We start from the raw sequence: 71,689 nt of genomic DNA, 5'->3' as shown, positions 1-71,689 counted from the left end.
TGGCAACATAGAAGACAGACTAGTGCAAATAAACCATTCAGACATTTAAAAATAAAGAAAGAAACCAAGCCAAACATAGTTGAAGAGACATCTGGGACAGCATCAAGCATACAAGCATTCACAATATAGGGATCCCAGAAGGAGAAGAAAGAGAGGAAGGAATAGGAACTTTATTTGAAGAAATAATCTGGAAAAGGAAACAGACATACAGATCCAGGAAAAATAGAGAATTCCAAACAATATGAATCCAGACAAATCTATGCCAAGACACATTGCAATTAAAATGGCAAAAGTTAAAGAGAAAAATTTGAAGGAAGCAATAGTAAGACAACTAGTTAGTTACATACAAAGGAAACCCTATGATTTCTCAGCAGCAGCTTTATTGGCTATAAAGGAGTGGCAGGACATTCTTAAAGTAGAAACTGACAACCTAGAATAATTCCATCAGCAAAATAATTATTAAAAGTCAAAAGGGATATAAAGAGTTTCTCACAAAAGCAAAAAATATAAGAGTTCATTACCATTAAACCAGCTTTTAAAGAAATGTTGCAGGGTCTTCTTTAAGCAGAAAAATAATAGTCATAACTAGAAATAAGAAAATATGAGAAAAGAAATTGTCTTGACTGTATAGATTGCTTTGGGTAGTATGAACATTTAAGATGTTAATTCTTCCAATCCATTAACACAGTATATGCTTCCATTTATTTATATCTTCTTTAATTTCTTTCTTCAGTGTCCTGTAGTTTTCTGAGTACAGGCATTTTACCTTATTGGTTAGGTTTATTCCCAGGAAGTTTATTTTTCTTGTTGCTACAGCAAATGGAAATTTTTTTCTGATTTTTGTTTCTGATATTTTGTTGGTGGTGTACAAAATATTGATTTCTGAATATTGACTTTGCATCCCACTTCTTTGCCAAATTCATGTATTAGGTTCAGTAGTTTCTTTGGTGGAGTCTATAGGATTTTCTATATACACTCCCATGTCATCTGTAAACAATAAGTTTTACTTCCTCCTTTCCAATTTGGATACCTTGTATTTCTTCTTCTTGTCTGATGACTGTGGCTAGGACTTCTAATACTACTTACTTCCTCAAAAAATTAAAAATGGAATTGCCTTTTGATGCAACAATTCCACTGCTGGAATTATATTGTAAGAATCCTGAAACACCAATCCAAAAGAACCTATGCACCTCAATGTTCATAATAGCACAACTTACAATAGCCAAATGCTGAAAGCAACCTAAATGTCCATCAGTAAATGAGTGGATCAAAAAACCATGGTAAATTTACACAATAGAATACTATGCAGCAGAAAGAAAGAAGTTCCTACCTTTCATGACAGCATGGATGAAACTGGAGAGCATTATGGTAAGTGAAGTAAGCCAGGCAGTGAAAGAAAAATACCATATGATCTTACCTATTAGTGTAACCAAATCAACAAAACAAATAAGCAAACAAAATATAACCAGAGACATTGAAATAAAGCAGGCCAGGCTGGGCAGCATTCTTGGACCTGTAACACCTGGTTGGTGTGTGTGCTCATGGGGGTCTTGTCCAGGGCTTTCTGGCCCAAGGTCCTGGGCAGTGTTGACAGTGGGACCTGGGCTCAGCCCACATCATTCAGGGCTTTGGGGTCAAACTTAGGCAGGATGAAGACTACCAGGTACACATTACAGTTGTAGTATCTCAGCTGCATCTATTCAATTTGCTTCTGTGTCAGCTGTGGCACTGGATTCTGAAGTTGGTGCTTGGATTTTTGCTGCACAACATGAAGCTGATGTGGCTGCTGGGGTAGTTGGGGGTGGTGCAGTAGGCACAGACCAGCAGGAGGAACAGTGCCCCACAGAAGTGCTGTGTGTCCTTGTGAGGTCCAGGTGCAGCCACCATCACTCACCGTGGCAACAGAGGATCCCATCCTCCTTGAGGGCTGTCTTCATGAGCTGGTAACAGACTCCTTGAAGAGGATCTCAGCAGGGCTCAAGGGGTCTGAGGAATCAGGAATGATAACATGAAAGGTGTCCTGGTTCTGTTTCATAAACTCAAAACCATCACCCATGTAGAAGGTCAGCTTTGAGCTAGAGTAACCAGTACTATGCCCAATAGAGAATTCTTAAAGACTTGAACCACATCCTCACCAATCTCATACTGGATCACAGACTCCACAGAGGAATGCTTCACTATCTTCTGCAGGACACCCTCATATACACCCAATGATCAGCATGCTGTGTGTGTTGTGGTGGCTGCATAGCAGCAAGTTGGCTATCATTTCCTCATAGGAGAACTCATCCCTTTCTGTGCACTGGATGACACTGTCCAACACCAGCACATTGCTGTTGCCTTAGCTCTTACTGTGGAAAACTAGGATATCCTGATACCATGAATGTTGATAGTGTAGCAGCTGCTCCACCTGCAGGGCAGGGCCTGGCCTGGCCACTGGCTGCATGTCTTGTGAGACCAGCACTGGAAGATGGTAGAGGGCCTGAGGCAGTGGGTCTGTGGGGCCAGTCTTCATGGTAGGTGGTGCAGTGTGCAGACCTAGGTCTGCAGGCCTCACAGAGCATCAGCACAATGGGACAAGCTCCTGTATTTGTGTTCTTGACCTGCTATAAATGGTGCCAGAAATAGCAGGTTCCCAGGACAGATAGACCAGTGCCCATGGGAAGCAGTAGATGATTAACTGTGGATCCTGCCACAGTTTAGTTTGTGCTGTCTCACACATGAAGTTAAACTTGTCTATCAAGTCTTCTATATATATATATGCACAACAATCAAGATGTTTCACAAGAATCTTTAAGATTTTGATAATCCTTTCAACATCCTTGACTGTACTCTACCAAACTAACCTTAACAATGATTCTTTATGTCTTTACATGATGACAGTTGGAAAAGCTATTTTAACCATATATGACTGGGTCAAGGATTGTTCAAACCTGTCCTAGGTAGCCACTAATAAAAGTTAAATATTTGCAGTGTGTCTGGCTTGGCTGCTCTTTGGGAAACTGATGCCAGCAACTACCCAAGGTCATAGTTTACTCTGTGACATATAGATATATAAATTTTAATTTGTTTTGTCACATAGATATTAATATTTAATATTAACCTGGCATTTTAATGAGATAGGCATAATAGATATGCTTGACTTAAAGAACTAAGAGCACAGAAGAGAGTTTGAATGAGTTGTGCAGATTATCCAGTGAGCTTCAAAACAGAGCTGAGACTAAGATTCCAGCCACTTTGACCTCTGAATCAGAGAACTTGCCACTAATCAGCATGACTCCAACACGGATGGTATAACTAAGTTCAGGTATATCCTATGGTTCATATATTTATTGTCCATTATGCTTAAAATCAAAAGCTCTGAAACTTGGTAGGAATGAGATATATGGCCCCCCTTAGTGTGCTCTCTTTGCAGCTAGTGTGAGGTTTCATCAGCATCTTTGATTGGGTAGTTTCCTTTCCCTTGCATTTATGGACCAAAATGAAAGATCTAAACATGAGAGCTCAGTCAGCTAGAAATATGGAGCCATGATTTTACATATGAAAACATGATTTCATATGATATTATTTACATATGATCACATGATTTTACATATGATGATCTCCTGGGTTACATAGAACTCAGGAGATCATCAGTCTTTGGGGTAAGGGCAGTGCTAACCAGGATCTAAAAGAGTCCAAGCAACATGGGAACACCATTAACATAAAGCAAAGCAAAGGGCGGACGTCCAGAGAACACTCAGTGGGGACTGAGTTAGGAAATGGCTTTTGTGGCCTCAGGAATCAAACAGAATGTGCCCCATTGCCAAGGAGCTTGCACTGAATAATAGGAAGTCTCATGTCCATGGGATCTGAGTATAAGGGGAGGGTCCTTACCCCTGGAAAAATGAGAAAAGATGCAACAGCCCAAAAGATTATAGATTCCAGCAGTGAAAATATGGTTTATGTCACTAAGTAATAATGCAGGGTACTTGTTGTTGTAGCTAACCATATTATTGGAGGAGAGAAGCCAATGATGTGGCACATACCTGTGGTCCCAGATTCACTAGTAACAGAGGGTCATGGACTTGGTGCCATTTTTAGGTATACTATGGGAAAATATATGAAGTTCAGATGACTGCTATGCCCAAAATCCTCTTTGAAAAAGGTGGTTGTAAATCAAGCCCTTCCAGTTAGTTCCTCAGCAACACTTATAATCTCTGTGAGGCATTGGAGCATATTGGGGGGATGGGAGGAAGAATGTTTGTTCACCTTCCAAATTCTCAGACAAGATTCTAAAATGTGAGAAGCTGTCATGAAATCAGTGACATGTGTTACAAACACAAGTTATATTTTTATTCACTGATAGCATGAAACAACATGTTTCCCATGAAGATGAGAACAAAACAGAGGAAAATCATGAGCATCTTGTCAAATGCACCTGACTTTGACACTTCAGTGATATTAAGAGTACATGTCTAGAGATTCTTGATTAGGTAAATGAACATGTTTGTTCAGATAGTGGTGTGATTGTACTCCTGAACAACCTAATGGATTTGTACAAACTGAACAGGAAAATATGGACATGTGGTCATCTAGTCAGTTTTTGACCAAACTCTGAGTAACAAGTTAAGCTGGCTGAGACTTACTCCAAGACAGAATGAGGAAGAACTTTAAAATTTTGTAAGCAGCCTTGCACTTGGCTACAGGGTGCAGCCAAGGGGGGGCAAAAAAGATTTGGAATGGTGTCCAGAATTCAAAGTGTATAGGAATATTGGAGAGACATGTAAGATGTCCTCACCCCCCACCCCCAGGGGGAAGAGATCAATAGAGCAGGGCCATTGAGAGCTGTTTTGCATAGCAACAGTTTTGCAGCTAACCTCTGGAATGGTCATTTAACATATCTATAACGTTTAACTGGTTTCATAGATATGTTAAATAGCTGTGGCCAAGTTTTGAGCCAGGAAGAAGGGAGGGGCTTCCACCCAAGATGTAACTAGGGGCTGTGCCCCTGAGTGGGCATGCCTGTGTGAGAGTTTGAAAAGACTGGCTCCAGGACATGAGGGGATAACTGCCCAGGCGAAAGAGAAAACCACACAGCTTTGCCAGAATGGAGATCCCTACAGCCAGGTGAAGAAGAAAGCCACATGCTTTTGGTGGAGTGTGAACCCCTGCAGCTTTGGTAGAAGAGGCCCACGTGGCTTTGGGATGCCCCCTTTGGCCAAGTGGCCTGGAAAGCAGGAGAGACTTTGACTGGAACTGGGTACAAAGAACTCTTGCCAGTGGACCATGAGAGGGTACCACAGTACTTTGGATTAACTCGAGATCCTGCCTGACACAGGTGACGATTCCAGCAGCCTGAAAAACAGATGTGTGCTCTTTTCCTGATTTACGGTACCCAGAGTTGGGACAGTGGGAGAAGGGAGTGCTGTGTGGGTGTAGGTGTATACCCTAAAGGACTTTGATATTTTAGTGGAGGCGTTAGGCCTGAATAGCATTAAATAACCATTTTGTTTCCTTTTCACAAATCTCTGGCATTGAGAGATGTCTTTCCAATTGGCAGAGGACAGAAGAGCCCAGTAGATTTTAGTATTATGTCCTTGGGAGGGGCCCCTGTTCTCTGGCAGTTTTTGGCATCCCCAGGTGGGCCAAATATTGCCCCCCTCCCTTGGACCTCTTGTTCTGTAACACTTTAGCATGACTAAAACTCCTTTCTACCCAGATGCTTTTAGTTAAATGATTGTGAAATGAGTGTATGCCCCCTTTTTTTGCCTGTGGAAAATGTAAATAAAATGGAGCAACTTAAATATAACATTTCAGAATATTCTTTTTCATGATATAAATAGATACATTGTTAAAGTGCATAATTTCTCTGCATTAGGACACTTCAGTCAGTGATAGTTTCTGTAGGCAAAGTCTGCTGATGAATCCTAAAACTAGGGGGTGAAAATTTGAAGGAAAAAAAGAATATCTTTTCATCAGTACATTCATTAATTAAAAACTGAAAAATACTAGCTTTACAGTGGAGAAAATCTACAGACACCAGTATACCCAAGTGATCAAGGTTAATATTACCAGTAATAAGACATACCTTTTTTCATGAATATTGTATTGAAAAGAGCATACCACATCAATGGTATTCTTCACAAAAATGCCTGCCCTCAGTCTAATTATCAGAAAACTTTAGATAGAACAAAATTGAAGCACATTCTACAAAATAACTGACTAATAATCTTCAAAACTGCCATGATCATGAAAAACAGTGCATCACTAAGCAATTATAGTGATCAGAAGAAATAAGGAGATATGATGGGTTGGGTTCTGAAACAAAAAAAAAGGGCATTGGTGAAAAAAACTGGTGAAATTCAAATGAAGTCTGTAGTTTAGTTTAATTACCAAGGTTAATTTGTTGGTTCTGAACATTGCACAATGGTTATACAAAATGTTGTCATTAAATGAAGCTGGCCAAGGGATATATGAGAACTCTATTTTTGAAACATTTCTGTAATTATAAAATTATTTCAAAATGAATGTTTAAAAACATTCTCAAATGGAGAAAATAACTTATTTCTTCATGAAATGATTAATTTTCTACCATATCATCTACCAAATAGTTAACTAGGAGAAGTGTAGCAGCATGTGGTATCACTAGAAAACCCTGAGGGTAAAGAGGAGAAGCTCACATTTACAAATGAATGAGCTTGTCCTAAACGGTATATCCTCCCCCATGGCTACCTATAGGGGCACTAGTGTCATTTTGTTTGGGACAGTACTTCATTGTGTGGGGGTTTTCCATACACTATAGTATGTTTAGTATCCTCAGCCCCTTGCCCAAAATGAGTGTAGTAAACCAGCATCTTTATAGCAACCTCCAAATTTCCCTCACACATTTTTAAATACCACCTTTGGTTGAGAACCTCTAGTTTAGATGATTACTGTATTTTTGGATCATAAGACGCACCCAGGTTTTAGAGGAAGAAAATAGGAAAAAAATTTTGAAGCAAAAAAATGTGGTAAAATATTTAATAACATAAATAACATAATATTTCACCAATGTAAATGTAAACGGAACTGAACAGCAGCATAACAACCATTATTCCTCTCAAATTTGGGGTGGGGGGTGCTTCTTATAGTCCAAAATATATGATAGATCCCAAGAGGACTGTAGCTCTTGAGAAAAGGTGTGCTAGAATGGAGGTACAGAAAAGTCACTTGAGGTCAGTGTCACATTTTGTGTGTGAGGGAAAGAGTGGGAAATTGCTGAGGATAGATCAAAACTGGGTCTTAGCACTGAAGAACTCATCTAAGAATCTCTCTTAACTCAGTACCAAGGGCATACTTTAAGGCTTTGTCGTTAGCTTATTCTCCTAGGGAGACATTACTGTTGATAATAACAGATAATTGCAGAGAAATGTGACCTCACAGGGAAAAAATAATGAGACATCTGAAGAGCACAACTGTTATATAAGAAATCAAAAACGAATAGACTACATAGAACAAGAATTAGAATTAAGCATAATAAATATCATCAGAGAGAGAAAGAGATAAAGTATTGAGACACTGTCTAATTGTGAAGGAGAAACAAGCAGTCATAAAGAAGTAGTTAAAGATTCTTTGTGTGTGTGTGTGTGTGTGTATGTGTGTGTGTGTGTTTTCCCTTTGGCAGTATGCATATACCAATCAGTTCATCATAATAATATCTTGAAGATCATTGATCTCAAATACTTAAGAACTGAAATAAATAATAGTCTGGTGCAAGAGTAAAATGTATACAATGTCAAGTTAGTGAGCTGGGAAATTAGGATGAGGAACTCTCTTTGAAATCATCAAGGAGTATGGAGTTGAAAGAATATGAAAAACAAGTTAAAAGATATGAAGCAAATAAATAAAAATGTCAATATCCATATGTAATAAGAATACTAGAAAAGTAAGGTAAAAACCAAGGAAGTAAATGGGGAAACTATACTACTTTTGAGGACTATACACGTGAAAATAAACACTAGACCACATATGGGGTCACTATGGAAATCTCAGTAATTTTTAAATTCATAATTTAAATGTAAATCATAATGAAATTGTAATATATTTAACAGTAAATAACAATAAAAGTACAAAACCAGAATTACCACAGAACAACAATTGTGGAATGCCACCAAATTATACTGGGAGGGAGATATATTACTGTAAATGCAGCTACCAAAATAGCAATGAGACTTACGGTCAGACAATGAGCTAGATGATCAAGTCCAGAATAGAAAAAGAATAGCCTGGTAAACCTGAAGAAAGTAAAAGTAAGGAAATAATAAACACAGGAAGAGATCCTAATAGAAGACAAAACAAAGAAACAATAGAAATAATCAACAGAATAAAAAGCTAATTCTTGCAACAAAACTAAAAACTGAGCAACTTTTTTTGTAAATATAATGAGAAAAATATACAAATAATTAAATTTGGGGATATAAAAAGGTATACCACAGCTGATACTAGGAAGATTTTTAAATCATTTGAGAATAATAGAATGACTTTATGTCGATACATTTGCAAAGTCTGACAAAGAACACATTTTCAACACATGTAACACCATAAAATTGATAGAAGAAGAAATAAAGGAAATAGAGAAGATGGTGGTGGAGTAGGTGGAAGCTACACTCCTCTCCTCCCAAGACAAAACCAGAATTACCACTAAATTATAGAACAATCAACCCAAACAACCAACTGAAGACTAGCTGAACAGAAGTTTTATAACCAAGGACTTATAGAAGCAGCCACATTGAAATTTTTAGGAAGGGCAGAGATGCAAATAGAGCTGGTCTCATATGCATGTGTGGCACTTGAGAATCCAGAGGGATATCTCAGCTGCAAAGGTTCCCCCAAGGAACGTGGGGTCTCAGCCCCATTCTGGCCTCCTCAGACTGAAGCATCAGGGCCCAGAAGAACTCACATAACATCCTGCTGTGAAAAATCAGCAGGAATTCTGTCCTCCAAGGAGAGACAGGAGTCTGCTAGAAACTCAGGAACCCTCTTAAAGGGCCAGCACATAAAATCTTGTGTGTGGCCTCTCACTCTGGGCTTCAGGAGAGGGAAGACAGCTTAGAGAGTTGTGTGGTTTTGGAGAGAAGGTGAAAAAGATAGCTGCCAGAGACCCTTGCTGAGTCTTTCATTCACATCACCCACAGACATCAACATTCCTGGGCACTCCCATCTATATAGCATCAGCCTAAGGGAATGCACTATACCCATCCTCCCCACTGCCTGTGGCCCAGACCTGCTAACTTGTGCCACGTGGAGGAGTCTGATGGCTGTTGCCAGACTGGACCCATGGTGCAGACTTTCTTGGAGTGCTCTTAAGAAGGTTTGAGCAGACTTGGGGTATTGGAGATGCATAGGGAAACACTTGAGTTGTGTGGTTCTAGGGTGACTGGCTCCAGCCCCCTCAAGAGATCCACTAGCCCCATCTTCTTGACTCCCTGTGGCCCTGCCCTGCCAAACTCTAGCCCTGAGGATAATTCAGCTGGATGATGACAGCCTGGGCCCATGGTGAAGACTTTCTAGGAAGGTGCTCAAGAAGTCCAGGCAGACTCAGGGGTGGCAGAGACTGAGTTGTATGGTTTTAAAGCCAGGGCCATTTTTCCCTTGCACACTGGTACCATAGTTCCTGTGAGGATCCTTCCAACCATACTGCCAAATATTGGTCTATTTTAGCCTGTTGAACTTTGCTGACCTCAAGATGACAACTTCCTGAGACCTAGCTTTATTGCAAAGGATTGCAAGCCCCTGGCAAGTGGCAGATGGCCACTGCATATCCTGATACCAAGCACTAGCACTGAATTTGAATCTGTATCAACCTAATGAACACCCTTCACCCCTATCTGGTGACTCACTGAGAAACTACCTCATGCAACTCAAATACTGCCTGATGCTCTTTCAGTGATTGAGCCTAACAGGCAGCCAGAAGGTGAAGGAAAATCTTTAGGTGATTTGTGCCTCTTCCTGACTTGCCCCAGGGCTTGGTGCTAGGGAGAGCTGACCTTGGTATGCAATGAGGCCTTTTCGACATGCACCCAGGCCCAGCATAAACAGCCAAAACCTGTGGATCACTTTGTAGCTTCAAACAAGCAGTCCAGGGCCAGTCACAGAAAAAGACACAGACATTGACCTCCACTGGAATCCCCAACAAGAGGCCCCAAAACCAACACACCCAATGGTGTGCTTCAGACTACATCAGAGCACAACTCAATTAGTTCCACAAGTGGCACACCCAAAGGGAGATCTCAGCAGGCACAAGACCCTGATGGAACAAAGTCTACTACATGTGACCCACCCCCACACAGCTGCTTGTACACTGTGGTCAGGATCAATCCTTATAGTCAGCCAGCCTGGGGATCAATTCCACTCATAGAAGGGCAAACAGCAATGAAGGCTCAACTATAACAAGAGGATATACACAGTCCACATGGAGGGCACACCTGGAAGCTGAACTTGGGGGACCAGAAGGGCTGTGCCACTGGGCTGTACAGGCTACCTACTACATTAGGCCACTCTACCATGACTAAGAGATGTAGCAGCTCCACCTAATTCATAGAAACAAACACAGAGAGGCAGCCAAAATGAGGAGGCAAAGAAACATGTCCCAGTGAAAGAACAGAACAGAACTCCAGAAAAAGAACTAAACAAAATGGAGAGAAGAAATCTACCAGAATCAGAGTTCAAAACACTGATTATATTATACTCGGTGAACTTAATGAGAACCTCCACTGCATAAAAAAGGACCAGCCATAAATGAAGGTATAGTAACTGGAATGAAGAACATATTACAGGGACACAATAACAGAGTAGATGAAGTGCAGGATCAAATCAACAATTGGGAAGATAAGGAAGCAGAATATGAACAGCAAACAAACAAATAAAATAATTCAAAAACTAAGGGTAGTTTAAGGAGCCTCTGAGAAAACTTCAAGTGTACCAATATTCATATCATGGGGATGCTGGAAGGAGAAGAGAGAGAGCAAATAATTAAAAACATACTTGAAAAAAATAGTAAAGGAAAACTTCCTTAACCTGGTGAAGAAAATCAACATAGAAAAGTCCAGGAAGCAAAGAGAGTCCTAAACAAAATGAATCCAATGAGGTCCACACTAAGACACAACATAATTAAAATGCGAAAGGTTAAAGATGAAGGAAGAATCTTAACAGCAGCAAGAGAAAAGCAGTTAACTATAAGAGAGCTCCCATGAGACTGTCAGCTGATTTATCAAAAGAAAATTGGCAGACCAGAAGAGATTGGCATGAAATATTTAAAGTGATAAAAAACAAGGACCTTCAACCAAGATTACATGCTCAGCAAAACTATGATGATTTAGAATGAAAGGATAAAGAGCTTCCCATACCAAAAAAAAAAAAGCTAAAGGAGTTCATCATCATCAAGCCAGTATTACAAGAAAGGTTAAAAGGCTGTCCTTAAGAAAAAGAAGAAAAACTGGGATGGGAGATATAGACAAAAAAACTGTACTTGAAAAATAAATAAATAAAATTTAAAAAAAAGAAAAAGAAGAAAAGAAATGTAAAATATCAATAATAAAATGATAATAAATACACATCTATTAACAATTACTTTAAATAAAAGTAGATTAAATGTTCCAATCAAAAGACATACAGTGACTGAATGGATAGCAAAACAAGACACATATGCTGTCTAGAAAATACTCACTTCAGAGTGAAAGACACAAATAGGCTGAAAGTAAAGGGATAAAAAAATAAATTTAATGGAAATGGAAACAAAAAAACACTGGGATAGCAATATTCATATCAGACAAAACAAAGCCTATAAAAACACACAGACTTCCAAACAAAAGCTATAACAAGAGGCAAAAAAGGACCCAGCAGAAAGAACTTAACAATTCCACTTCTGGGTATTTATCTGAAGAAACCCAAAACACTAAATTTAAAAGGCATATGCATTCATATGTTCATTGTAGTATTATTTACAATAGCCAAAGTATTGAAGCAATTTAAGTGTCCACCAATTGAAGAATGCATACATGAGAAGTGGTAGGTATATGCAATGGTATTTGACGCAGCCATAATAAAGAATGAAATATGTACTTGAACAACAATTAAAATTTTAAAAAATGAAATCTTGCCATCTGCAATAACATGGATTGATCTAAAAAGTATTGTGCTGAGTAAAATAAGTCAGGAAGGGAAAGACAAATACCATATGATTTCATTTATATGTGGAATCTAAAAAACAAAATAGGGTGCATATGTCAAAGGTCACAGAGCACTCACAATGGAGCTGTAGGAGTATGTGCAGAAAGGCTTCCAGATGCTGGCCGATACCGGCTCTTTTGACTCCAACGCCTTCTCCTCCTGGGTTTTTCCAGAGCCTGCTGGACGCCCTGATGGATGAGACAGTATTAGTTCACCCAGACTTGAAACATATTGACCCAGTGGTTTTAAAACATTGTCATGCAGCAATTGCGACTTACATACTGGAAGCAGGAAAGTAAAGAGCTGACATATTGACTCTAAGCACTTATCTGGAAGACAGTAAATTTGATAGAGAGCGAACAGAACTGTTTTGCTAGGAATATCAGAATAATAAGGATTCTCTAGAAATACTAGTGGGAAGTATAGGCAGATCTCTCCCTCATATAACTGATGATTCTTGGCATTTGGAATATCAGATAAAGACCAATCAACTTCATAAGATACACAGACCTGCATATTCGGTGACCTTAAATGTAGAGAACACTGATTCCCGACCCCACCCAGAAATTAGTTTTAGTTGTAACATGGAACAATTACAGGACTTAGTGGGGAAACTTCAAGATCCTTCGAAAAGCCTGGGAAGAGCAACTCAATTGTAACTTGGGGAAGTTAGCAATCCGCCTGGAGTCTAGAAGACCAGGAATTCCGTGCTGTTGGCAGAACCATTGGAACCATCATTTGTGTGAACTCCTTTTGGATATACTCCTTTTTAAAAGAAAGAAAATTCTTTTTGGATTTATGCTGTTCATGAACTTTGACCCTTTTTTACACTTGTAAAAGAATTAAGAAGGAAATTCTGCCTAAGTATTTGAATCTTTGTTAATTGTACATTGATCAATTTTGATCATTTTTCAAGTCTTACAAAGGAAGTAGTATTTACATTCTGAATAAATAAGCTCCCACCAAAAAAATAAAATAAAATAAACAAGCAGAACAGAAACAGACTCATAGATGCATAGAACATTTTGACAGTTGCCAGATGTCAGGGAGTTGGGAGAATGGGTGAAAAAGGTGAAGGGATTAAGAAGTACAAATTGGCCCTGGCTGGTGTAGCTCAGTGGGTTGAGCACGGGCCTGCAAACCAAACAATTGTGGTTCGATTCCCAGTCAGGGCACATGCCTGGGTTGCAGACCAATTCCTTGCAGACCAATTCCCAGCAGGGGACGCATGAAAGGCAACCATACATTGATGTTTCTCTCCCTCTCTCCTTCCCTTCCCCTCTAAAGGTAAATAAATAAAATCTTTAAAAAAAAAAAGAAGTACAAATTGTCAGTACAGAATAGTCATGGGGATGTAAAGTACAGCATAGGGAATATAGTCAATAATATTCTAATAACTGTTATGGTGACAGATGGGTACTATATCTATCTGGGTGATCTCTTTGTAAGTTATATAAATGTCTAATAACTGAATTGTTAGTAGACACCTAAATTAGTACAATATTATATGTATACTTTCATTGGAAACAAAAAATAATTAAAAAAATAATACCTACCCTAAGTACCAAGTAACTCCAGAGATATGGTGAACTTTAGGTTCACCATAAAAAGAACAAAACAAAACAAAACAAAAACCCAAACCCAGCTCAACTCCTGATTAGGTTAAGTGAACCTCTCCTACTGGTGGCCTGGGAGAAGAAATGCACCATTTTAATGCATAATACAATTTATTTTCATTTACACTGCTTTAAAATGTATTTATGATAATAAATAAAAATGGTTAGACACTAAAAATCAAGAAAAAATAATCCTCGGTAAAGGACGCAGGCAATCAATAGAATCAGAGATAATCCAGATGTTGGGATTATCAGACAGAGAGTTACAGAGATGAATTAGGAATTTGATGGCTTTGATGGTTAATTTTATGTGTCAACTTGACTGAGTTAAAGGATGCCCAAATAGCTGGTAAAACGTTACTTCTGGGTGCATCTGTGATGGTGTTTTTAAAATAAATTACTTATCTAGGTTAACTGATTAAAAAAGATTGTCTTCAATCCTCACCCATGTGGGTGGGCATCACCCAAGCCACTGAGGGCTGGGAGAGGATAAAAGTTGGAAGGGGTTAGAATTTGGTTTCTCTGTGTGAGCCAGTACACCTATCTTTTCCTACTCCCAGACTTCTGTGCTTCTGGTTCTCAGGCCTTTGGATTTGGATGATATATATATTCCCCCAAAACTCACAATTCAATTAAAAATGGTTAAAAGTTTAAACATTTTACCAAAGAAGATATACTATAGAAAATAAATATATAAAAAGCTGCTCAACATGATTATATTAGGTAAATAAAAAGATGAAATACTACCATTGGCAACAACATGTATTGACCTTGAGAATATTATGTTAATTAAAATAAGTCAGTCAGAAAAGCTAAGAGCCATATGATTTCACTCATAAGTGGGATATAAAACTGAAACTCAGAGACACAGACAACAGAATGGAAGGGGGTGAGGAAGTGGTGGTAGAGGGAAGACGATTTGCCTATGGATGGTGGGCACACAATGCAATATATGAATTATGTTATCATATCATAGTAGTGTACACCTGTATGACCCTATGAACCAATGTCACCCCAATAAATTTAATACAAAACTAAACAAGCACCATCTTTGTTGCTTTTAGAGAAAGATAAAAGATACTCCGGAGTGACATTTTAAAAAATGTATTTCAAAGGACATGTATTCCTTGCTAGATTGTATGCTCAGTTAAGAGAAAGACTATGTCTATCTTGTTCACCACCATTTGTCTAGATTCTTGCATAGTGGCACATTGTGGGTGCTAAATAAAGGCATGTTGAATCAATAAATATATGGAAGGAAAATAAAAAAAGTATAAAGAGATAGTACTACACATCTATTAGAATGTTTTTTAAAAAGCTGATAGTACCAAGTGCTGACAAGAATGTGGACCAACTGAAACTCTCGTACATTGCTGGTGGAGTATGCAAAAATGGTGCAGGCATTGTGGAAAACAGTATGACAGCTTCTTATAATGTTAAAATAGACATTCCATGTTACCCAGCATGACCACCACCCAAGAAACATGAAAACTGTTCACACAAAAACCTGTACATGAAGGTTTATAGAGGTTTTATCACAGTTGCCCAAAACTGGAACTATCCCAAATGTCTTTTAACTGGGTAAGGAAAGTAGGATACATCCATACACATTCTACTCATCAGTAAAAAGAAACTACTGATAGACACATAACATGTGTAACTCTCTAATGCATTATGCTAAAAGAAAGAACCATGCCTAAAATAGCTTACATGACATTCTGGAAAAGGCAAAACCATGGGGACAGAAAATAGATAAAGCAGTTACCAGAACTTGAGGGAAGAAACAAGGATTGACCACAAAGAGACATGAGATAATATTTTGGGTAATGGGACTGTTCTACATCTTGATTGTGGTAATAGTCACATTACTGTCAAAACTTCATAGAACAGTATACTAAAAATGGTGAATTTTGCTGCATGTAGATTATATCACAATATTGACTTTATAAAAACCTAGACAAATTGTCATTTTCCATATTTGTTACTGTTATAACTGTTCTGCATTCCATATACACAAAAGAGCTCCTTGAAGGTATAGCTTCCTTATAGGGACAAACATAACCTTGTACACACTTAAATATGTGGTGCCATATATTATCTTATATTCCCATTTTTAATATAAATTAGAGTTTTATTATAGTTATATAAAATATATTTGCCATACCTTTTCCACTTTTTTATTAAAGTGATATTACTCTGGCAAAATACAGAACATAATATCTACTTATATGATAATTTTAAAATGTTTGCTATTTTCTAATATTCTTTTAACTGGTTATATGGTGAATAGTTGAAATGCTGATTTTTCTCTCCCAATAATCTCTCCACTTAGAATGTCGCAGTAATAGTCCTGGCTGGTGTGGCTCAGTGGGCTCATGCCTGAGTTGCAGGCCAGGTCCCCAGTTGGGGGTGGGTGAAAGGCAACCGCACATTGATGTTTCTCTCTCTTTCTCCCTCATTTCCCTTCTCTCTAAAAAAAATAAATTTAAAAAATCTATAAAAATGAATCTTGCATAACATCTTGATGCTCTGTTAACAAAAATGTATGTCCAGAACTTGTTTAAAGTTTAAAAAATTATGAACATAGTACATGTTTTGTTTTTTATCCCATTGAAGGTCATACTTTACTGAGGGTTATATTGGTACTCAATATATCAGTTCTAAAAATGAAGAATTTAAAAAGTCTGAAGGAAGGTCCCAAACTATTCAAAGAGACATGTGATATTACCTTTTAAAATATCACAACTTTTCTGAAGCCCACATAGTTAGCACTGAGTGTTGTTTAGTAGGACATGGAGAGCCAGAACTGATTGCTAGGAGTCAGTGTAGGTAGGAGATAGTTTGGAGAAAATTCATAATCTACAGTCAGAAAGGCAGGAAAAAAAGGTGGCAAATGTCAAGTACAGTCAAGGTCAGAATCCAGGACTCAGAGGAGGGTTAAGACTATCAAAGTTAGAAGCTCCTCCTTGGAATTGTCTCCTCCTACATCATATCACTCTATCTAAAGGTATTATTTATTGAACACTGACAATGCACTAAGACCTTTACTTGCCCTAAACCATTTATCTTCATGGCAAACCTGTGTGTTATTATTATTCTCATTTTACAGGAGAAGAGGTTAGCTAGTGGCAGAGTCAGGAATTGAACACACCATTCTGATTCCAGTGTCCTTACTTGTTTCACAAATCCTGCATCTTATAAGAACTGCTCAGCATTCAGGCTTATTTGGCACCACGGCACTTTCCCCAGATTTCTGAAGACTCCCACATCTTTGGACAAACGTGCCACTCATTCCACTGGCCCTGTCCCCTTTCTTTATGACTTATAGCACATTCTAGACCTCAGAAAGGAGTGGCCCTGTCTCTCCAAGCCCCTTAGAGTTTCCACCTTTTCTCCCCTAAAGCAGGTTTACTTGTATTTATAAGATCATCTTCTTGATACACAGCAGTATTTTCAGTTTTACAGCATTTCTTGCTTGTCTGGAGATATTGTCAGTCTTTTTTTTTCATTGTCATAGTCTTTACTGTGAAAATTCCACAGCTTGATGATTACCCTGAACTTGGAAGCAGGGAAAAAATATTTCCCCTAAAAATAATTTCATTGTGTTATTATTTAAAGATTTCAAATGTGTATTCTCAGATCAGTTCTGATTTGTTTTTATCTATTGACTTTCAAACCAAAGGTATTTGTATTTTTTTCCAGAAATCTTAACATAGTATAACTGAAGTTGACCAGACTGGTAATTAAGAGACCTGTTTTATCCTAAATTCATTGCTCAAAAAACTATTTAGTCTTCAGTAAATCATACAAGGTCTGTCCAGAAGGTATCTAGCCATGTAATATGAAAAACTGAAACATTTATCAAAGAAGATATAAGATACAAGAAACATTGTACAAAGGACAACGATGCTTTAGTCCTCTTCAAAGTAGGCACCTTGGACCTCACGCAGGTCTCTTTAATTGCTATCAGCTGCCTTGTTGTATTTTCCTGAATCTCATCAATGGTCTGAATCTTCCCTTTCGAAGGTTATTTTAGTTTTGGAAAAGGCCAGAAATTTCAGGGTGCCAAATCTAGGCTGTAGAAAGTCTGAGTCACCTGGGTGATTTGATATTTTCCAAAAAAAAAAATCTCTGCATGAGACATGATGCATGAGTAGGCATGTTCCTGTGATAAAGCTGCCAGTCACCCAGTTGCCCATAGCTGTGTCCTTCTGAATCATCTGAACAGTTTCTGTAGAGGAATATTCAAGCTTAACGCAATATGTGATGCAGATTCATTACTCTACTCAGTCAGTCATTTTGAATGTAATGGCCACACAGTACACACACTCACCCAGTGGCATCTGCCACCCCCACTGACCAGTACAGTAAAGTCGTCACTGTTCACACGTGCCCATTCCAGTCCACTTTCCTTGGCTGTAAGTTTACATCAATGTCATGCAATCTATTCTGGTTACATTAACAATGGTTGGACATTTCCTGGACGGACCTTGTACAACCACTTGGAACTTTGGTTTCTTGATCTGAAAAATGAAGAACAGTTTCACTAAATAATTTCTAAAGGGGTCTTAAAGACCCAAATCTCATTCTAGATTGCTAGTTTATGCATGCGACAAACTTACATTAACTAGAATATCAACTCATCTTGGAATGTTTTCTTAGTATACTTATGTTTTCCTTGTATTTACAGTCTCTATTTGAACTGAATTCTTGTTCAGTCATGATGGATATAATTATCAAAGGAAAAACAAACACCAGCCCTTATTCACAATATGTATATACCTCTATGTAAAACATACATGGAACACACCCCTGCACATACCCACACACATGTCACATACATATATCTCGTAGTGTAAACCTGACAGATTTCTTTCTTATTTTTCATGCAAGTGCCAGACATAAGCTTTGATTGCCATTTACTTCAAAAATACAATCTTGAAGAACCACATCGCCAGCCATGCAACTATATAAAGAACAAGTCCACTTTGTTTTACTGAGGCTCCTTTGTTTAAAGATTTTTGGTCAATTTAAGCCCTGGCTGGTGTAGCTCAGTGGATTAAGCACGAGCCTCTGAAGCAAAGGATCGCAGTTCGATTCCCACTCAGGGCACATGCCTGGGTCGCAGGTCAGTTCCCAGTGGGGGACACATGAGAGGCAACCACACATTGATATTTATCTCCCTCTCTCCTTCCCTTCCCCTCTCTCTTAAAATAAATAAATAAAAATATTTTAAAAATTTTTTGGTCAATTTTGATAATTGACCCTTTTGATCACCTGTTTTTTCTTTTCCCACTGCTTTAAATTCCCACTCTTATGGTTTTTTTTTTCCTGAGAAAAAATATCTCTAATGTTATTGAATCTTTCCCCCCCCATTTAAAAAATTCTATTGTTGTTCAAGTATAGTTGTCTGCCTTTTCCCCCAACTTTCCCCCACATCCCCAGCCATCCCCACCTCCCTCCCCTGATTCCACCCCTCTTTAGTTTTGTCCATGTGTTCTTTATAGTTGTTCCTGAAAACTCTTCACTTCCCCCTACCCCATTATCCCTTCCCATCTCCCCTCTGGTTACTGTTCATTTGTTTCTGGTTATATTTTGCTTGCTTATTTGTTTTATTGATGAGGTTCCACTTACAGGTGAGATTATACTGTATTTGTCTTTTACCACCTGGCTTATTTCATTTAGCATAATGCTCTTCAGTTCCATCTATACTATCATGAAAGGTAGGAGCTCCTTCTTTCTTTCCTCTGTGTAGTATTCCATTTATGATGTACCATAGTTTTTGGATCCATTCATTTACTGGTGGGCACTTGGGTTGCTTCCAGCACTTGGCTATTGTAAATTGTGCTGCTATGAACATTGGGGTGCATAGGTTCTTTTGGATTGGTGTTTCAGGGTTCTTAGGACATAATCCTACCAGTGGAATTTCCGGGTCAAAGGACAGTTCCATTTTGTTTTCTGAGGAAATGCCATACTGTTTTCCACAGTGGCTACACCAGTCTGCCTTCCCACCAACAGTGCACTAAGGTTCCCTTTTCTTCACAACCTCTCCAACACTTGTTTGTTGCTTTGTTTATGATGGTCATTCTGACTGGTGGGAAGTGGTATGTCATTATGATTTTAATTTGCATCTTTCTGATGGCTAGTGATGCTGAGCAATTTTTCATATGTCTCTGGATCCTTTGTATGTCCTCCTTGGAGAAGTGTTTGTTTAAAGTCTCTCAGGAGAATATAGGTGGGAAAGTCTCAGATATTCCACGTAGCAATATTTTCACTGATATGTCCCCTAGAGCAAAGGACATAAAGGAAAAATAAACAAATGGGATCTCATCAAAATAAAAGACTTCTGCATGGCTAAAGAAAACAGCATTAAAATGAAAAGAGAACCCACCATATGGGAAAACATATTTGCCAATGATACCTCAGACAAGGATTGATCTCCAAAATATATAAAGAACTCACATGACTCCATTCTAGGAAGACCAACAACCCAATTAAAAAGTGGGCAAAGGACTTGAACAACCACTCTTATGTTTTAAATTCACCAATACACAGTGAGCACAACACTGTAGTTCCCCACCTCAATCCCAATAAAAGCAGAAGTTGAGGCCCATTCCCTCTTTGTACCTGTGACCTTGCTGTGTGGCCCCATGTGGGCTGTGTGATTTCCAGGTCCTGCAGTAATAAACATTTATTTTTTAAGTTTCCTGATGGCCTGATGGTCATTGCAGAGGAGTGTCTTGTCATCATAATAAGAACCACAAGAGCTGGTCCAACTACAACACTAGTTACTAATAGGCTAAGACCATCACAAAACATACCCATGCATACATATATCAAAAATGCAACCATAGGTTGGACATTGTAAGAGCATCTAAGCTCATCACTTCTAAAGTATGTACCCATTTGCCTTAATCTGTTTGAGCTATTATAACAAATTACCATAGATTGGGTAACTTATAAACAACATAAATTTGCTTCTCACAGTTTTGGAGGCTGGAAGTTAAATATGAGGGTGCTGGCAGGGTTGGATTCTGGTGAGTGCCTTCTTCTGGGTGGCAGATTGATGACCTTTTCCTGTTTCCTCACATGCAGAAAGAGAGCAAGAGAACTCTCTGAGTTTTTTTTTATAGGGGCATTAATCTCATTCATAAGGGCTCTACATTCATCACCTAATCACCTCCCAAAGGTCCCACCTCCTAATACCATCACATTGAGGGTTAAAATTTCAACACATAAATTTTGGGAGATATACACATTCAGTACAAAACATTATTAATTCTTTCATTCATTGAACACATTTTATTGACTGTTTACTATATGCTAAGTGTTATTCTACTTGTGCTATAATAACCACATGGTCCAGTGAGTTATTTAAGTATCCAGTTATTTTTATGAAGATCCAGATACTGATGGACAGTAATGGAACTAGTTTTACTCTTCTAAAACTTAAGGAATCTTTCTTACTTTTGTAATTAATTCTTTTCATTTCACAAGTCAAGAAACTGAGAAACAGAGTGACAAAATAAGTATTTAAAAAGTGTATTTCTTATAAACCTAATTATGATTAACAACTAGACAATTTTTTTCTAAAACATTAGTTTAAAGCATAACTGTGAAGTATCAATAATAAACTTCTAAGTGTTCATTCAGTTGGAGATCATTCATTCATTAAATAAAACATGCTACATGTCAGTCACTTTGCAAGACAGAAGGTGCATTTAAACTAAGTCCATACATTTTATGATACTTCTCTAGAGTGTGACTGGAGTTGACTTGTGTGTCAAAAATATAATTTGGTGGGAGCGTGTGTGATCAGGTCATAAAAAACATTGTGGTTTCCCGTTTTTGGTAATTTCTTTTTCTCTTGGATGTCATGTCATGAGAACACTTAAACAGTTCATGGAGAACCCCATATGGTGAGGAACTGAGGCCCCCTGACAATAGCCATATGAGTAATTCATCTCAGAAATGGATCTTCTGGCCCCAGACAAGCTTTCAGATGACAATTGCATATTTGACAGCAACTTCAGGAGAGACTGTAAACCAGAATCACTCTGTAAGCTAGTCCTGAATTCCTGACCACATAAACTGAAATAGTAAATTTTATTGTAAAGCACTAACTTACACAGCAGTAAATAACTAGTACACAGATGACACAGGAATGTAAGATAATAGTTCTTGACTTTGGGTCTTATACAAAAGAGACCAACACAAACATTATGATAAGTACTGTGATAAAAATGAGGCTGGTGTTCTGTGGGTACACAAATAAGGGGCTCCAACCCTGACCTTGACTAGGAATATGGGTGTCCAGAAAGTGTTGTTAGAAATGACATTTGAGGTGTATCTGAGCAGATGTGTAGTGTGCCTATTGTTAAGCTATTGCCCCTCTAGTCCAAACTACCTTTCTATACTCAGCTTTGTGATGCTGGGACTGGGACTTTGCAAATGTCAGCTGAGTCCTTGGTGGGGTATGCCACTAAAGGGCACTAAAAACAGATTTCAGGGTTGAAAGAAGACTAGGGACTGTTCCTTTTTCTCTAATTCCTGTCCAGCTAGTAAAGACAAGTCAATAGCCTTTCATCCTGGCAGTGGCATCTAGTATCTTTTGACATTGCAAGAACCATTTTCATCCACCTCTCTTTTGATTTTAAGCATCCACGGAGCAATGCCCCTTTTAAGTTTCCTGAGCCCTACGTCACTGGGGCCCTCTTTGAAGCCTAGGGGTTTTGATAGCCCCTACCTATGCTTCCCCATGCTCTCCCAGCTCTGGGGTGCTGGCTTCTTCCCAATTAGTCTCAGATATATCACTGTTTTTCCCCTCTGGATTTTTAAATCCTGCATTATTTGTTTAACCTGTACTCCAGTTTAACTTCTCTCTGTTGGAATATCTAGAGTATGCTTTCTGTTTTTTGAATGGGCTATGATTGCTATAGGTAGAAATTAACCAGGTGAAAGAGGGTGAAGGTGCTCCAGAGAGAAGAAAGAGGAAGATTGAATCCAGGAAGGCACAAGTGAGAGTGCAAGGTATTTTTAGAACCTGGTCTGACAGAGAGGGCAAGTGGGAAAAGGAAGAAGCTAGAAAGATAAACAGGAGTGGGTAGGGATTATGACTTTCCTTTATAGTTTTTTCCACAACATATCAATAAGTAGTTAGTTCATCTTCTAATGAATATTGTAAGTATAAAACCAGACTACTGGGGTGTGACTTAGGGAGCAGTAGCATTAAAACCTTGGAAAATGCCCACCCCTATCAACAGGACAAAATTATCAAAAACAACCATTTCAGAACTCTGGAAATTAACCAAATGTGTACAACAAATATAACAGTGTTTATTTGAGATAAGCTACTGAATCTAGATAAAGAGTTGAATCTCTGACATTTTAACTCAGGGTTGCTCCCATCCCATGCCCTACTCCAGAGCAGTATCCATGACGAATGGCAGCTGGAGGGTGTGACCTGATTCAGAGCTTCATGGGAAAGCCCTGTGCTCAGGGTTGATTTCAAAAATAGTAACAGTCTAGAGACAACTCTCAGAATAGTGGTGTGAGGAGCAATGTGGACCCTCTTCCTGGTGAAACAGCTATAACTGTTAAAGAGTATAAAACAAAAAAAAATGATGATTCATAGTTTCTGGAAATTATTGTAAGGACATACAGCAAATAAATAAACATGTTTTCAAAAATCTAAGTCTTGGTAAAAACAGCAAGAATCTATGGCATTTGAGCCAAAAATAAATAATGCTTCCTTTCCTCATCCCCAGCCCCCATCAGAACAACAGAAATTATTCTTGTGAGCACAACCAGGAACACAAGGATTCCTTTTCCCCCCAGCTTCCAGTAGAACGTATCTCCCCAGCAGGGTTAAGCCAAAGCATTTTATCTGTTCGAGCTCCATGTTGCAGAAGCTCTAATCCAGGCAAGAGTGACTGAGAAGTCTGGGGCTCTCTTTCTCCATTCCTCCCTACTTGTAGGACAGAAATTCTTCCAAGTGTGGCAGACTAATAATCACCCCCAATCCAACTTATTTGCTGGGAGGAGATGAATTGACATCTGTGTGAAAAGCTAGGGTGTCACTTTGAAAATAATTGGCCACTACCCTCGTCCTCAGTTCTGGAGCAATACCAGATATTTGGGAAAGGCAAACCATGTAATAGAATACTCCAAAGATTTCCCAAAGGCAGGAGACAACTGTATTGAACAACAATTTAAAAAAAAAAAGATTTCCCAAAGGGGACTAACTTTATTTGGGAGGTTCAAGCCTAAGGACACTCTAAAATCAGTGGAAATATTGGTGGTAGGTAACTAAGAGCAGGGTGGTCATTCCTTGAGAGCAACAAGTCTAGACTGACTAGTTCAGAAGAGAGAACCACAGAAAGAGGCAGCTAACAAGAACTCATTGGAGACAAACCTCAAAAACAAGTCTAAAAGGTTGCCCCTAAAAAGGGGCCCACATTTAATTGGATCAGCCAAAAATAATAGAGCAATCAGTCAGCAATTACTGAAGTCTAACAAGCGGATGTTAAATTAACAAATACAGCCAGCTTGATGGAAAGATCATTATAAGAGGTAATCAAAGAGGGCTTTAATAAAACCACAGTCATCTCAGGGTGATTGTATACACATCCATGGTTATGTCATCTGAGGAGCAACATTTGAGGCTGCATAATCTAGGAGAAATAGATTTTACTAAAAAGGTCTAGCCAAGTCACTAAACAAATAAAAGGCAAACAACATCAAGTTCCGTAGGGGCAGCTTAATGTATAGAGTTACTATAGTATATTATTTGAGACATACAAAGAAATAAGATATGAACTCTTTAGACAAGAAAATAACAGGCAACAGAAACTGCCTCAGAGAGAACCAACATATCAGCTCTAGTGAACAACCATTATTAATATGTTCAAAGAATTAAAAGAAACACTGCTTAAAAACATAAAAGCATTCCAACAATATCTCATCAAAGAGAGATTATCAATAAAAGGAAATTATAAAAAATTAAGAAACAACCAAATGAAAATTCTAAAGGTAGAAGTACAATAATTAATAAGAAAAGAAAATCTACTCAGTCCATGCTGAGGACCAAAAGGTCACAGGTTCACTTTCCACTCAGGGCACATGCCTGGGCTGCCAGCCAGGTCCCCTGCTGGGAGCATGTGAAAGGCAACCAATTGATGTATCTCTCACTCATTGATGTTTATCTCTGTCTCCCTTGCCCTCTCTTTCCTTCCTCTCCCCTCTCTCTAAAAGTAAATAAATAAAATCTTTAAAAGAAAATCTTCTCAATAGTAGATTTGAATGGACAAATAAGTATATTTAAAGACAAATTGATAGAGATTATACATTCCGAAGAGTAGAAAATACTGAGAAAAAGAAATACATACACAGAGATATGTGTTATAATTTTAAGCACACTAACAAACACATAATGGGAGAACCACAGGAGAGGAGAGGAAAATATGAGTGGAAAAATATTTGAAGAAGCAATGGTTGAAAAGTTCTCAAAACTGATTTCAAAAATACTGTTATCTACACATGCAAGAAGTTCAACCAACTCCAACTAGGATAGTATAAAGAGATCTTCATCCAGACACAACATGGTGAAAATGTTGAAATGCCAAAGTCAAAGTGAAAATCTGAAAATCTGAAATATAAAAATGACTAGTTATACAGAAGATAACCACACTAAGATTAACAGGTGACTGCTCCTCAGAAACAATGGAGCAAGAGGCAGTAGGATGACATTCAAAGTGTTGAGAGGAAAAAAACCCGAAACAACAAAACTCATCAATGAGAATCTTTAATCCAGCAAAAAGACATTCCCAGGTAAATGAAAACAAATAGAACATATTGCTGACAAACCCACTTCACAAAAAATAGTAAGAAATTTTTTGCTGATAATAAGTGGCCCAGAGAGTAATTTGAAGCACACACACATAGCTACCACGAATAATAAGATTCTACTGTTTATGTTAACTACTTAAACACCCCTTAGATATTAAAACATACTGAAATTATCATTAAAGAAATTGAGTTACACCAGGAAATATTCAATTAATGCAAAAGAACACAGTAAAGAAGTGAGGAACAAAAGGACATGGAAAATATTGAAACAAAAATATAAAGCAACTATCTTAATAATAATATTCAATGTGAATGGATTAATCAATCGAATCAAAGAGGCAAAGTTTGCCAGATTGGTTAATAAGACAAGATCCAATGATATACTGTCAATAAGGAGGTATACTATATTTAATGATGCAAATAGATTAAAAGTAAAATGATGGCAAAAAACAGGTCATTCATTCAACAGTCATAAGAAAGCAATAAGGAGTTGCTATACTTATATTAAACAAAATAGACTTTAAAACAAATAATGTTACCAGAGATCAGAAAAATATTTTCTAGTGATGAAATTGTCAATGCATCAGAAATATATAATAATTAGAAAAATATATGCATATAAAAATAGAGCTCATTCTATGAAGCCTGTGTTACTCTGATAACAAAACAAGACAGAGACACTATAATAAAATTATAGACACATGTCTAATAAATATGGACACAAAAATGCTTGATAAAATATTAGCATACCAAATCCATTAATTTATAAAAAGGAGTACACACTATGACCAAGTTGGATTTTTCCCTGTAATGCAAGGTGAGTTTAATGTGTGAAAGTGAATGTACTACAACTTATCAACAGAATAAAGGACAAAAGTCACATGGACATATCAATAGACACCAAAGGAAAGAAAAGAATTTGACAAAATTTAAGACCCACATGACTGAAACACTAAACATAATAGTAATAGAAGGGAATTTTCTCAGTCTGATAAAGGGCATCTGTGAAAACTCACAACTACTAATAGGTAGTGGGAAAAAACTGAAAGCTTTTCTTAAAATCAGAAAAAAGCAAAGATAGCCACAGGCCTGGACACCCGGGAGTCAGCTACGGGAGCCAGGACACTCACCAGTGGTAGGCGACCAGCACAGGGACCAGCATGAGGACCAGCGCGGGAGTAGGTGGAGACGGAGAACATCAAGATACCTGAAGGAGTCTGCACCACTGAAAATCACAGGTATTATACCACAGAAGTTCACAACATAAACCCAGGGAGTCAGAACAGATCAATTTTGGAAGCTGAGACTAACAAGAAGAGTCTCAAACAATGGAAAGACAAAGAAACAATCCCCAAATGAAAGAAAAAGCAGAGGCTTCAGAAAGAATGTTAGATGAAATAGAGGCTAATCAACTATCAGATAGTGAATTCAAAGCACTGGTTATCACAAAGTTCAAACAGCTCACAGTGAGCTACCAGAAACTACAGGGGAGCTATAATGATCTCACTGCAAACTACATCAACATGAAAAAGGAAATAGAAACTATCAGCAAGGGACAAGAGGAAATGAAGAATACAATTTCCGAATTGAAGAACACAGCAGAAAGTTTCAAAAGTAGAATAAATGAGGTGGTGGGTCGGATTAGCGAGTTGGAGAACAAAGTAGAAAGCATCTCACAGAAAGAGCACGAAAATGCAAAGAGACTCAGAAAGAATTAAGAGGGATTAAGAGAAATGCAAGACAATATGAAACGTAATAATATCCAAATAATAGAAATACCAGAAGGAGAAGAAGAAGAACAAGGGATAGAAAACGTTTTTGAAAGATTAATGAGAGAAAATTTCCCTAATTTCATGAGAGAAAAAGTCACACAAATCCAGGAATCACAGAGAGTCCCAATCAAGAGGAACCCACAGAGGCCCACTTCAAGATACATCATCATTAAGATGGCAAAATTCCAAGACAAAGAGAGAATCTTAAAGGCAGCAAGAGAGAAAAAAGAAGTAACATACAAGGGAGCCCCAGTAAGGTTAGCTACTGACTTCTCAATGGAAACACTCCAAGCAAGAAGAGAAGGGCAAGAAATATTCCAAGTAATGAGAACCAGAGGCCTACAACCAAGGCTACTTTACCCATCAAGGCTCTCCATCAAGATAGAAGGCCAAATAAAGAGCTTCCAAGACAAAAGGAGTCTAAAAGAATATGCCTCCACCAAACCAGCTCTACAAGAAATACTAAAAGGACTGCTTTAAGGAAAGAAAGGAAAAGAGGGAGACAGAGAGGAACACAGGTACAAAAATGGCAATGAATAAGTACCTATCAGTAATAACCTTAAATGTAAATGGGTTAATGCTCCAATCAAAAGACACAGAATAGCTGCATGGATAAGAAAGCATGACCCTGACATATGCTGCCTACAAGACACTCACCTCAGGACAAAAGACCATCACATACTAAAAGTGAAAGGCTGGAAACAAATTTTCCAAGCAAACAGACAAGAAAAAAAAAGCTGGGGTAGCAATTCTCATATCAGACAAAGTAGACTTCAAAAAAGGGCCATAAAGAGAGACCCAGAAGGTCACTTCATAATACTCAAGGGAAGAATCCACCAAGAAGACATTAACCTAGTAAATATATATACACCAAACATAGGGGCACCCAAATATATCAAGAAAATCTTAGAGGACTTCAAGAAAGATATTGACAGCAAGACAATTATAGTAGGGGATTTTAACACCCCACTGTCAAAAATGGATAGATTTTCCAAACAAAATATCAACAAAGATATTGCGGCATTAAACAACACCCTAGATGAAATGGACTTAACTGACATATATAGAGCCCTTCATCCCAAAGAAGCTAAATACACATTCTTTTCAAATGCACATGGAACATTTTCAAAAATATACCACATGTTAGGACATAAAACAAGCCTCAACAAATTCAAGAAAATTGAAATCATACCAAGCATTTTCTCTGACCACAAGGGACTGAAATTGGAAACCAACCCCAGAGGAAAAAACTCAAAGCACCCCAAATCATGGGGACTTAATGGTATGCTATTAAACAATGAATGGGTCAAGAATGAAATTAGGGAAGAAATCAAACGTTTCTGGAAACAAATGAAAACGAACTCACAACAACCCCAAAATTATGGGAACACAGTGAAGGCAGTCCTGAGAGAGAAGTTTATAGCAATACAGGCCTACCTAAAGAAGATAGAAACATTTCATGCAAACAACGTAACCCTATGCCTACAAGAACTGGAGGAACAACAACAAAGATAGCCCAGAGCAAGCAGAAGGAAGGAAATAACCAAGATCAGAGCAGAATTAAATGACATAGAGACTAAAAGAACAATCCTAAGGATCAATGAATCCAGGAGTTGGTTCTTTGAAAAGATAAACAAAATAGACAAGCCTTTAAGTAGGCTCATCAAGAAAAGAAGAGAGAGGACTCAAATAAACACAATAAGAAATGAAAGAGGAGAGATTACAACTGATACCACAGAAATAGAAGGGATTGTAAGAAATTACTATGAAGAACTGTATGCCAAGAAATTTGAAAACCTAGGGGAAATGGACACATTTCTAGAAAAATACAATCTTCCAAAACTTAATGAAAAAGAAGCAGAAAATCTGAACACACCAATAACAGCAAAAGAAATTGAAGCAGTAATCAAAAAACTCCCATCACACAAAAGCCCTGGACCAGATGGTTTCACAGGAGAATTCTACAAAGCATTTGAGGAAGAGCTAACCCCTATTCTTCACAGACTATTCAAAAAAATCCAAAAGGATGGAAAACTTCCAAACTCCTTTTATGCAGCCAGCATCATCCTAATTCCAAATAGGATGTATCTGTTGTGTCCAGATAGAGAGACAACAAAGAAAGAGAACTTCAGGCCAATATTGCTGATGAACATAGATGCTAAAATCCTCAACAAAATATTGGCAAATCGCATCCAACAATATATCAAAAAGATCATACACCATAACCAATTTGGATTCATCCCAGGGATGCAAGGATGGTTCAACATTCGCAAATCAGTAAATGTAATTCATCACACAAACAAAAGCAAAGACAAAAATCACATGATCATATCAACAGATGTAGAAAAATCTTTTGATAAGGTACAACACCCATTTATGATGAAAACACTCAGCAAAGTGGGAATAGAGGGAGCATTCCTCATTATAATAAAGGCCATATATGAGACACCTACAGCCATCAACATACTCAATAGGCAAAACTAAAACCTTTTCCACTAAGATCAGGAACAAGACAAGGATGTCCACTTTCACCTCTTCTATTCAATATAGGATTGGAAGTTTTAGCTACAGCGATCAGGCAAGAAAAGGAAATAAAAGGCATCCAATTTGGATAGGAGGAAACAAAACTGTCACTGTTTGCAGATTACATGAAAGTGTACATGGAAAATCCTATAGACTTTACCAAAAAACTGCTCGAACTAATTAATGAATTTGGCAAAACAGCAGGATACAAAGTCAATATCGGGAAATCAAAGGCATTTTTTGTATACCAACAATGAATCAGCAGTAGCAGAAAGCAAGAAAAAATCCCATTCGATATAGCAAAAAGAAAAATAAAATATCTGGGAATAATCCTAACTAAGGAGGTAAAAGACCTGTATGCAGAAAACTACACAGCCCTGAAGAAAGAAATCAAGGAAGACACAAACAAATGGAAACATATACCTTGTTCATGGATTGGAAGAATTAACATCATCAAAATGTCCATACTACCCAAAGCAATATACAGATTCAATGCAATACCTATTAAAGTACCAATGGCATATTTCACAGACATAGAACAAACACCTCAAAAATTTATATGGAACCATAAACAACCCCGAATAGCAGCTGCACTTTTGAGAAAGAAGAACAAGGTAGGAGAGATCACAATACCTGATACCAAACTGTATTACAAGGCCACTGTAATCAAAACACTCTGGTACTGGCATAAAAACAAGCACATAGACCAATGGAACAGAACAGAGAGCCCAGAAATCAACACAACTCTCTACAGTCAATTAATATTCGACAAAGGGGACAGTGACATAAAATGGAGTAAAGATAGCCTCTTCAACAAATGGTGTTGGGAGAACTGGACAGCTATGTGCAAAAAAATGAAACGAGCACAGACTTACAACATACACCAAAATAAATTCAAGGTGGATAAAAGACTTAAATATGAGCTGTGAAACCATTAAAGTCCTAGAGGAAAACATTGGCAAGAAAATCTCAGATATTTCACGCAGCAACATATTTACTGATATGTCCCCTAGAGTGAGGAATATAAAGGAAAGAATAAACAAATGGGATCTCATCAAAATTAAAAGCTTCTGCATGACTAAAGAAAACAGTATTAAATTAGCAAGGCAACCAACTGTATGGGAAAATATATTTGCCAATGATACCTCAGACAAAGGTTTAATCTCCAAAATATACAAAGAACTTACATGACTCCACTCTAAGAAGACAAGCAACCCAGTTAAAAAATGGGCAAAGAACTTGAACAGACACTTCTCCAAGGAGAACATACAAAGCATCCAAAGACACATAAAAAGATGCTCAATATCACTAGCCATCAGAGAGACGCAAATTAGAACCACAATGACATACCACATTACACTAGTCAGAATGGCTATCATAAACAAAGCAACAAACAACAAATGTTGGAGAGGTTGTGGGGAAAAGGGGACCCCAGTTCACTGTTGGTGGGATTGCAAACTGGTACAACTATTATGGAAAACAGTATGGAATTTTCTCAGAAAAATAAAAATCGACCTGCCTTTTGACCCAGCAATTCCACTGCTGGGATTATATCCTAAGAATCCTAAAACATCAATTTCAAAGAACCTATGCACCACAATGTTCATAGCAGCACAATTTACAATAGCCAAGTGCTGGAAGCAACCTAGGTGCTCATCAGTAAATGAATGGATCAAAAAATTGTTGTACATATACACAATGGAATTCTATGCAGCAGAGAGAAAGAAGGAGCTACTACCCTTTGCAACAACATGGATGGAACTGGAAAGCATTATGCTGAGTGAAATAGGCCAGGTGTTGAAAGACAAATACCATATGATCTCATCTGTAACAGGAAGCTAAACAACAAAACAAACAAGCGAGCAGAATAAAAACAAAGACACTGCAATAGAGAACAAGGGGGCAGTGACCAGAGGGGAGAGGGGAGGGAATTTAAGGGGGAAAAAGGGGAGGGATTTGGAGAAATAAGTATGAAGAGCACAAGGACAAGGACTAAGGGGGGTGGAGAGGGGAGGGAGGTGGGGAGCATGGGGCAGGGTGGGTTGGGTTGGGTGAAATAGAAAACTGTACTTGAAAAATAACTAAATAAAATTAAAAAAAGAAAAAAGCAAGAACATATGCTTTCACCACTGCTATTCAACATCATACAGGAGACTCTAGGTGGAATAATTAGGCAAGAACGGAAATGAGGCACTTAGGTAGGAAAGGAAGTAAAGCTATCTCTATTTTCAGTCCTGGGTGGTGTAGCTCAGTGGATTGAGCATGGGCTCCAAACCAGAGGATTGTGGTTTGATTCCCAGTCAGGGCATGTTCCTGGGTTGCAGGCCAGTTCCCAGCAGTGGACACATGAGAGGTAACCATACATTGATATTTCTCTTCCTCTCTCTTTCCCTTTCCCTCTAAAGATAAATAAATAAAATCTTTAAAAAAAATCTCTATTTTTCAGATGACATAATGCCCTATGTAGAAAATCCTAAGCAATTCATTAAAAAACTATTTAGAACAATTAATGGTTCAGCAAGCTTACAGGGTATAAAATCAATATATAAAAATCAATATGTTTCTTTTTTTTTTAAAGATTTTTTTATTTATTTATCTTTAGAGGGGAAAGGAAGGAGAGAGGGAGAGAACTGGCTTGCAACCCAGGCATGTGCCCTGACTGGGAATCGAACTGTGGTTGCTTGGTTCCCAGGCCTGCACTCAATCCACTGAGCTACACCAGCCAGGGCAAAATCAATATATTTCTCTAAATATCAATAAACAATCTTAAAATGAAATTACAAAATTAATTGTATTTATAGTTGTATAAAAAAGAATTAAGAAATGTGGTGCTAAATGCATGATACAATATACAGATGATGTGTTATAGAATTGTATAACTGAAACCTATATAGTTTTATTAACCAATATCACCCACCCCAATAAATTCAAGAAAAGAATAAAAATTTAAAAATTAAATTTATTTTCTTTTTGACAGAAAAAATTAAATACTTAGGTATAAATTAAATAAAATAAGTGAAAAGCTTATAATCTGAAAATTACAAAATATTGTTGTAAGTAAATAAATAAGACCTAAAAAAGGTGGAAAGAGATCCAACCATGTTCATGGATCTGAGGACTTAATACTGGTAGGATGAAGATTCTTTCCAAATTGATCTTCAGATTAACACAATATCTATAAAATTACCGCTAACTTCATCCCTGCCCCCACCATCAGCAAAATTAACAAGTTGGTCCTAAAATTCTTGTGGAAATTCAAGGGACCTAGAATAGTCAAAACAGTCTTATAAAATAACAGTGTCACAAAATTTACAATTCCCAATTTTAAATCTTGAACAAATTAAGAGTAATCAACCTGTGTGGTATTGGTTTATGGATAGATTTAATTAAATGAAAATATTTATGGCAATTAATTAAATGGAATTCAGAGTCAAAAATAAACCCTTAAATTTATAATCAATTGATGTTTTTGTTGAGGTTGCCAAAGCAGATTAATGGTTGCATACTGGAAGTGGGGAATGAGGAAGGACTATGGACGGACATGAGCTCTCTCTTCTGGATGATCAAAATATTCTAAAATTGAATTTTAGTGATAGTTTTGTAACTAGGTAAATTTATTAAAAGTCACTAAATTGTATACCTAAAATGAGTGAATTTTATTAAATTGGTTAATAAAACTATATATGGTTTCAGGTATATCATAGCCCAATTAAGCTATTAAAACAAGAAAATACATTTTATGGAATATATTCTCTAGTAGTAAAAACATCACATGCTGTGAAAAATCAAGGAAAAATCAGTTCATTCTAGAGCTGGAGGTACTACATATGGAATATGGAATATGAAATGGAACTTATTCTTGGTTTCATCTATAGTACCCTCTTCTGTGGAATTCCTCCTCTTTTTGAGGATCATTTTCTTCTGCTAATATACATTACCACCTTCCTCTCTTTGCTATTAACCTCTCCTGTATATTGTAAAAGAATTTAGTATTAACCAGAGGGGAGAGGGGAGGGAATTTCAGGGGAAAAGGGAAAGGGCTTGCAGGAACAAGCATAAAGGACACATGGACAATAACAAGGGGGGGGTGGTTAGCAATGAGAGGGAGGTGGGGAGGATGGGCTGGGAAGGGGGTAAAAGGCAGAAAGCTGTACTCGAACAACAATTAAAATTTTTAAAGAAAGACTTTAGTATTGAGTTCATGACCTTCCTCCCCACCTCAAATCCCATTCTTATTCTGTGAGTTCTTAATAGCCAGGTAAGTGACACATTTGACATCTAAATCCTCACAGTTTATTGTCTCTTCAATCTTTACACCACTTTAGATAATTAGACCCATGGGCACATGTTACAGCTTGTCATTAGCCATCATTTCTCTGCCTCTCTATGATTCCACTTAGTGAGTACAGACCCCGTTTCTTCTTGCACTCAACTCACATTTTAGTGAGGACCGGATAATAAATATTTTGGGCTTGTGAATTATATGATTGGTGACACAAATACTCAAGTCTGCAGTTGCAGGGAAGAAGCAGTCATCTGCAACATGTAAGCAACTGGGTATAGTTGTCTTCCAGGAAAACTTCATTTATAAAAACAGTCCTCAGGCCAGATTTAGTCCATGGGACATAGTTTTCATACCTCTCTCTTTGGTTTATACAAAGGCTTATTAAATATAAGCAAACTATTTTACTTTTCTGACTCTCCCTTTCTCTATCTATATAGTGGGCATAACACTTTTAAACTCCAAGTTTGTAAGAGTTAAATGAGTAGATGAACTAAGATCTCAAGTGCAATTGATGACACATAATACTGAGGAAATTCACAGCTTTTTAAAGGGGTTCTAATAAATATCTTTTCTTTTCCAGACCAAGTCATGAACGAGTGGAGAAATTAGAAAAGAGGAAGAAAATGGAGAATCCCTGCCCGACCCTCCCAAATTCGTGATTACATCTAACAAAGTTGAAGTTGGAGAATGTGGCTTATACCCATGAGGCAAGTGATCTTTCTGATAGTGAATCCTAGAATCAGAGAAGCTTATCTTCCCAACCCTTTCCTACAGCAGTAGACCAAGCCAGGCCTTCTTGAACAGCAAGATACAGGAGATTGGGAACTTTCTTATGAAAAATCATAAATATCCTTCCAAATGGATGGAAATATCAGGAATGAGTTCTTAATATTCTGCCTAGAACAAATATTTGTTCCCTTCCTCCACTGTCCCCACCCTGGATACTTGCTCTGTCCATGAGGTCAGGGCCGCTTCTCCCACAGGGTGCTGGCAGCTCACATTCTCCTGTTTTTCTCTGACTGAGTGCCAGGGGAGTTTCTCTGAGTTTAGCTCTGACTTCTCTGTAAATGTATTCCAAAAGCAAAGAAGATGGAACTTTAACCTCCAGAGGCCTATGAATATTGCTTTAAAGAAAAGACCTTGTTAAGGGATTACAATTCCTTGGCAATTATTTTTTTTAACCTTAAAATTCACACAAATGTTACATTCCCCATGTGGAATATTAAAGTTTCAAATGCCAAACATGCATAAAGTTATTTACCAATTAAATAGCTTTAATTCACTCTCCTCTAATCACTGATTAAAATTAATATTATAAGAAAATGTGCTTTTTATGCATTTCTTTCAAATTGGGTCTTCTCTAAAATGGGCCTCATACTCCTTCACAGTTGGGCAAAATAATTTTAATTTGAGAAGCACAAGTCAACCAAAAATCAGCTCTCCTTTCTTACATTTATTTTCTCTTCTGTTAGCCTCTAGCATTGTAGCGCTGTATCCTGAACCCACTGTGCCCAATTCTGTGGGCTGCAGGCATACAGACCAGGGCCTGCAGCTCTTGTCTCAGCTCAACTGTGGACACTGTGATCTTAGACCAGTTTTGTGGCCCATTTTTATGTCTCAGACTCTTTGTTACACAGGGATAGTACTTTCTTTCCCAACTGGCTACTCTACTACTATGAAAACAAAATTAGTTAATGAAGTAACAAAATTAGTTAATGACATATTTGAGGCACAAAGCATTTGACTATTTACTATGCTGTTATCTATGTGGCTGTGGTAATTATGCTATGGCTCAGAGCACACATTTATCATCAAAGATTTATGGAGCCAAGTGTTTTCACTTAGTTTCACACAGGGGACAAGACTTCCAGAGTTTAGTTTAAGAATCCTGGACACTTGATAATTGTCACAATACTGTAGTACAAGGTAGTAGAGAGAAAGATTCCTTAATTAGGGGTGAGGGAAGATTGGTGGGATCTATATCTCTTTCTTTCAATAAATTCCTTTAGACATAATCTACTGAGTCTCTGTAGATATTCATGTGGCCAGTCTCCAAAATGCTGTGATCACAGTTCTGATATTCACATAGCTATGTGGGTATGTGCCTGAAGCAAACAAATGTTATGTGTATGTCCATTTATCAAAAAGTATATGAAATACATGTATGCATTTTAATATACATATTTATATTTATGTACCTGTATCTATATCTACCCTGTTAGAGATGCAGTTTGAAGTGGGATTTAGACCTGTGGCTCTTCCTTTTATGATCTTAGATTTAATTTAAATAATCATTTCTGGAGTGCTTGCTCTATGCAGCTGCTTAGAATGAAGAAAAAAGTTTAAAAAGAAAGTGATCCAAATATTAAGAACTAGCCAAATCAGTTCTCAGTTGTTCAGGAACTGTGGACGAGGGCTTCTGTTTTCCTTCTTTCCAGTTTTTCAGATACTTCTGCTACTGTAGGAGTGACTAACCCTGCATGACAGCAAAACAAAGGCAAGACAAGGGAAGTTCACTGTGTAGGGTCATAAGGAAGACCTCAACCAAAGGTGAACTGAGGCTGTGATTAGATATATCCATTCTCTAAAACAAACTTAAGCACTCCCTCCTGGCTTCTTTCTTCCGGCTGTGTGGGGTGAGCAGGAACAGGTCACTGAAAGGGAGGCCTGTGATTCCCACTGGCACACTGTGGCCTCAAATGGCATTTTAGCTTTTGATCAATGAAACTTATAGCGAAGCTCCAACCCTGAAATAAATGCAAAGACTGCTTTAATCAAAGAAACTCTGGACAGCTGTAATTCCTGTGCAAGGGTATGAGAGTCTGATGGAGGAAATAATTCATTCGTAGATGTGAAAACTTCCAACTCTTATTTGCAGACTTAAAGGCAGAAGACAGGAGGACAAGCTATAGACCAGTCTCTGCTTTTCAAATGATGTGTTATAACTCTCTAAGGATACTAAAACAATTCTATGTAGACATGAAAACATATGATATAATGGAATGAAAGAACTAGAAAATATTACAGTACACACATGCAGTAAGATAAGTATTGTTTTATGAGATGTATGTGTGTGTCTGTGTGCCATAAAATGGGATTTGACGATTATATCTATCGATATAATTTTCTCACTGTGGGTCTGTGCTAAAAGTTTAAGAAACATTGCTATAATTTAGATCTTTGCCACATACTTTAAGGGTTCAGGGCTTAAAACTAAAACTAAAATTCTAGCCACTCAACACTGGCAATTCTCTAAAATACACCCTTTCCCTTTATGGCATTTTTTCTGAAACCTGAGGAAACAAGCTACCTAAAACACAAGTGGGAGATTTAGAAAGCAGCCTCAGGGGGCAAGTTAAGACCAAGGAGGAAGGGCATCAGATAAAGCATGTGTGTAAGCACATGCGTGAGTGTGTGTGTGTATAAGACAGAATTAGAAACCAGGATTCATTGGAAGGCACGAGGAGAAAGTGTTTTTTAGGATAAACACTTGCTCTGGGTAAAAACCTTGCTATGTCCACTGAATCTTGATGAGAGAAAAGGCTCAGAGCCTGAGTGTGACTCCAAATTGACCTGAGAGTCAGGGACCAGGTTCAACCAGTTCAATTCCCAGCTTCTGGGAAGACCATTGTTTCTGATTTCTATTAATATTAGAACATTCAATGGAACTTTCTGAGAGTCCAGAAGATAGCAACTTATAAAACATAACACTGTTCTGGAAAGCACTGAGGAGGAACCAAAGTGTACAGAGCAATGTCATGTTTATTTGATTTAATGTGTGATTATTTCTCCTGTTCTTTCTTATAGGATACTCACTTTTTTTCCAAATGCCATAGCATATAAATTACTGATGATGCTGATATTTATCTTAGTTTTCTAGGTCATTTACTTGGCTTCAAAAAACATGAAGGTAGGAATCGTTTCCTTTTTCTCAATATCAGAGAAGGTCACAGTGACTTCAAATACTCCTCTTTCTCAAGGCAAAAATTAAGGCAAAATCATCTCATCTTAGCAACAAATGTGAATGAGAGAGTTTTTTTGTTTAGCATTAATCTCTTTGATAATAAGTACACTATTACCATTTTTTTAAGTGGCAGGTGGATTTCCAGCCATCTCTGTAAGATTTGCCATTGCTAATCATCCTGCCTAAAAATTTTCTGTAACCTTTGCCTTAGAGGTTCCAATCAAATTAAATATGTTTTAGTCCTCTGCCTTCTTCACAGGGGTTTTCTTACTCTTTGCATAGTTTTATAGGTGTTTTTATTTTCCCTTTCAGTAGTCTTTTAACTGATCTTGTTTCACTTTCTCCCTCTCGCAACCATTTGTAAAAAACTGATCTTTCAAAATTTCTGCTTTCATCATCTTTTTGTCCTGATCAAAACCTTTCATCATGATTTTTACACATGACAGAATTGATGAGATCAACTTCTTAGTTAGCCATTCAATGATCTTTTGAATTTGAGTCCAACTTCATTTTTAAAATTTTAATATTAATTTTTATATTTATTTTAACTGTTGTTCAAGTACAGTTTTCTGCCTTACTCCCATCCCACCCCATGCCCACAGTGCTCCCCACCTCCCTCCCATTTCCAACCACCTTAGTTTTTGTCCATGCGTCCTTTATACTTGTTCCTGTAAACTCTTCCCCTTTTCTCCTGTGATTCTCTCCCCTCTCCCCTCTGGTCCCTGTCAGCCTGTTCTATATTTCAGTGTCTTTGTTCATATTTTGCTTGCTTGTTTGTTTTGTTGTTTAGCTTCCTGTTAAAGGTGAGATCATATGGTATTTGTCTTTCACCGCCTGACTTATTTCACTCAGCAAATGCTTTCCAGTTCCATCCATGCTGTTGCAAAGGGTAGGAGTTCCTTCTTTCTTTCTGCTGTATAGAATTCCATTGTGTAAATGTAGTTTTTTTATCCATTCATTTACTGATGGGCACCTAGGTTGCTTCTAGCACTTGGTTATTGTAAATTGTGCTGCTATGCACATTGGGGTGCATAGGTTCTTATGGATTGGTGTTTCAGGGTTCTTAGGATATAATCCTAGCAGTGGAATTGCTGTGTCAAAAGGCAGATCCATTTTTAATTTTCTGAGAAAATCCCATATTGTTTTGCATAGTGGTTGTACCACTCTGCAATTCCACCAACAATGTACTAAGGTCCCCTTTTCTCCACAACCTCTCCAACACTTGTTCTTTGTTGCTTTGCTTATGATGGCCATTCTGATTGGTGTAAAGTGGTATCTCATTGTGGTTTTAATTTGCATCTCTCTGATAGCTAGAGATATTAAGCATCTTTTCATGTGTCTCTGGATCTTCTGTATATCCTCCTTGGAGAAGTGTCTGTTCAAGTCCTTTGCCCACATTTTAATTGGGTTGCTCATCTTCTTAGAGTGGAGTCATGTAAGTTCTTTGTATATTTTGGAGGAAAAAAATTCCCACTTTCTATAGCAACAAGAAAAATAAAATACCTAGGAATAAACCTAACCTAGGATGTAAAAGACCTATATTCAGAAAACTACACAACACTGAAGAAATAAATCAAGGAAGACACAAATAAATGGAAATATATACCATGTTCATCGATTGGAAGAATTAACATCATCAAAATGTCCATACCACTCAAAGTAATTTATAGAGTCAATGCAATACCTATTAAAATGCCAATGACATATTTCACAGATATAGAACAAACATTTCAAAAATTTATGTTGGACCATAAATGACCCCAAATAGTAGCAGCAATTTTGAGAAAGAAGGGATCAACATACCTGACATGAAACTGTATTACAAGGCCATTGTAATCAAAACAGTCTTGTACTGGCATAAGAACAGACACATAGACCAATGAAACAGAACAAAGAGTTCAGAAATAAGCCCAAGTCTCTATGGTTAATTAATATTTCACAAAGGGGGCAGAAGTATACAATGGAGCAAAAATAGCCTCTTTAAAACATGGTGTTGGGAGATCTAGACAGCTACATGCAAAAAAATGAAACCCACCCACCAACTTACACCATACACAAAAGTAAACTCAATAGGTAAAAAAAGACTTAAATATAACTTGCAACACTATAAAAGTCCTACAGGAAAACATAGGGAGAAAAAATTTTACATATTCCATGTAGCAATATTTTCTCCAACTGTCCCACAGAGCAAGGGATATACAGGAAAGAATAAACAAATGATAGTTCACCAAAATAAAAAGCTTCTGCATGGCTAAAGAAAACATCAGCAAAATAAAAGGGGAACCAACTGTATGGGAAAATATATTTGCCAATTATATTTCAGACAAGGGTTTGATCTCCAAAATATATGAAGAACACACATGACTCCATCCCAGAAAGACAAACAATCCAATAAAAAAATGAGCAAAAGACCTGAACAGACACATCTTCATGGAGGACATATGGAGGGCCCAGAGATATATGAAAAGATGCTCAGCATCACTAGCCATCAGAGAGATGCAAAGTAAAAACACAATGAGATACCCCTTCACACTGGTCAGAATGACCATCATTAACAAATCAACAAACAATAAGTGCTGGCAGAGTTGTGGAGAAAAGGGAACCCTAGTACATTGTTGGTGGGAATGCAGACTGGTACAGCCACTGTGGAAAACAGCATGGAATTGTCTAAAAGAACTAAGAATGGAAGTGCCTTTTTACCCAGAAATTCCACTGCTAGCATTATACTGTAAGAATCCTGAAACACTAAATCAAAAGAACCTATGTACCCCAATGTTCATAGCAGCACAATTTACAATAGCCAAATGCTGTATGCAACCTAACTGTCCACCAGCAAATGAGTGAATCTAAAAACCATGGTACATTTACATAATAGAATACTGCACAACAGAAAGAAGGAAGGAGCTCCTACTCTTTGTGACAACATGAATGAAACTGGAGAGCATTATGCTAAGTGAAATAAGGCAGAAAGTCAAAGACAAATACCATATGATCTCACCTATAATGTAACCTAATCAATAAAATGAATACGCAAGCAAATGAGACATTGAAATAAGGAGCAAACTGAGCAGTAACTAGAAGGGAGGGCTAGAGGGCTAACAGGAAAAGAAGGAAAAGGTCATCAAGGAATATGTATGAAGGACCCACAGGCAAATCAAAAGGGGGGAATGATTGAGCATGGCATGTGAGTGTGGGTGGAATAGGTGAAAGTTGAGGTGGGGAAGTGGAGACAACTGTTCTTCAACAACAATTAAAAAAACAAACTGAGCAAACAACTGGAACAGGAACAGAATCACAAAAATGGAGCTTGCATGAAGGGTTATCAGTTGGTAGGGGAAATAGGGATAATGAGGGAAAAGTTACAGGGAATAAGAAGCATAATTTGTAGGTACAAAATAGACAGGGGGAGGTTAAGAACAGTATAGGAAATGGAGAAGCCAAAGAGCTTATATGTACTACACATGGATGTAGAATAAGGGGACAGGGAATGCTGGAGGGACTGCAGGTGCAGAGTGGAGGAGGATAAAGAGGAGAAAAATAGGACAACTGCAATAGCATAATCAATGTAATATACTTAAAAAGATTATGAAGTATAACAAGCTCCCCAGCAGATTCTTTTGCCTGCTAAAGTTTGAGAATCTCTGCCTATGTACTCAGAGAGCTAAGATCTCTTCTGTCTTCCACTCTTGAGATATGTGCTGTTCATCAGGTATCTCCACCTCAGTCATCTACTAGTGTTACCAACACAGAAATCCACACTGAATCTATCATCTCCCCCATCACCCTCCTTGGCAAAAACAAAAAACCACCATCAAAGGAAAACAAATTTCCTGCTCTTTCTCCTAACTCTCCTATGTTGTCACAGCTGATTAGTCAATCCAACCAAAACTCTCCACAAACAATTAGCCACTAATTCTCATAAATTCTACTTTCTTCTCAAATCCATTCTATTTTCCATCCATCCTCTTTGTCTTTCTTTAGTCTAATCCTTTGTCCTTTCTCATCTATGGTATTGAAATAGTCTTCTAATTTATTTCCCTTCCTCCAGTCTCAGCATGCTTTAATCATTTGTTCAACTACATTTGCTGAGTATAGATTGTGTGCCAGACATTAGAGATACACAAATATATCATCTGTGTTCAAGAATCTGAGATTGTATTTATAAAATGAAAATTCGGGTATGTTACTCTAACCATCTTCAGTGTTCCTCATACAGCAGGTTAGGCCCAAACTACTTGTCAGTGTCTCAGTTAGTCTCATTTAATTAAAGGGCATGGATACCTGCTTAAGATGGTTTAAGATACTGTTGCTCTGTTTTCACTGCCTATTCTTCCTCTAGGTTTTCACATAGCTAACACTCTCTTCCTTCAAGTTTTTGCTCAAATGTCATCTTCTTTATTTCACACTAGAAAAAGCTTCATCTCCATCTCTTGGCATTTGCTTCACTCTTTTTCCAACAATAGTTTTTACTTTCTAAAATGCTGTATAATTTATTTATTTGTTTAAAATGCTGTATAATTTATTTATTATGATTATTGTCTATCTTGATATACTATAAGATAACCTCCATAAGAGTAAGGATTTTCACCTGCATTTACTTTTTGGTATACCCCAAGTTCCCAGAGCAGTGTCTAGCATATAATAAATGACTGTTAAATAACTAAGTAAAGACTTCCAGTGATCTGAAGTGAGATACTAACGATGATGATGAAGAAAAGTCAATGAATTTGAGGTAGAATTGATTGGACTAGTGACTAGCTGTTGGGGAGAAGAGGTGGATTATGTGGGGATTTTTCCAGGTATGTGTGACTGAATGGCTGGTAATGCCATTCATTGAAGAATAGGGCAGAGTGGGAGAAATAGTTTTGGTAGATAAAAGATAAGCTTAGATATGAACAATCTATTTTTCAGGTATTTTTAGGTAATCTAAATGAAGATGTTGCTTTAGTAGACTGTTGCATATACAAATTTAATGCTGAGAATGACCTGATTTAGAAAAACAGATTTAGGAAGCATAGGAATATAAATGGCAGCTCATGTTATTGGAGTCTCTGACATTTCCTAGGGTGAGCTGTAGAAGGAAAAGAAAAAGTTGCTGATGATATTGCCCTCAGGAGGAAAAAGACAAACAATGGTTTGAGAGGTGAGAAGTGAGTGGTAAGAGAGAAAGTGAGCATAAGGACTCTTGAAAAGCACAACTGGATAAGATTGGGTAATAAATGAGTTATGATAGTAATTAAAGGGGAAATAGGAGGCTTAAAATTATTTCCTTTTTCAACATGAGAGATACTTGCATACATTTGAATTCTTGTGAAAAAAATCTAACAAATAAATAGGAAGTAGGAAATAAAAGTGTGGGTACACTTATGTTGGGCAGGGGGACAGGAAGTTGAATTACCATTTGACTACTCTTAGACCTTCTGAGCCAAAAGCCTATGAAATAAATAGATCTAGATATTGGAGGTGTTGCTTTTTTGAACATTGAAGTTTACATGGAGATTGTCAGGACTTTCAGTGATGAAAAAGAGACTGTAAGCCAAGTTCCTCAAAAGTCTCTAGTCAATGACTCTATGAAACCATCAGGTTAGAAAATCATAGAGAAAAGGAATAGTTACAGTAATTAATGATATTAAGTCAGCTGTATTATGGAAAATAAAAGTTCTTTGAGTCATCTAAGAAAGGTCCAATATAGCATATATATATGTGTGTATTTGAAGTATATATATTCAATATTTATTAAGTATAATCCCTGATATATGTAAATCTGAAATATATATATGAAACAGTTTATTGAGATAATGAGTCAACTGGGCTAAGAGTGAAATTGAGCATTGAATGCTGATCCTAGCACTGCTACTACTATTATAAAAAGACTTTCCTTTTTATATGCCTAATTTAATGGTCTAGTACAGAATTATTTGTTGTTCCTTGCTCATATTTATGGCTCATACATTACATACTATTTTTGAAATGATAAATTATTGAAATAAAGAACAGAAAAACAGCTGCCAGAGGTTAAAGGACTAGGGAGGGGTGGAAGTAAGAGGAAATAAGTGTGGCTAAAAAAAAGGCAACATAAAGGAACCTTGTGGCTATGAAAATGTTCTGTATCTTGACTATATCAGTGCCAATATCCTGGTTGTGATATTTTACTAGAATTTTGCAAGATGTCACCATTAGGGAAACTGCATAAAAAGTGCATGACATTTCTCTATTATTCTTGACAACTACTTGTGAACTTAAAATATATAATAAAAGTCCTCCTCCCTTTACTATATTTCTGTTTAAAATCTCATTACACAATGAATCTTATCCAAACAATATTTTTCTTAAGAGTTTAAAAGTCAATATGGTGCTTAGATTTTCTTTGTCAGAACTTGCTCAAGTGTTCCTACCTAATCTCAGGTGCTACAGGACATCTGGGGAAGCGTGTAGGTTCCCCACTCAGGCTGGGAAACCTTCTTGCTGCCCCATTTGTCAGGGACCCCAAAGGAGGTTTGGAAGATCACAGAGAATGCAAAGCTCAAAAGAGCTATTCCATAAAGTAGTGGAGAAATTTCTGGACTCAACTCTGACTTGAGCATGAGTTGATGTTACCCTGAATAGCACACCAAAGGCTTTGGGAATTAAACTACAGACTGGATCATGGCCCAGGTCCCAGACTGGCCACTGGCTATCACACACATAGGACAAATTTAAATAGCACAGTAAAGGATATGAGAACTGAATTGACCTTGGAACTAGAGCCCACAAATGGTGGATTGAAACTTGTGGCCTAAACTACATAAGTTGCTTGATTAGGAAAACAAAACAAAGTTTTAAACAAGATTCATAATTGCAAAGCATAATATTCAAAATGTGAAGAATGCGGGCCAAAACTATTCAGCATATGAAGAACCAGGAAAATCAATCTGGAAGGGAATCAACAACAGTCACCAACACTGAGATAACATAGATGTTAGAATTATCAAAGACTTTAAAATAGCAGTTATAACTGTATTAGTTTTCTATTGATGCTGTAACAAATTACCACAGACTTGCTTGCTTAAGCACCAGAATGGTATTACTGGGCTAAAATAAAGATGTTGGCGAGTGTGTACCCTCTGGACACACTAGAAGAGAGTTAACTCTAATCTGTTATAAAAGAGTTCTGTTTACATTTACATTGGTGAAATATTATGTTATTTATGTTATTAAATATTTTAATACATTTTTTGCTTCAAAAAATTTCCCCCTATTTTCCTCCTCTAAAACCTAGGTGTGTCTTTATGGTCTGAAAAACATGGTAATTACCTCTAAAAATGTCAAGCAGTAAATTAGTAAACTTATTTGGTGTGAAACTGAGAGACTAAACGTTATAATGCTTATTATATAAAGGAGTGATATTAATTGAGAAATAAAAAAGCATTGAAACCAAAATTTTAAAGTTGGGCAAAAGAAAGAGACCATTCAGAGGAAATGAAACAAGTATTCAAGGGAAGCTAAAGTTGAAACACACAGGTATTGAAATAAATGTAATGTAAAATAATAGTAGGTCTCCATTTTCACTTGTAAAATTTGCAAATGGCTTTATTTTTTTTTAAGGTTTTATTTATTTACTTTTACAGAGAGGGGAAGGGAAGGACAAATAGAGGGAAAGAAACACCCATGTGTGGTCGTCTCTCACATGTCCTCTACTGAGGACCTGGCCCGCAACCCAGGCATGTGCTCTGACTCAGAATAGAACTGGCAACCTTTTGGTTTGAAGCCCTCACTCAATCCACTGAGCTACACCACACAGGGCTGCAAATAGCTTTTTAAAAATATATAATTTTTAATATATATTTTTCATTACCATTCAGTTCTCTTATACCACCCTACTCCCAGCAAGCACCTCACTGTTGTTCTTGTCCATGAGTCCTTTTTACTTTTTGCTCAATCCCTCCACCTCTAACTTCATCTCCTCCACCCCACTAGCTGTCATCATTTCTCCATTTATAAGTCTGTCTCTGTTTTGCATGCTAGTTCCATTTGTTCATCAGATTCCACATAGGAGTGAAATCATATGGTGTTTGTCTTTCTCTGACTGGCTTATTTCACTCAGCATAATGTTCTCCATTAATACTGTTGCAAAGGGCAATGTTTTCTTCTTTTTTATGTACAAGTAGAATCCTATTGTGTAAATGTCCCGTAGTTGTTTTATCCACTCATGTACTGATGGATACTTGGGCTGCTTTTGTATCTTGGTGATTGTAAATAACTCTTCAATGAATATACAGGTGCTCATGTTCTTTCTAATTAGCATTTTTGGTTCCTTCTGATATATTCCCAGAAGTGGGGTCATTGGGTCAAAAGGCAGATCCATTTTAATTTTTTGAGATATCTCCACCCTGCTTTCCGTGGTGGCTGCACCAATCTGCATTCCCACCAACAGTACAAAAGTGTTCCCCCTTCTTCCCATCCTCACCAGAACTTGTTGTTTGTTGATTTTGGATAGCCATTCTGACAGGTGTGTGGTACTATTTCATTGTGGGGTTTTTTTGCATTTCTCTGATGACTAGTGACTTTGAGTAAGCATCTTTTCATATGTCTATTAACCATCTGTACATCCTCTTTGGAGACGTGTCTATTCAAGCCTTTTGCCCATTTTTTAATTGAGTTGTTTGGGTTCTTTCTGGTGTTAAATTTTGTAAGCACTTTATAAATTTTGGGTATTAACCCCTTATCAAATGTACCAGTGAATATGTTCTAACATTCTGTGGGTTGTCTTTTTATTTTGTTGATGATTTCGTTTGCTATGCAAAAACTTTTTAGTTTGATGAAGTCCCATTTCTTTAATTTTTTATTTTGTTTTCCTTGCTGGGGAGATATATCTGATAAAAAAATTTCTATGAGCAATGTCCAACATTTTCCTGCTTATGTTTTCTTCTAGGAAGAAAGCATAACGTTTTTATGGCCTTGGGTCTAACATTTAAGTCTTTGGTCCATCTTGAATTTATTGGGTCTAACATTTAAGTCCTTGATCCATCTTGAATTTATTCTTGTGTGTGGTATACGAATGTGGTCTAGTTTCATTTTTCTGCACATACCTGTCCAATTTCCCCAATACCATTTATTGAATAACTATCTTTAGCCCATTGTTTGTGCTTGCACCCTGTGTCAAATATTAATTGACTGTAAAGGTGTGGGTTTATTTCTGGGCTCTCTATTCTGTTCCATTGATCTATGTGTCTGTTTTTATGTCACTACCAAGCTGTTTTGATTACTATGGCCTTGTAGTATAGTTTAATATCAGGTAGCATAATTTCTGAAACTTTGTTCTTTCTCAGGATCACTGGGCCTCTTTCTATCTCAGGGCCTTTGTATTTCCATATAAATTCTTAAAATATTTGTTCTAGTTCTGTGAAATACATCATTGAAATCTTGATAGAAATTGTATTAAATTTATAGATTGCTTTGGGTAGAATGGACATTTTAATAATGTTAATTCTTCCTATCTATGATATGGTATGTACTTCCACTTATTTGTATCTTCAGTTTATTTCTTCAGTGTCTTAGAATTTTTTGAGTATAGGTCTTTTACATTCTTGGTTAGGTTTATTCCTAAGTATTTTATTCTTCTTGAAGCAATTGTGAATGGGGTTGTTGTCTTAATTTTTCTTTCTGTTAGTTCATTATTGGCATATGAAAATGCAACTGATTTCCACATAGTGATTTTGCATTCTGCCACTTTGCTGAATTGATTTATCTGTTCTAGTAGTTTCTTGGTGGAATCTTTGGAGTTTTCCATGTACAGTATCATGTCATCTGCAAATAAAGATAATTTTGCTTCTTCCTTTCCAATCTGTATGCCTTTTTTTTCTTTTTATTATCTGATTGCTGTGTCTAGGACTTCTAGTACTGTGTTGAATAAGAGAGGTGAAAGCAGATGTCCTGGTCTTGGTCCCAATCTTTTTTTTTAACATGTGATTTATTTAATTCCAGTACAGTGCGTTGGCATGGAAATAACCTATTTAATAGGAAACTGCTGTGTCACAGGAGAGCAAGCTAGAGGTCAAAGATGTAGCCCGGGGGGAACACAATGCTTTCTCTGGAAAGTTAATGTTCACAGGGATGGACTCATCCAGGGTCTGAACCCTTCTCTGTCCCAGCTGTCAGCTTCACAATGAAGTGACAAGGGGCCAGAGTTTAAAACATGTCAGTGACCTGAAGTCATCCAACCTGAGCCTACCAGGCACCTAAAAGGAGCAAGTTCTTTATAGGAAGCTAGAGAGAGGACACAGGTGGGAGTTGAGTCTGGGAAAGAGCCAGAATCCCAGCCTGTCCTCAGAAGTGTGTTACTGCTGTTTGGGGTCACACAGAAACTTGAATTGTGGAGAATCATGACTCTTCTGCACACTTTCAATTAGGAAGAATGACTGAGTCGTGGGGAGAGGTGCTGGGCTAGACTCATATTCTTCACAATTGCACTCTGGCTGAGAGCTGCTCTCACGGGTCCTTGGCTGGAGCATCCACAGGCTTCACCTCCACTTTAAAAAAGTATACTCCACATCAGCCATTTCTACACAGATAGTCTTTAGTTGTGAATAATACTTGATGGTCACTTGGTTGTTTTCTCTGCCAAGCCCTGACTTCTTATATCCACTGAAGGGCAACTCCACAGGGCTGATGTCATAATTGTTTATGTAGCAGACCCTGGCCTGCAGTTCAGTCACCACTCAGTGAGCGTGCTGGGAGTCCCTGGTGAAAACACTGCCGGCCAGTCCAAAAGGGTGTTGTTGGCTCTTTTCAGCTTCAGTGTCCAATGACAGGATGGACATAATTGGACCAAAGAGCTCCTCTTTCACACACATCACATTGTCTCTGCAGTTAGTCAACACACAGGATCTCGTGTAATAGCCATCCTTTAATCTGGGATCTTCAGGTGTGTACAGGTCTCCCCCACACAACACTTTAGCTACCTGCTCATTGGCCATTTTAACAAACTCAAGGATGTGTTCCAGGTGTGGCCAGTTGATGAAGGGGCCAGGCCATTCTGGTGTCTTCCAGAAGGGGGTCTCCAATTTTTATCCTATGGGTCTGTTTCACCATTTGCTTTGTGAATTTGCCCACAATCTGCTTTTGTGCAAACACAGTTGTGCTGTTACAACAAACCTCACCCTGCATGAGGAAGTTGGTTATCAACACCCCTTCCCGGTGTTCTCCAGGTCACAGTCTGAGAAAATGATCAGTGGAGACTTGACTTTGAGCTCCAAGGTGAGGGGCATGGTTCCTTTCACCGACATCTCCATGTCCTTTGCGTGGGTGGGCACACTTCCAGTGAAGGAGACTTTGGCCACATTACATTGCTGACACAGGACCTGGCCAGTGGTGGCCCCTCCTTGCACTATGTTGAAGAGGTCTGCGGGGAGGGCCACCCTAGCCTTGGTGTAGATCTCAACCAGCAGCAGAATGGACACAGGCATGAAGGGGGACAGCTTAAAGGTCGCAGAGTTTCCACAAGCCAAGGCTGGGGCTGATTTCCAGCAGGCAATCTAAAAGGGGTAGTTCCAGGCCCCTATGCCCAAGCACATGCCCAGAAGCCCCCGTCTGGTATAACCAAAGGACCCACCTGGGAGCCGGATATGCTCACTGGTCATGAAGCCAGCCAGGTCTGGGTATACTCCAGGCACTGCCAGGAGGTGTCAATGTCCCAGTGGCTTCAAAGGCGGACTTACCATTGTTGACCATCTCCACAGCAGCGATTTCTTCCTTCTGCTCCGTATGATCCTGGTGGCCTCCACGAGGATTGGGCCACCATCCAGGCCAGATTTCTTACTTTATATCTTAAAGGTAGCCTTTGTATCTTTAACAGCCAAATTCACATTTTCTTCTGAACATGTGAAAGTAGCTATCACCAGGCTAGTGGCTGGCTCAGATGCCTTCTCACTGCAGGAGGAATCCCTAGGCTCCACATGGCCTCCACCAGGGTAGTTGTGGCTGCAAAAGGAGGAAGGTGCCAGTGCAGTGCTCAAGGAGACAGCAGAAGTGAGGGAAGCACTGCCAGGCCAGCCTGAGGCAACATGCAGGGAGAGGTTCTCCATCTTAAAGGGAATGTGTAATTTTTTCCCATTGAGTATGATGCTGGCAGTTTGTCATATATGGCTTTTATTATGTTTAGGTATATTCCTGTATTCCCACTTTACTGAGAGCTTCTTTTTTATATCATAAATAGGTGCTGGATTTTATCAAAAGCTTTTTCTGTATCTATTGATATGATCATGTAGTTTTTATCCTTCATTTTGTTTATGTAGTGAATCACATTTATTGATTTACAAATGTTTTGCCACCTTTGCATTCCAGGAATAAATCCCACTATATCATGGTGTATGATCTTTTTGGTGCATTGCTGTATTCAGTTTGCTAACATTTTGTTGAGGATTTTAGCATCTAAGTTCATCAGGGATATTGATGAACTATTTTCTTTCTCTGTAGTGTCTTTTTCTGTTGTTGGAATTATGGATAATGCTGGCTTTATAAAATGAGTTTGGGAGACTTTCCTCTTCTTGAATTTCATGAAATAGTTTGAGGAGGAGAGGTATTAGTTCTTCTCAGAATGTTTGGTAAAATTCACCTGTGAAGCCATCTGGTCCAGGGCTTTTGTTTTTTGGGAGTGTTTTTTATTTCAGCTTTAATTATACTGGGTGTAATCTCTCCATTCAGATTCTCTGATTCTTCCTGATTTAATTTTTGGAAAATTATATGTTTCTAGAAATTTATCCATTTTGTCCACATTGTCTAGTTTGCTGGCATATAATTGTTCATGATATTTTCTTACAATCCTTTGTATTTCTTTGGTGTCAGTTGTTATTTATCCTCTTTAATTTTTGATTTTATTTATTTTGGTTCTTTCTCTTTTTTCTTGATGAGTCTGGTTAAAGGTTTGTCAACCTTATTTATTTCTTCAAAGAACAGCTCTTGGATTCATTGATCTTTTGTATAATTTTTTAAAATCTATTTCATTTATTTTTGCTCTGATCTTTATTATTTCCTTCATTCTACTCACTTTGGGCTTTATTTGTTGTTCATTTTCAAATTCCTTCAAGTGTGAAGTTAGATTGTTTATTTGAGCTTTTTCTTATTTTTTGAGATAGGCCTGTAATGCTGTGAATTTCCCTCCTAAGATCACTTTCCCAGTGCCCCATAGATTTTAGATTGTTGTGTCCTCTTTTTCATTTGTTTCAAAGTATCTTTTGATTTCTTTCTTAATCTCCTTTTTATTCCACTTATTGTTTAATAACATGTTATTTAGCTTCCATGTCTTTGCATGTTTTTCAGTATTCTTGTGACTGATTTCTAGTTTCATAGCATTTTGGTGGGAGAAGATGCTTGATTTGATTTCAATCTTCTTAAATTTACTGAGACATGTTTTGTGTCCTAACATGTGGTCTATACTAGAAACTGTTCCATGTGCACTTGAAAAGTATGTATATTCTGCTGCTTTGGGGTGAAATGCTGGGAAGATAAGAATTAAATTAATCAGATCTAGTGTGTCTGTTAAGGCTGCTGTCTCCTTGATTTTCTACCTAGAAGATCTATCCATTGAAGTCAATGGGGTGTTAAAACTACCACCTATGACTGTATTTCTGTTCATCTTTCCTTTTGTGTCCATCGAGATTTACTTTACATATTTTGGTGCTCCTATGTTGGATGCATAAGTGCTTACTAGGGTTATATCCTCTTGTTGGATTGTTCTCTTTATGTAGTATCCTTTGTCTCTTACTATAGCTTGGTTTTAGAGTGTATTTTATCAAATAAAAGTACTGCTACCCTAGTGTTTTTTTCCTTTTCCATTTGCATGAAATACACTTTTCCAACCCTTTACTTTTAGTCTGTGTGTATCTTTCTACCTGAGATGGGTCTCTTGGAGGCAGCATAGGTAGCGTCATGTTTTCTTATCCATTCAGCTATCCTATGTCTTTTGGTTGGGGCATTTAAGCCATTTACATTTACAGTAATTATTGATAGATACACGTGTAGTGCCATTTTATTGTTGGATTGCTTTTCTCTGGGTTTTTTGCCCTTTCTCTTTTTCTTGTTTTTCTTCTTTTTAAAGCAAACCCTTTAACATTTATTGCAGTATTGGCTTGGTTAACAAACTCCTTTATCTTTTCCTTGACTGAGAAGCTCCCTATTTCTCTTTCAGTTTTAAATAATAGCCGTGCTGGTAAAATAGTCTTGGTTGTAGGACATTGCTTTTCATCACCTTGAGTATTTCACACCAGTCCCTTCTGGCCTGAAATGTTTCTGATGAGTAATCAGATGAGAGTCTAATTGGTACTGGCTTGTAGGTTAATTCCCTGCTTTTCTCTTGTGTTTGTTAGGATTATCTCCTTGTATTTAAGCCTTGCCATTTTAATTATGGTATGTCTCAGTGTAGGCCTCTTTGGGTCCAACTTGTTTGCCATTCTATGAGCTTCCTGGCCCTGTGTGACATTTTCCTTCACCAGATTAGGGAAGTTTTCTGTTATTATTTCTTCAAATAGGTTCTCAACCCCTTGCTCATTCTTTTCTCCTTCTCGTAGTCCCATGATATGGATATTATTATTCTTCATGTTGTCCAAGATATTTCTTAAGCTATCCTCATTTTTTTCAATTTCGTTTTCTTTTTGCTGCTCTGCCTGATTGTATTTTTCTACCCTCTCTTCTAAAACCCTGATTTTTATCCTCTGCTTCATCTAACCTATTTTTTTTCCTTCCAGTGTATTATTTGTCTCAGATATTGCATTCTTTATTTCTGGCTGGTCCTTTTTTATAGTTTTTATCTCTTTCTTCTTGTTGTTGAATATCCTTATAATCAGTACTCTAAACTGTATCTGGTAAATTGCTTACTTCCATTTCATCTAGTTCTGGAAAATTCTCTTCTTTCACTTTGTGTCTCTTTCTTTGTCTTCTCATTTTGGCTGCTTTGAATTTTCCACCTCAGATGTTAAACTAATCAGCCATCAAACTGACCAGTTGTTAATCTAATCAAGCTGTAATCATCAGTCAAGTTTAAGTGTCACAGGGTGGGGCAGAGTAATTCCTTCAGAGAGGACTATTGTTTCCTATCAGGCTTATACCGTTCAGAGATGAGCGCTCTGCCTGAGAGAGATGGCCTCTGCAGTTTGTTAAATGATTCATCACATACATCCTAGTGGCTGTTCCCTCAGTTCTCTCCCTAGAGCCACCAATCCTAGACTCTCCTCAGGTGTCTCTAGTTCATTTCTGCCTTCTGTTTTGTTTGTAAGTGGCTACGAACAAAATATTGTGTATGGCCCTTTAAAAAGGCTCTTTACTTCTTCAGCTGTCTCTCCCTAGCCAAGAGAACCCCTGCTGCTGTTCACAGCTGGTTGTTATCTGGATTCCTTTCCAGCTCTGATGCTGTAGACTGGGGAGCCCAGCTTGGGGTTTAGACCTTACATTTCTCAGGAATAGCCCCCAGCCACTGAAATAATCCTCCAAAACTTCAGCTGCTTCCCATGGGAGCCCAGCCAGCCCTCTTGTGTCACCTCCACACTCCCTACCAGGCACATTGTGCAGCAGGGTTTTCTCCTTACTGTCCATGATTGTAAGGCTTCTCTCAGCTATTGCTCAAAATGACTGTTCACAGCTTCTCTCCAGTTGGTTATTCAAGGTAATTTCTCTACAATTTAGTTGTAATTCCAGATTGGTCCTAGGAGGAGATTAGTGTAGCTTTCACTTAGTCCTCCACCATCTTGGGTCTTTCACAAATAGTTTTAATGACAATGTTTTATAATTTAAGCAAAAATATTTAAGTTGTTGGATTTTGTAAGGAAGATTTTAGTCATTTGAGGTATCCAAGTACAATCCCTTTCTCTTGCTGAGCATTAAGATATCCAAAGTCATCAGTCAGAAGATGTATTTTGTACATATGATTTCACTTATATGTAGAATCTAAAGAACAAAATGGATGAACAAACAAAATTGAGACAGACTCACAGATACAGAGAACAGACTGATAGTTGCCAGAGGGGAAGGGGGTTAGGAGATTGGGTAAAAAAGATGAAAGGATTAGGAAGTACAGACTGGTGGTTAAAAAATGGTCATGAGAATGTAAAGTATAGAGTAAGAAATATAATCAATAATATTGTAATAACTATGTACAGTGCCAGGTAGGTACTTGAAATATCAGTGGGAACACTTTGTAAAGCATATAATTATCTAACCACCATGCTGTACAACAAGAACTAATATAAGACAACATTGGATGTAAACTGTAATTGAAAAAATAAAATAAAAAATAGATTTTTCTATAAATCTTTCACTCAAACAACTATCTATTAGAACATGATATATGTGATGCTATATAATTGTTTCATTACAACTAAATATATTGTCAATTCCATTGTGTTAATGTACCATAGGTTTTTGATCCATTCATTTACTGATAGGCACTTAGGTTGCTTCCATTTCTTGGCTATTGTAAATTGTGCTGCTATGTTGTTCTGAAAATTTTTTATAATAGTTATGAGAAGGAAATAGTATATGTGGGCTTCAAGCCTTTTCATATAAATATTAAAGAGCAATGAACTTAAACAAAGTAACAAAAAAAAGCAAATCAATGAACAAAACAAATGGGTTAGTTTTCTGTCCAGCTCATCCACTTCATTTTAGGCCAACAGCTAAATGTACCTCCACGGGGCATAGAAGACTCCTGGAATTGAACAGACTTTAAATCAGGGGTACATTTCCTCCAGTCACCTCATTGTCCAGATAAATATAATAGCATTCATTTGGCCAAATATTTGTCTTAGTACTATTGCTAAGGAGCATTGTTCATAACTGATACACTTTTTTTTTTTTTTGCTATGATGACCAATGAAACACAAAGTATCATGACAGGTAATCATACACATTGCTGGTGGCAATATAAACTCTTATTTTGAGAATGTATTTGACAGTCAAGAATAATAAAAAATGTTCATGTTCTTTGACTAATGTATTAGTAAATTCAATAATATATGTACAATCAAGAGACTACTGGTGAAGATGATAGAGGAGGTAAATGATGTGCTCATCTGCTCTTATGATTACATAAAAATTAAAACCAAATTATAGAACTATTACCTTTGAGAACCACCTGAACACCAGCTGAACAGAAGTCCTATAACTAAGTATATAAAGAAAAAAACATGTCAAGAGTGGTAGGAGGGGTGGAGACATGAAATGCCCACACCAATGTGTGGCAGTTAAAAATTGGGAGGGATATCTTGGCTTGGAGGTGTCCTCTGAGAAACAAGAATGACCTGCTTCAGAGTACTAGTGCTGGGAAGAGGAGTTCCCACACTATCTGACTATGAAAAGCAGGGATTCCATACAGGTGAAATGGAGGGCTTCTGTAGACCTAGGTGTCCTCTTAAAGAGCCCATGGAGACTCACTTGCTCACAAACACCCACCCTAAACACCAGGAAAGGGATAGCAGGTCAAAAAGTACCAGGAACATGTGAGAAATAACTGATAGTTTAGCTTCAGGATGAAGTCTGGAGGGGCACCTTTCTCCCAGACAGACACATTGGCAGACACCACTGTTCTTTTGTTCCAGCCGGCAAGCAGGTATGGGTGGGCACCATATCTCAATCTTCATCAACTTGGCTAACACAGTTCACCCCACCCTGGTGACTCCCTGAGACCCTGCCTCATTAATCTGCAAACTAGCTGGAACCTCTTTCATTGATTATTCCTCACAAGTAGCTAGCCTCACCCATACTGCGGATTTTTAAAAAATTTTTTCAAAGGTCTACAAACCCCAAATAAACTGTTCCTAGACTCAGCATGCCCTGAACTGCTTACCAAGCAGCTTGTGGCACTAGTGCTAGTCATCCCAGTTCATAAAATAGTCTCTCCCAAGTGTCTCCAAGTTTAGCAGAGGGAGCTACAAACCATGGATTACTTTATAGCTCCTTCCACATGGCCCAGGGCCAGGCACAGGTAGCAGCTTACTGGGTCCACACCAGAGCTCCTTCCAACAAGCCCCAGAACCAACACATCTAGTGGCCAGTTTTAGACCACATCAGTGCACAATCCAATTAGCTCCATAAATGACATATCCAAAGGGTGGACTTGGCAGGTACCAGAATCTTGCTAAAGTGAATCCCACTCTGTGGGCTCAGCCTATGCACTACAGTTTGTCTGCTGTAGTCACAGCCAGTCTTCACAGCCAGTCAGCCTGAGGGTCAGTCTATCAACAGTTGTGAAAACAGCCATCAAGTTTCAATTAGAAGAGGAGGACGCCCACAACATACACAAGGGGCACCCCTGAAACACTTGGTTCAGGTGACAAGGCAGATGGTGCCAAAGGGTCCCACAGGATAGCTGCTACATAAAGCCACCCTGCCAAAACTGGGAGATATAGCAGGTCTACCTACCACAAAGAAACACACAGACAGAGGCAACCAAAGCGACAAAACAAAGAAACATATTCTAAATGAAAAAAACAATGGAATACTATGCAACAGAAAGAAAGGAGCTCCTACCCTTTGCAAAAACATGGATATATCTGGAAAGCATTTTGCTAAGTGAAATAAGCCAGGTGGTGAAAGAGAAAAACAATATGATCTCACCTATAAGTAGAACCTAATCAACAAAACAAACAAGGAAGCAAAATATAACTAGAGGCACTGAAATGAAGAACAAACTAACAGTTACCAGAGAGGAGTGGAGAGAGGGATAATAGGGGAAGGGCCATCAAATAACATGTACAAAGGACACTTAGACAAAGCCAAATGGAGTAGGTTTGAGGGTAGGAGGTGGGGATGGGGGGGAAGGGACATGTGGTGGGGTTAAACTGGAGACAATTGTGCTTGAGCAACAATAAAAAAAAGAAAAGAAAAACATGAGGACTTCCGCCAAGATGGAGGCATAGGTGGATATCCGTGTCTTCTCACACAACCAAGTTTAGAGACAATTAAATATTAGCAACAGAAAACACAGCCAGAACACAGAAAATTGAACTTTTCAGAAGTCTGTTAACAACAAATTCTTCAGTCTGACCCGTAAGGGGCGAAACCAGCAGCTGGTGGAGCGGGGTTGCACAGGAAAACTCGGTCAGACGGACTCAGGCCCCTGGAATCCAGGCGCAGGGTTGGACCTAGTGAGCGATCAAGCGAGCGACTGAGAGAGCAGAGAGCGACCAAGCTAGCCACCTCGGGGAAACAGCGAGGGAGCAGGGCTGCGGGTTGACTGTGGTCGCGCATTTGTGCGCGGATAGACAAGCGAGGGAGTGGGCAATTGGACCGGGACCCAGCGGCAAGCGGCAAGGAGGGCGCCGCCATTTCCCTGCTCTGACCCCACCTCCACATACAGCATCGTAACCCAGCGATTCTGAGTGGCCCGGCCCTGGTGAACCACCTAAGGTTCTGCTCCTCACCCAGCAGTGCAAAACAGCAGAGGGTGCCGCCATTTCCCTGCTCTGACCACGCCCCCACATACAGCGTCACAACCCAGGAACCTGGGAGTCCAAGGATCTGTTCCTCACACTTAAAGGGCGCAAACAGACCAAAAATGGCTCAAGAAGATCTCAAAGCCCCAGAGCCTATAAATCTAAGTGATGAAGAAATAGCAAAACTCTCAGATGCACAGTTTAAAACACTGGTGATCAGGATCCTCACAGAACTGGTTGATTATAGCCACAAATTAGACAAACATATGAAGGCGAAACTAATTGAAATGAATGGAATTGCACAGGAAACCAATAGCACTGAAAAGGAAACTGGGACTCAAATCAATAGAGTGGACCAGAAGAAAGTAAATAATGGCCAAACAGAAAAGAGTCAAGAAGCAAGAATTCAAAGAAATGAGAAGAGTCTTAGGAACCTCCAGGATATCTTTAAATGCTCCAACATCCGAATTATAGGGGTACCAGAAGGGGGAAAGGCACAGCCACCAGTGGGAAACTTATTTGAACAAATAATAAAGGAGAATTTCCCCAATCTGGCAAGGGAAATAGACTTCCAGGAAATCCAGGAAGCTCAGAGAGTCCCAAAGAAGTTTTTCCCAAGAAGGAACACACCAAGGCACATCATAATTACATTAGCCAAGATTAAAATGAAAGAGAGAATCCTAGAAGCAGCAAGAGCTAAGCGGACAATCACCTACAAAGGATTTCCCATCATACTGTCAGCAGATTTCTCAAAAGAGACCTTACAGGCAAGAAGGGGCTGGAAAGAGGTATTCCAAGTCATGAAATCCAAAGACCTACAACCAAGATTGCTCTATCCAGCAAAGCTTTCATTTAGAATGGAAGGACAGATAAAGTGCTTCTCAGATAAGATCAAATTCAAGGAGTTCATCATCACCAAGCCCTTATTATATGAAATGTTAAAGGGACTTGTCTAAGAAAAGGAAGATAAAAAAGATGAACAGTGAAAGGACAGCAAACTCACAGTTATTAAGAACCACACCTAAAACAAAAGCAAACTAAAAGGACAGCTAGATCAGGAGCAGAACAATAGAAATGAAGATCATGTGGAGGATTAGCAACAGGGGAGTGGGAGGAGGAGAAGGGGGGAGAAGGTACAGAAAATAAGTAGCATAGACAGTAGACAGAAAATAGATGGGGGGCAAGAATAGCATGGGAAATATAGAATCTAAAGAACTTGAGACACACGGTCATAAACTAAAGGGGGGGTAATGGTGGGGATGGGGGGTAGGGTAGAGGGGAATGAAGGGGGGAATAGAACAACTCTAACAGCATAATCAATAAAAAAAATTAAAAAAAATAAAAATAAAAAAAGAAAAACATGAAAAATCTCCAGAAAAAAAACTAAACAAAATAGAGGTGAGCAATCTACTAGAAACAGAGTTCAAAACACTGGTCATAGGATGCTCAAGGAACTCAAGAGAAGAATAGATAAACTCAGTGAGAACTTCAACAAAGAGCTAGGAAACAAATAAAAACAGTCAGAAATGAAGAATACAATAACTGAAAAAGAATACATTAGAGGGAACCAACAGGAGTTTATCCACCCCAAACCAGTATTATAGGAAAAGTTAAAGAGAACTCTTTAAGAATAAGAAGAAATATATTAATAATATAATGGCGATAACTAAATGGAATCAATAATTATTGGGTAAAAAAGGTAAAAGGATTGTGATGTACAAATTGGTACTTTAAAAATATCCATGGAGATATGAAGTGGCAAGAATATAGTCAATAATATTGTAGTAAGTATGCGTAGTGCCAGGTGGGTGCTAGACTTATTAAGTGAATCACTTTATAAGTTATACAAGTGTCTAACCACTATGCTGTACACATGAAACTGATGTAATATTGAATGTCAACTGTAACTAAAAAATTTTGTTATGGAATTATAAAAAAATATGGACTGGTACTTTCATTCTGAGGAATCTATCATCAAGAAGTAATGCCATAAATGAAGACTTAGAAAATATCCAAGTGTGTTGTCAAATGGAAATAAGTAGATATAATCCAATAGAGTAATATTGTTGGTATTCAACCCATTTCATATCCCCTTGATAGAATATTATAAAACCATTAAAAATAATTATCATGAAAACTATGTAGCAATATTAAAATGTTCATGATATGGGGTATTAACTTCAAAATTGTATTAGAACTATATTTTAGTATAATTACAACTAGATACTATACACATGGAAGGAAAAATAAAGCATATTTATGATAAAAATAACATTAAAGACAGCAAAGCTTAGGTAGGATCAAAATTTAAAAAAACTTTGAAGATTGTTTATAATATTGTTATGAATTTTATAAGCAAAAATAAGTCAAGTGAGGGGATGACAGAAGTAAACACCTCAAATTCAGTTATGAAATAACGTACTTTTTTATGTAGTTCATTTTTTTAAAGATTTTATTTATTTATCTTTAGAGGGGAAGGGAAGGAGACAGGGAGAGAAATATCAATGTATGGTTGCCTCTCGTGTGTCCCCTGCTGGAAACTGGCCTGCAACCCAGGCATGTGTCCTGACTGGGGATCGAACCACTATCCTTTGGTTCTCAGGCCCACTCTCAATCCACTGAGCTATGCCAGCCAGGATATATAGTTAATTTTTTAGCCAATGACTTCTAACTGAAAACTAGTTATAATTCAGTTTATATCACAATGATATGTGTTTAAACTAAGCAATAATTTATATTTAAAAAATAAACCATATTGTTTGCTACTAATATAGCTCTTTTCCATCAGTACTTCAGTCTTTTTCAGGTTAAGAATCCCAACACCCTGACTCAGTGGATCACCTTCAGAATGACCCTACATCCTAAAGCACCCCTGGATCCAGCAGTTTCACCAGCAGAGACTGAGGTGAGAATACAGGGAATCATGTCCAACCCAGACCCTTCACCCACTTGAACACCACCTCTGGTGCCACACATAACAGAGCCACCAGCCTCAGCCTTCTAGATGCTTGCTGCAGGGGGATCAGCTAGATACCCTGCTGGAGGTGTGGGACCACTTGGGATGCAAGAAGGAAGATGGCAGGGATTTCCTTAGGGTTGGGGTGTCCCCCCAAGCCTGAAGGCAGGAGCTTCAGGAAAGGTGACAGACTTCAAAAATGGCTCCTCCCTTGTCAGCTTTGCTCTGTCCTTGGAAGGCCCAGTCTCTATCTCACCTGCTCCATGCTCATGAAGGGGTGTCAGCTCACTGGAGAGCAAGGAACTAAGTCACTGACAGGGTGATCATGGGCATCTACCAGGTTTTCTCTGAATGTAGCCTGACCCTAACCTTAAATGTGGAAATGTTCAGGAACCTCCTCAAGTACATATGCAGACCTGACCCATGTGACCAGCAGGAATAAAAATATTCCCTAACTTAGAAAGGAAGAACAGAGTCTTTTCCACAGGTAAACAGGGCTTCAAATACAATAATTGATTCAAAGAGGTAGACTTGGTTCAGACCAACTCTGCCTGACAACTTTTTCTAATAAAATTTTTTTATTGTGTCAATAAATATTGACTAGTTTAGTTAGATGTATTGCTGAGAGTCAGTTCAACTGGTAGTAAAACCACAGGACCTGATACTGGTCACTTTTACTACTGTGGTTTTATTCATTCTATTTGCTAAAAGGAATATAACCAGTGATGTGTTTTGTATACACCTGTGTTCTCCATGGTTTGTAATATCTATACTTACAGATTCAGTAATTTTTTATAGACCAGCATTTCCTATAATGTATTCCATGGAATACTAATCCTACAGTGTTAATAGATGCCATGTAATGTAAAAGGGGGGTGGTGAATTATGTAGTCTCCTTTACCCTTCACAGCAAATGAATCACCAAATCCTATGAATTGCACCCCCTTCGAATATCTGCCAAACCTAGCCATTTTACTTTCTGCTGTTGCCTCTGTCCTTGTATAAACCATCACATGCCTCAATTATGTTATTATAACCATCTTCAGAGCTGGTTTTCTTGCCTAGAGTCTTGTTTTCTTTGGTCTATTCTCCACACTGCACCCAGACTAATGTTTCTAAAACATAAATCACTTTTTACTTTTCCTTGCTTAAATCGCTTAACATAACCCCCTTGCTCTGAGGATGAAATCCAAACTCTTTAATATGTTTATAAGGACTTTCCAAGTTCTGTAGCCTCTTGTCTCATTTTTATGCTGCCTTGCTCTCTGCTAGTCAAACTGAACTTTTATTTTATAAATAGACATGTTTTCTCTCAACTCTGGCATTTCACATGCTTGGCTTTTAGACATCATTTCCTCCACATCTGGGTAAAGTGCTAGCTCCTTATTCTTTCACTGCTTCCTGTTCTTTCACAATCATAATACTTATTAGACTATTAACTTTTCAATATATTTTTATATATTTTGCTAAACTGTAAGCTCTGTGAGGTAATGTCTATTTTTGGCCATTCTGTCATTCTGTTTATAAATAGTGTTAGCACCTTCTTTATTTCAGATAGAGCTCTGGGTGTTTGAAATTCAACATTCTAGTGGAATAGAAAGACAACAAGCCCTAAACAAATAGGTTTGTAACAGAGTCATCAGAATAAAGGATTTGTATGTCATCACATGCAAAATTGCATGTGGGTGCTATTTTAAAAAGAGGTCAGGTAAGGCCTGCCTTGGGCAGCAATCTGAGAATGGGTGAATGAAGTAAGGAAGTGAGCCATGTGAATTCTGGGGGAAATACCATTTCCAAGAGAGAGAAGGACCTGAGGAAATAGCAGGCTGGAATGTTCCAGGAATCCAGGGGAACCAGTGAGGATAGAATACAGTGAGGTAGAGAGGAGGTTAGGTGGGTAGGCAGTACCTCTGGGGCCATCTGTGTATGATAGGTAGCCCCTGAGAGCCACCACTTTCTTTCACAAACCAAGCACAATGATTACTACAGAGGATGTTCTCAGTAACTGTTTGGTGAAAAAATAAGTGACATACACTCTGGGAAAATAATCAGATTTCTTTGCTGCAGTACTTTTCGGCAACTTTAGTATCTATCCTTCAAGTGAAGATGGAGCATAAAACATTTCCCCAAATCACTTGACCATGAAACACATATTTAAGGGATCATTTTAAGGGACTTTGTTCCATGGTTGGGAACCTCTGCTGTAGAAAGACCTACACTTGGTTTTCCAAGGTGGACTCAGAAGGGCAAGCTGGGTGGCTTAATAGCATGGAAACTCTAATTCAAATCCAATTCAAACACTTTGATGGCACAAGGGCAGGAGACAGGGAAAAACTGTGACAAGATTTTACTTTCAATCCTATCTCACCCTCTTTTCTTTCTGGTTTCTTGATCAAGGTATGAAAAATACCTTTCTTATAGCTTATCCCAAAGAAGCTAGACTTTTTCAGCTAAATGTTTTACTAATAACAAAGGAGAAATGATCATGGAAAAAATAGAAGCTTTCCTGTCCCTAAGGTCTCAGAACCAAGTCTTAATTCTAAGGGCAGAGACCACCTATGCTAATTCCATATTCCCTGTTGGCCAAACATGGCTCCCTCTTGAGATGTTCCTCATTGCAGACACTTGGGGAACTCTCCTTGCACACTGTCCCTACTGCTCTCATAAACCAAAAGTCCCTGGTCTGGCAGACTTGCATGTGTTTTGGGTCCCCTAATGCTGCTTCTTTTTTAAAACATTTTTAAAATTGTTCAAGTAGTTTTCTGCCTTTTCCCCCCACCCCAGCCATCCCCACCTCCTTCCCCTGTTTTCATCCCCCTTGTTATTGTCCATGTCCTTTATAGCTGTTCCTAAAAACCCTTCACACTTTTCCCTATAATCCCCTCTCCTCTCCCCTCTGGTCACTGTCAGCCTGTTCCCAATTTCAATGTCTTTGGTTATATTTTGCTTGCTTGTTCATTTTGTTGATTAGGTTTCTGTTAAAAGTGAGATTATATCATATTTGTCCTTCACTGCCTAGCTTACTTCACTTAAGCATAATGCTCTCTTATTCCCATTCATGCTGTTGTGAAGGGTAGGAGCTCCTTCTTTCTTTCTGCTGCATAGAATTACATTGTGTAAAAATGTACCATAGTATTTTGATCCATTCATTTACTGATGGGCACTTAAGTTGCTTCCAGCACTTGGCTGTTGTAAATTGTACTGCTATGAACATCGGGGTACATAGGTTCTTTTGGATTGTTGTTTCAAGGTTCTTAGATTATAATGCTAGCAGTGGAATTGCTGGGTCAAAGTGCAATCCATTTTTAATTTTCTGAGGAAATTCCATACTATCTTCTATAGTGGTTGTATCAGTCTTCAGTCCCACCAACATGCACTAGGATTCCTTTTTCTCTACATCCTCTCCAACACTTGTTGTTTGTTGCTTTGTTTATAATGGTCATTCTGACTGCTGTGAAATGGTATCTCATTGTAGTTTTAATTTGCATCTCTCTTATAGTTAGTAATATTAAGCATCTTTTCATGTGTCTCTGGACTCTCTGTATGTCCTCCTTGGAGAAGTGTCTGTTCAAGTCCTTTGCCCACTTTTTAATTGGATTGTTTGTCTTTCTGGTGTGGCGTCATGTGAGTTCTTTATATATTTTGGAGATTAAACTCTTGTCTGAGGTATCATTGGCAAATATGTTTTCCCATATAGTTGGTTCTCTTTTTATTTTAATACTGTGTTCTTTAGCTATGCAGAAGTTTTTTATTTTGATGAGGTCCCATTTGTTTATTCTTTCCTTCATGTCCCTTGCTCTAGGGGACATATCAGTGAAAATATTGGTGCATGGAATATCTGAGATTTTCCTGACTATGTTCTCCTCAAAGACTTTAATGGTGTCATGACTTATATTTAAGCCTTTTATCCACCTCAAATTTATTTTTATGTGTGATGTAAGTTGGTGGTTGAGTTTCATTTTTTTTGCCTGTAGCTGTCCAGCTCTCCCAACACCATTTGTTGAAGAGGCTGTTTTTACTCCATTTTATGTTGCTACTCACTTTGTCAAATATTGATTGACCATAGAGACTTGGGTTTATTTCTGGGCCCTCTATTCTGTTCCATTGATCCATGTGTTTGCTCTTATGCCAGTACCAAGCTGTTTTGATTACAGCAGCCTTGTAATACAGTTTGATATCAGGTATTGCGATCCCTCCTACTTTGCTCTTCTTTCTTGAAATTGCTGAAGCTATTTGGGGTCATTTATGGTTCCATATAAATCTTTGAAGTGTTTATTCTATATCTGTAAAGTATACCATTGATACTATAATAGGTATTGTATTGAATCTATAAATTGCTTTGGGTAGTGTAGACATTTGATCATGTTAATTCTTCCAATTCATTATCACAGTGTATGTTTCAATTTGTTTGTGTCCTTCTTAATTTGTTCCTTCAGTGTTGTGTAGAGGTCCAAGTACAGCCAACCCCAAGGGGAAAAAAACTCAAACACTCAAAATCATGGAGATTGAATAGCATACTATTAAGCAATGAATGGGTCAAGAATGAGTTCAAGGAAGAAATTAAAAAAGTTCTAAAAACGAATGAAAATGAACTCACAACAGTCCAAAACTTATTGGACACAGTGAAGGACGTCCTGAGAGGGAAGTTCATAGCAATACAGGCCTACCTAAAAAAAATAGAAACATTTCAAAGAAACAACCTAATCCTACACCTACAAGACTCAAAGAACAACAATAAAGACAGCCCAGAGAAAGTAGAAGGAAGGAAATAACCAAGATCATAGCACAATTAAATGACATAAAGACTAGAAGCACAATTTTAAGGATCAATGAATCGAGGAGCTGGTTCTTTGAAAAGAAAAAAAGAAATCAATAAGTCTTTAAGCAGGCTCATCAGGAAAAAAAAAAGACAGAGAACCCAAATAAACACAATTAGAAATGAAAGAGGAGAGATTACAAATGATACCACAGAAATACAAAGGATTGTAAGAAATTACTATGAACTGTATGCAAAAAAAATGAAAACCTAGGTGAAATGGACAAATTTCTAGAAAAATATAATCTTCCAAAACTCGATGAAGAAGAAGCAGAAAGCCTTAACAGAACAACAACAGCCAAAACAGCTGAAGAGAGAAAATTGAAGCAGTAGTCAAAAAACTCCCAACACACAAAAGCTCTAGACTATATGGTTTCACAGGAGAATTCTACAAAACATTTAAGAAAGAACTAACCCATATTCTTCAAGGCTATTCCAAAAAATCCAAAATTATGTAATACCCCAAACTCTTTTTATGAAGAAAGCATCATCCTAATCCCCAAACCAGATAAAGACATCACAAAGAAAGAAAACTTCAAATCAATATTGCTGATAAACATAGACACTAAAATCCTCAAGAAAATATTGGCAGACCACATTCAGCAATACATTAAAAAGATCATATACCATGACCAAGTGGGATTCATCCCAGGGATGCAAGGATGGTACAGGATTTGCAAATCAATAAATGTAATACCTCACATAAACAAAAGCAAAGACAAAAATCACATGATCATATCAATAGATGTAGAAAAAGCATTCGATAGGGCACAGCACCCATTTATGATAAAAACACTCAGTAAAGTGAGAATAGAGGGAGCATTCCTCAACATAATAAAGGCCATATGTGAAAGACCTACAGCCAACATCATACTCAATGGGCAAAAACTAAAATCTTTTCCACTAAGATCAGGAACAAGACAAGGTTGTCTACTTTCACCACTTCTATTCAATATAGTATTGGAAGTCCTACCTACAGCAATCAGACAAGAAAAGAGAAAAAATGCATCCAAATCAGAAAAGAGGAAACAAAACTGTCATTGTTTGCAGATGATGTGATAGTGTACAAAGAAAATCCTATAGACTACACCAAAAAACTGCTTGACCTAATAAGTGAATTTGGCAAAACAGCAGGATACGATGTCAATATTCAGAAATCAAATGCATTTTTGTATATAAACAATAAAATATCAGAAACAGAAATCAGGGAAAAAATCCCATTTGATATGGCAGGAAGGAAAATAAAATACCTAGGAATAAACCTAACCAAGGAGGTAAAAGACCTGTACTCGGATCAGTCCCTTCTAGTTTCAGTCCCTTGTGGTCAGAGTAAATGCTTGATATGATTTCAATTTTCTTGAATTTGTTGAGGCTTGTTTTGTGTCCTATCATGTGATCTATCTTTGAAATTTTTCCATATGCATTTGAAAAGAATGTGTATTTAGCATTTTGGGAGATGAATGGCTCTCTATATATCAGTTAAGTTTATTTGATATAGTACATTGTTCAATGCCACAGTCCCTTTCTTGATTTTTTGTTTGGAAGATCTACCCATTTTTTGACAGTGAGGTGTTAAAATTTCCTATTATAATTGTGTCAATATCTTTCTTGAAGTCCTCCAAGATTTTCTTTATGTATGTGGGTACTTCTACATTGGGTGCATATATATTTACAATGTTTATGTCTTCTTGGTAGATTATTCCCTTGAGAATTATGAAGTGACCTTCTGGGTCTCTCTTTATGACCCTTATTTTGAAGTCTATTTTGTTGGATATGAGTATTGCTACCCCAGCTTTTCTTTTTTTTTTTCCTGTTCATTTGCTTGGAAATTTGTTTCCAGCCCCTCACTTTCAGTCTGTGTAGGTCTTTTGTCCTGAGGCAGGTCTCTTGTAGACAGCATATATGGGGGTCATGCTTTCTTATCCATTCAACTATTCTATGTCTTTTGATTAGAGCATTTAATCCATTTACACTTAAGATTATTATTATCAATAGATACTTATTTATTGCCACTTTTTATACCTGTGTTCCTCTCTCTCTTACTCTTTTTCTTCCTTTCCTTAGAGCAGTCCCTTTAGCATCTCTTGCTCAGCTGGTTTGGTGGTGGTATATTCTTTTAGACTTTTGTCTGGAAGCTCTTTATTTGGCCTTCTATCTTGACTGAGAGCCTTGCTAGGTAAAGTAGCCTTGGTTGCAGGTCTCTGGTTCTTATTACTTGGAATATTTCTTGCCATTCTCTTCTTGCTTGGAGTGTTTCCATTGAGGAGTCAGTAGGAAGCCTTATCATGGCTCCTTTGTATGTTACTTTCTGTTTCTCCCTTGCTTCCATTAAGATTCTCTCTTCGTCTTGGCATTTTGCCATTTTAATTATGATGTGTCTTGAAGTGGACCTCTTTGTGTTCCTCTTGATTGGGACTCTGTGTTTCCTGAATTTGTGTGAATCTTCCTCTCATCAAATGAGGAAAGTTTTCCATTGTTACTTTTTCAAACAGGTGTTCTATCCAACTCTCTTCTTCTTGTTCCTCTGGTATCTCTATTATATGAATATTGTTATGTTTCATATTGTCTTGCAGCTCCCTTACCACCTCTTCATTCTTCCTGAATCTCTTTTCATTTTTTAGCTTCTTCTGTTTTTTTTCTACCTTTTTATCCAGTTTGATGATTTCATTCTGTGCTTTATCAAGCCCTCTTGTAATACCTTCCAATATGTTTTTTATTTCTGAGATTTTATTGTTCATATCTTCCCGGTTTTTGTTTGTAGTTTCTCTTTCCTTTTTCTTGCTGATGTAGTTCTCACTCAGTTCTTTGTAGTTGTCTGTGAATTCCTCGAATAGCTTTATAACTATTATTTTGAATTCTGACTATTGAACTATCTGATAGGTTTGGTACCTCCATTTTATTTAGCTCTTTCAGTGGGCAGTCTTCCATTTCTTTTGATTGTATGTTCTTTTTTTGTCTCCCCATTTTAGGTAACTCTTTTTGTTTGTTTCTGTGCTTCCTGATGTTTTGCTTTGGTAGCTGTCTTTGTAGGGTGAACTTCTATGGTAGTAATTTTATGAGGTTCAATGGTGTCATCTCTTTGATCTCCTTGTCTTGATGCTCTAGGTTTGCCCTTTCTTCTGTTTGTGTGGGCTTTCTTGTACTTGGGCTTTTTTACCTTTTGGTCATTCCTTTGTTGGTGGTTTTCTCCTGTAGCAGGTATACTGATGTTTGCAGCTCCCATCTATTCTTGCATGTGATCAGTGGCAGGCTGTAGGTAAAATGGATTTAGACAGCAGGAGAGTATTTTATGAGATTTAAAATGCCAGCAAGTAGATAAGAGATAGTAGATTCTTTCATTAAGTATAGCATTAACTGTGATCTTTCACCCAACTAGCCACTTTTTATAAAAGACTTTTGTTAGAGGGGAGGATGATTGTGAGCTGAATCCAGAAAACAAAGCACTTGCACCAGGTTAGATGATGAGACATAATGAGAGTAAAGGATAGAAAGTAGGTGTAGTGTGTGAGAGAATAAAGTTAACCACAATAATAATAATAATAATAATAATAATAATGCTTCAGATTGAAGCGAAGTGGGCTAAGATCAGGGAGGGTTGCTGTGTAGTATGTACAATTGTATGGAAAAACAGTTATTTAGTAGTACAGAAACAACAATAATAGGACAAGAAATATATGATTGGGATAACCAAAATAGAAAGTACCCAAACAAGAGTTGTTTGTTATTGGAACATGAGTGAAGAGAAAGAAGGAAAATTAAAATACAGTAAAAAGAGAATAAGGAAAACCAGACAAACAATGCAATTGAACAGAGAAATAAAATGAGGAAAACTAAACCTAAGGAAGAGAATAAAAAATACTAATAAAGTAAAAGTGGTAAAAATAATGAAAAGATAATAATAATACACATAAAGAATAAAATGTCAGCTCTATAGATAGCAAAGTGACATTTGTCTGTTTCTCAGTTTTTGGGGGGGGTTAACCTTGTGCTCCCCCTTTCAATCTGTCTCTGAACCCTTCATAACTCCATGTCTTATTGTCTCACTTGGTGGAATAAAAAAAGATAGAGGATACAAAAAGAAAAAAAATAGTACTAAGCTTCCTGATGACTTTAAGCTTGTTCAGTGAGTTCTGCTGGTCTTCCTAGATGCCACAAGAAGAGAGGTGCTGCGCTTTGATTTTCTCCCTTCCTGTGGTTTTGAGAGGATGGGGACCAGGTCTGGGTCACAATTTCCGGCCTCAGCTGGCCCAGGTCCTCCCTGAGCTACTAGGCTCGATTCAGCTACTCAGTCTCCCTGTACCCAGTGTGAGCCAATCTTGCCTGCCAAGTCTGAGACAGGCCAGGTACATGAGGTTCTGCTCACCTAGTTAGTGTCTAGGAGTCTCCAGGTGCACAGCATGAATGAATCTCAGGTGCAGAGCCCTAGACAAGCAGGGCATATGAGGTTTTCCTCAGCTATTTAGTCTCCCGGAGTCTCCGGGCACACAACATGAATGAACCTTGGGTATGGAGCCTGAGACAGGCTGGGTGGGTGAGATTCTGCTCAGCTATACTGTCAGTCTCCAGGCATGCTGAAATCCCCCTCCAGGGGTACAAGATGCTGCTGAGAGTTCCTTACAAAGCAGTTGCATACTATTCTTAATAACCCCATGGCTTCTCACACAGCCCAACTTTCCAGCCTGCCCAGAGACTATCTGTGTCAGGGTCCGACATAGCCCAACTCCTCCCTTCTCTGATGTTGCCTGGCTCCTCAATTTCTCTGGTGCTGGCATCCACAGTCCCAGCAGCTTTGTACTACCTCTGTGTCTCCCACTTCATCTCTATTCCCCACAGTGACTTCCAGCATCCAGGTCCCTCCTGGTGCCAGGCTGCCCTCCCTGCTCTGGTGGGGAAAGGGCTGGTGATCTAGCTCTCCTCCCCATATCCTGTATCAGGTAAAGGGTTGGGGGCTGCAGCAGCCTTGGTCCCAGGGACCTTACCACCCCAGCACAATCTCTTCACTGTCTGTTTCTCAATGTCCTCTGCAATTTTTTGCCTCCAAAAAACTTCATACAAGCTGAGATTTCATTGGTTGTTCACTCTGTTCCTCAGGGAGAACTAGGCTCTGCTCCCTCCTACCTCAATGCCATCTTTCCCCCTCCCCCATAAAGCTTCTCAAGTGGACTTTATTCATGGCAATAATCTCCTGACCCTGTTTTACTTACCAATGGATACATTTCCTTCCTGGATTTCTGGCTGTATTTAAACTGTCCAGTTTTTCCCCTAGTGCACAGAGGTGGAGATTGAAGTCTTCTTAGAGGTGATTTAATATATACATTAGGAATATTTGACTTCACAAGTGAGTCCATATCCAAGAATCTCCTGGATCCAGGGCCCTTTGTAGGCCCATGTAAGGTTCTAGGACATCTTTCCTCCCACAAGTCCAGAGACTCAGCCTATTTCCCTTTCATTTTTAACACTGGAAATGCATTTTCCCAGCAGGGTTCTCTCTTCCAATCCTGGCTATAGAATGGGATGCTACCTCCTTGATGAAGTATGTGATGGTTTATAGCCACTTCCTCGGAGTTAAAGTATTTTTTAAAGTTAAGAGTTTTATTGATAATCATGGCGGGAAAATATAAACCAGGGGCTACCACATGAGAACACATTATACAGACAATGGTGTTGTTGATAATTCTTTCAGTTTGTGTTATGGTCTCATTATGGACACCTTCTGAAATATAATATACACATATATACACACATGCATGCTCAACTAAGACAAAACACATTGAAATAAATACATTTATATTATGAGTACATATTTTTCATTTTACTTAAAAAATTTTATTTACTTTTTACTGTTGTTGAAACACAATTGTCTCCATTTCCCCCCACCCTCCCACCCTCACTCCTATATCCCCTTGCCTTGTTCATGGGTCATTTATACTTGTTCCTTGGCAACCCTTCCCCTTACTTTCCCCATTATCCTAATTCCCCCTCCCCTCTGGTTACTGTAAGTTTGTTCTTTATTTCAAAGTCTCTGGTTATATTTTGCTTGCTTGTCTGTTGATTAGGTTTCACTTACAGGTAAGATCATATGGTATTTGTCTTTATCTCCTGAATTATTTAAATTAGCATAATGCTCTCCAGTTCCATCTGTGCTGTCACAAGTGTAGGAGCTCCTTCTGTCTGCCATGTAATATTCCATTGTGTAAATGTACCACAGATTTTGACCCACTCATTAACTGATGGCACTTAGGTTGCTTCTAGCACTTGGCTATTGTAAATTGTGCTGTTATGAACATTGGGGTGCTAGGTTGTTTTGAATTGGTGTTTCAGGGT

General features: G+C 38.0%; 4 pseudogenes; 2 read left to right on the top strand and 2 right to left on the bottom strand.

Moving 5' to 3' along the window:
* Window positions 1-1,606: 1,606 nt before the first annotated feature.
* LOC119043486 (spermidine synthase-like) lies at window positions 1,607-9,296 on the bottom strand (annotated as a pseudogene).
* Window positions 9,297-12,265: 2,969 nt separating this feature from the next.
* On the top strand, window positions 12,266-12,845 carry LOC119043487 (COMM domain-containing protein 3-like; annotated as a pseudogene).
* A 35,847-nt stretch (window positions 12,846-48,692) lies between these two features.
* LOC119043485 (4-trimethylaminobutyraldehyde dehydrogenase-like) lies at window positions 48,693-53,757 on the bottom strand (annotated as a pseudogene).
* Window positions 53,758-53,789: 32 nt separating this feature from the next.
* LOC128628181 (NXPE family member 1-like) lies at window positions 53,790-61,040 on the top strand (annotated as a pseudogene).
* Window positions 61,041-71,689: the final 10,649 nt, after the last annotated feature.

Source organism: Artibeus jamaicensis, unplaced genomic scaffold, assembly GCF_021234435.1.
Source record: "Artibeus jamaicensis isolate MK-2021 breed Jamaican fruit bat unplaced genomic scaffold, CSHL_Jam_final contig_585, whole genome shotgun sequence".
Taxonomy (NCBI): domain Eukaryota; kingdom Metazoa; phylum Chordata; class Mammalia; order Chiroptera; family Phyllostomidae; genus Artibeus; species Artibeus jamaicensis.
The sequence above is the reverse complement of the archived record's forward strand: the minus strand, read 5'-3'. Positions and strand labels throughout refer to the sequence as shown.